Genomic DNA, 72,089 nt, shown 5'->3' with positions numbered 1-72,089 from the left:
GAAAGAAGGTGCAGACGTCCTCTCGTTTCGGTCCATCTCTCTGTCATCATTATTTCCTTTCGTTTTTTGTACCAAATACATAATATGTATATATGTGATTGGTGTGTGACTCGCACGGGGGATTACGTCGAAATATGCGCTCATTTGCTCTGCAGCTGTGTAGATTATCAGAGGGTAAAACAAAAAAAATGAAAGAAAGAAAAAAAAATAGTATAGCAAAGAGAAGGCAGCTTAACGCCAATTAGCGTGCCCTGTCAGTCATTGAGAGACTCGTAACATCGTTAGAGAGCAACCACCTGATGCGAGAGAGACCACACGTTACGGTACCGACGTCACAATCAAACTCTCGCAGCGTGTGTATCACAGTAAATACGAGTCGTCGTCCTGCTGTCTGTCGGAATATAATAATACGTACAGGTATAATATACCCAACACGGATACACGGGAGGCCGGCGCGCACGAGCCAGGGCTGTAAGTATAGGCCGACTTTGTAGATAACCATCTCTCGCTTCCCATTGTCATTTTTGTTTGTCTAACTCGGCCAGATTAGAGCCTTCGTCGGATCGACGGGCCCAGATATGACGCGACCCCTCAACTCGAGCCCATTATGTATACCTACCCATTGTACCTATACATACATACATACCCGGCCACCCAGGCTATACGTTATATAATAAGCGCTGATCCTCGCTCTCGCGCGCGGAGAACCTGACATCGACTCTCTTTCCCTTTTCGGGCTGTCGGACGTCAAACTCCACACAGCTATAGCCGGCGCTCGTTAACTGCATAGTGTATTGGCTGGTGTGTGTGTGTGTGACGATTTCGAGAACTACCATCCCGGGGAGCGAGTCTCGGGCTGTGCTTGGAAGATGAAAAACGAGCCAGAGGGAAAACTAACGTATAAGGTGCTGCCGGTATACACGCCACGAGGGTACAAATTAGCCGTGGGCCCGTGCGCCGCCTTCCATTCGGACGAGTCCTTCTCCATATTATACCTGATGCCATTGTGTGTTATTCCCCCGCGCTGTACATACCTATATCATACAACCGAGTGTCCGATCTTTGATTTTTTTTTTTTTTTTTTTTTTTTTTTCCTCGCTACAGGCCCAATCGCCCGGAAAATTCGTTACCTGCTACCATCCACCTGCTTTACGAAGAAGAAGAAGAAAAAAAAAAAAAAAAAAAAAGTTGGAAAATCCGTGTGATTTCTGGGTCGATGGGCCCTCGGTTTTCCCAGGCCCCTCGAGTTTCTACTCCTTTTCTATCCCCCAGCGAATAATCCAATAATCGATGACTTACGGCCCATCGTTCTCGCTCTCGTTATGTATTGTTCCTTCTTTTACCATATACCTATACCTACATTATCACTTGTCCCGTGCACCATTACAATATATACTCAATAAAAAAATAAAGAGCATCAAAGGAGAGAATGAGGGGGGGGGGAATCATCACCAAATTTGTTCTCGCTCGAACCAATTTCCAGGAAATCAAGGGGAGAACAAGAGGCGGGCCCTTCCAAAGCAAATGAAATATCAGAGGCACATAGCGTAATATATTGTATTGTGTGCAGTCAGGGACACGGTGTGTGCGTATATATATATGTGTTGTGATGCTCGGGCGGCGAGAAAAAAGAGCCGCCGATATGTGCGCTGATAAAGATGTTACTCGACGCGAAGAGAATCGACGCCAATTGATGGTAATTTCCATGAGCAGTTGTAATATTTTCCCGATGAGCTGCACACAGGCGGCGTCGGCAGAGCAAAAAGACCGCGAGGAGGAGATCTGCGAACAACAGGAATGCGGACGCGCTGCGAAGCATCTTTTATTGCTCTTGTCTTCCACGACTCCGGTGTATGTAATGCGCCAGTCGCTATCAATCTCTCGCTGCTTATGAACACGGCTAATGTTGTGTATAGGTATATATATATATATGTATGTATGTATTTATGTATATACCCATACTTACATGTACATGGGCGCGTTGCGAAATGTAGCTGTTGCCCCGCACGGCTGTGTATATACGATGTTACGAGTACGTAGGTACACAGGTATTACAACACGAACAACATGGTGGGTATACATACGGGCTGGTGCAGGTGTTTCGAGCCCCTTATTTTTTATTTTGTTTTATTTATTTTTTTTTTTGCTATCTCGAATTCTTCGATTATTGTCACTGCACGGAGGAGGAGATGAATAAAATACAAGGCGCCGTTGATTCGCGCAAACGTATCTTACCAGTTGAAGCAGCAGATAGCAAGTAGGTATACAGCGACGAATTAGCGGATTATCGAAAAGCCAAAAAGGCGAAAAAGGGGAGAAAAAAAAAAAAAAGAGAGAGAGAGAGAGAGGAGGTTGACTTGGCCGTGGTATAGCTCCTAATGGCGTGATTCTTGCGGAGCGCGGAGGCTCATTAAGAGGAGCGAGTGCATCTGTAAGTACTAATTACCGTGGAGGTAGGTATATGTATATACCTTACACATATACATACACACACCGCAGCCATCAGCACTCGTATACACTCGTTCTTACTCCTCCTCCTCTTTCAACTCCCCCGAGTTCTCTCGCTATGGTTGCCCTGTAATTCGGAGCTCGACGCGTCATGGGTATACTGCAGCTATATGTACTCGACCTATCGGCTATACCTACCTTTTTTTTGTTTGTTTGTTTTTTCCCTTCGTTTTACTAGTTCCCTCTCCCTCCCTCTCGAGGTGCAGCTCCAACACGAGCCTATTATACACGTAAGTATATAATATATGTGCAGTTTAAGGACGCGGGAGTGGTAAAATTTTCATTATTCGTGGAAATTATTTTCACTCGTTCGCCCCTTGCTGGTGATTGGTATGCGCTGGTATCTCCGGACCGAGTATATACACGTAGACGAGGTGGTATTCGTGCAAACAGGCGACAGACCGCATTCCCATGCAAAGGAGCTGCAACTACTCGAATCGACGAATTTAAAACATTTCGTTTCTAAATCCGTTTTCTCGGCTCCCTCCCTTCTTCTTTCTCAATACCAGCGACTCTACGGCAGAGCAATAGGTGAGTATATATATACCCACACTCACGAGGAGACGGCGACTAATTTTAGCCACTCGACAGCTTGGCCCTTTCGCGATAGCAGCGCTAAAGATTTGGCGCGGGCGCGGCCGGCGCACGGTTTTACCTATATATATATAAATTTTACGCCTTGCCCCGGGCTGTTTCTCCTTGTGCACACACACGCGCACAGCGGCGCGGCTTCAAACGCGGCCGCGTACAATGTTCGAAAACGGGCCCGAAAGACATTCGTATCAATTATGGGAGGTTAGCCCTGCGAGAGTCGGCCCCGAGAGAGGGACCAAAGAGAGGATGGATGCGCCCCGCTCCTCGAGCCTCGCTCCCCATATATTAACCAGCAGGGGTCCTACTCCCTCCCGCCAACCGAAACCCAACGTCCACCTCTCTCTCGTTTACCCCCGATCTATCCGTCTCTCCCCCTCCCCCCGTCATCTCAATGCGTTTATTGTTTCGACTCGTGTCCCTCTTTGCTCCCCAATTGCATCAATTACACCCGAGCGCTCCAATTTTCTTTCTCTTCCTCTTACAGAGCACGCGTGAGAGCTCGTCTTAATCAGCTTAAAATGACCAGTAAATTTCGCCGTGGCGCTCCGACTCTTTTTTTTTTTTTTTTTTTTTTTTCTTCCTTCAAGACTCTTTTGGAGATTCGCGCGGCCGAAAGTAGTGGACGGGGGGACAAAAACTCTACGGGCGCAAAAAGCGGAGGGTCAGATAAGTCCGGGTGAGCTGCGTTGCGAGCAATTTGTAAGATTTGACGAGGAGCGGAGGGAACAAAAAGCTGCACCGGCGTCGATGATGTCAGGCCTCTCGTGACGTTACGTGGCGCGGGAGATAGCGCGACTTATGCGGTTATCGAACGAAACGGGAGAAAGGAGGGAGAGCGCGTGTAATTTTTGTTACGCAATGCCGTGGGGCTGCGATCCGAAATTAAAATGTACGCCCGAGCGACCGCATGTGGCGATCGGGTCGGACGAAAAGGAAAAAAAAAAAAGAAAAGAAACGATGCCGAGATAAATGATCCGAGCATCGTATTATTAACGATGAGCTTGTAGCAATAATATCGAGGCACGAGACAAATTGGACCACCACTTGGCGATACGCGCCTCTCAGCGAGAAGCCGACGCCGCCGTCGCCACCGCTCTCGACATCTTTTTGAGGCCTTTTTTTTCTTTCTTTTTTTAATTGGATGCCTTTCGGTGCGTGGCTTCATTTCTGCTGATGAGTCACGAGCGCGAGCTGGCTTTGTTTGCCAAAACAATAATAATAAAAAACCAATGAGGCCCGATTTGATGGGGGAGCCTTGTTTTAGATTATAAAAAATTTTTTAAACCTATACCTGGGAAATGCACAGGTTTTTCACAATCTGCGATTATCACAAATACATAAATGAGGTTTTTTGGAAAAACAGGAACTTTGCGAACTAATTTGTAGACTCTTTCAAATGGATGTAAACTTTTCCAAGTGGATACTTTTTATAATATTTATATAACTGCTTTTTTCAATTTTTTATCAAATGTTTTAGGACCTCTTTTTCCTTAAAAATGAGAAAACAGAGGGTCTGAAACTTTGCTTTGAGAAAACACTCAATGAACCCTATGTCATTCATGAAAGCTGAAAAGTTGCCTCATCGATACGTTTTCAAGATCACCTTCAATATTCTATAAACAAAAAAAATTTGTTGAATTTTTGGATGATGGCCAGCGTACACTGAACGAACCACAATGAAAGTATCACTCATGTGCAGGCGTTCAACAAATACGTGCAGCGGCACCTAGTTTCGTCGTCTCAAAGCAAGAATGTGTCTCTCCTTCACATGAGATAAATCAGTACTCTGATTTATCATTCCATGTACACTTGTCATCAATAACAATTCAAATGATAATTTATCGACGTTGATTCAGAGTAAAATTATTTGTTTTTGTTATCAACTTTTAAAACTTGAAAAATTGTGATTAATGTCAAATTTTTGGCTTTTTTAGAAATATAATAATATACCCTTGTTCACACTCGTAAGAGCTTGGTTATTTAAAAATTTAAAATTTAAAGTTTCATTAATGCTTAATGAAACAAACAAAAAAATTTTATAAACATAAATGGAATGAAAAATATTTTTAAAAATGTAAACGTGTTAGAAACAATCCTCAAATTATCTCAGTGTACCATGTAATGTAAGCCTATAAAGAAAACATGATTACACGACACGCACCAACGCACGACACAGTCCAGAGCTCGCCTCATCCTGTCTTTCTCAGCATATTTAAGTTTTAAGCAGCAAATAAAAAACGAGTCGTTTGATAAGACGCTACTTGCTACCATCAGCTACCGTTCAACGAATGAAAAAAAAAAAACATACATCACGGAGTGGTTTTGTAACTCGGGTAATTAAATTTTTTTTTTTTTTTCAAGCAACTATGGTAAGCATTGTAAGGAAGTGCATAGGAAGAAAATCTTTTTTTTAATATTAATGATTATTTCTAGTTACAAACAGATGGCTATATTTTTTTAAAAGACTATTCGTTCCCACGATGAGACACACGCATATTTATGACAAGGACTAATTTGTCCATCAATATGTCCAAAATTTTAATTACAATAACATTCACGATATTGTATTTTGCGATAATCGTATTTTTCAAAGGTAAGTATACTTCGTACACGATACTGTTACTCAAGGTGTTGAATAAAAAAGTGAAGTTCAATGTAAAAAGCTCTACAAATTTTATATTTAACATTTTGTTTCAAACTTACAATAATTTCTATAGCTGGATTTTACTCGTGAAATTCGCAAAAAAAAGCCTCGTAAAAATAAAAAAAACCAAGATAGTGCATGTTACGATCGTGCCTCAATGCGCACAATTAATCCTCTGTTACGCGTATATAAGTACCGAGATGGGCATTCAAAGAGCAAAACATAAAATCTAGAACATGAAAAACTGCAGCAAAATCAACAAGCAAAAGGAGACCCGACGATGGAAGTTTCTTTCCCCGAAAAAAACAAGATTTTCCAAAAAGTCCATCCGCACCGTCATACACACGGTGTCGAATATCATAACGAGTCAGATAATGGGTCGGCGCGTCGCCGCTTCGTAAAGCTGTGATGCAAAGGTCTCTGGAAAATGTAAGAGCGGCGACTGAATAATGGCACACGGGAAGGCCAGCAGCGGCAAATTCGTCGGCGTCTAGACAGCCAGATCCATGCGCGCAATTGTCTGGAGGCAGTAAAAATAAAAAAAAATAAAAAAAGAGGATGGAAGTGACCGAGCTTTTTTAAAGTTATTGCAACCATGCACGGCGCGCCCTGTCGTCACGAGCCTCGATACTTCCGGAAGCTCGGGCCCGTCTCATTTTCGGACGACGGCTAGGATAATTATGACATAGCGGGGTAAATTGCAAAAATCAATGACACAGATTTTTTATGGTTATATTATCAGTTATACCCGCTCGATTTACCGAGTTTTTGTTAAAAGCCCGTCGTCTCAACACGGACTTTTGGTTGCATTTGTATGATTGCCTTTTTATTTAATGGGTACAGGTATGCGTTTTTTTTTTAATTATTTGTGGCAATGGTATGGTGCATCGGTAACTCGAGAAAAATTTCCGGGCCAGGAGGGGACTTGGTGCTTGGCGTAGTCGACAATAAAGAGTGTGTCAGGAAGTCGGAGCGACTTGGACAGGCAGCTTTGGCGTCGGCTTTGGCGTAACATTTCATGATGCACCTACACGTAACTTGCTCGCGGTGCACGCACGGTGTTGTGGAAAAAGTCGAGAATATGAGTAGATATGAGACGGGTGGTGGTGCCATGCGACGTCTACGTGGGCGGCAGGGGCGCGCGCGTACACGGGCTGGTGGTACACACGCATTACAAGCCGAGCAAGGCGTGGGGCTGTAACGCGCGCGGGGGATACGTCGCCGACACGACATGGCCCAGAGCAAGCGTCCGCGCTGTGTGTTTGGACGGGAGGCCACAATGGGCCCCTTTTATGCGGGGCGCACCGAGGCCGACAGGCGCCGCCGTCGAGCAACTGGACACCACATTGCTCCTTCCCTCTCGCCTCCGATACTTTCTTTCTTTTCTTTTTGCGCCCATACCTACTTACGGCTAGCTCTCGATCGCGCCCCACTTGTATTCCATAATTTTCCCTTTTTTTTTTTTTTTTTCAAATTACTGGCTATTCGATCGAGTGGTCAGCTGTGCGTTTTGCGTTAATTAGTCGACGAGATTGTACGTTCAGGAGTGTGTGTTTTAACGTCTTCAATATTGATAAATGCATAGTCATGAAAAAAAAAGCTTGAAAATTGATCAGCAATAAATTGTGCACTTACACAAAATTTGGTTCATGGATTACCCATCATCGATGCTCGAGTTATTTTGATCTTAAACAGTGTGAGAAACTCATGTCAAGGGTGAACCTTTTTTTTTTCGATCATTAGGATATCAGCTATACTTGTGATCCCTGCGCTCGCATTGCATCAGTATACCTATATGTATAAAGAAATGGCAATAAAAATAGTTGACAATATCCGGGCATTTTGGCAGTTTTGTTTCAACGCCACGACTTTGACACCCCGGCGTCTTTCCCACAGTTAAGACGGCGCCCCGTTATCTGTTGGCGCCTACCCTACGTCGCACCCTTAGATAATTCTACTCGTAATTATCCCACTTACTAGAAGAGGAGCGGGATGCAATTGAATTTGAATAATTTTTATTTTGGAGCAATAATTATCTGGTTGGCGTTAAAAACTGCCAACGATTTCAAGAATTCATGATGATGGTTAATTGCATGAATTCTCATGTTAATTGTTTGAGCTTTCAAAAACATCATTCGTCGTAAACATACTATTATGGGTAGGAAATATATAATTCCCGTGGTACAATTTAGCGTCAGTAAGTGAGCAATAAAAAGTTTGACGAGTCCAATTTTTTGCCGATGTATTAATAAGCCATGATTTCTGTGTACCACCACGAGCCGGTGGCTGTACAAGCGGTGCGTTGCTCTGTCAAGGGTTTAGAATGCCAATGGCCGCGTCTGGATTATGTTAGCCCGAAGAAAAAGGAGCGCGACTAGCCGCCTCCGTAGAGCTTAAACTGTGATGGGAAAATTTTTATTTCTCGTTTGCCTTTTTTTTTTCTTCCGATCGGTTCAACGTATCGGGGTACATGCCTTATCAATATTTTATACACTAAATTGTTCTGTCGGTACTTGTTTTTTTTTCTTTCTTGTTTTGCGGATAATTTGTAATTTTTTTCAATTCATATAATGATTTTTTTTTTTTTTTTTAAATTGTTAATTTTATAAAAAATAAGTGTACCTTAATATGTATTGTTGGTATTGATCATAGAAAGTGATACTAATGGTTTGTTTATGAACCAAATGGAACGAATGAATAAGTATAATCTCTACGTGTAACAATTATTATAAAAAATTAAAAAAAAAAGTTGTTATTGCATATGAGTGGTTAGTCCAGTTGCTAAATGTAGATTGGCTCCACGGATCGGGAGTAGGCGGAACCGAGTCTCACAATCTCCGCCCCGTGATGATTTAAATCACCATGGCTGTCTCGATAAATATTGCGCGTGGATGGTTAAAATGTCAAATTGCTTGAGATCAGACTTGATCAAGTTCCTACTACATTGGAGTTTGATCATTTTGTTAAACCTAATTTTTAATAAAAATTGTCAATGGAAAAAAAAAATGTAATTTTCCCTAATGTTTCGTGTAGGATTTACTTGGTGCCAATATCAGCTTAAGCCAAGAGAAAAGATTAGGATTGCAACTATTTATATTTACAGAGAGAACAAAAGAAGCTTCCTCTTCGGCTGCCGTGAGTGAACCGAATGTGTTGTGCAGAACACCTGGCTTATAAATTTTTGGGGGACCAAAAGGAGTAAAATTTTGCTTTTGCCAACTATTAGCTGTAAACACGTTATTTTGATGTCTCTGGATAAACAGTGCTTCAATGGTGCAGAGATCAAGGAGGAGGGATGAAGACGCGCCCGCGTGTGTGCCGTCAATTGGTACACGAGTCGGCTCGAGCGTGTCAGCGAGGAAAGCCGCGCCAGTGATTGAACAACAACTAGCAACAGGCGCGTGTGAGCGCAGGATCTTGTTCGGTGTGCGCCCGCAGAACCGACACTTGACTCGACGAGCAAAGCCAACCGAGCCGTGCATGCCAAGACACACTACACAGCCACCCTCCGAACCAACAACTCGTGCGTGTGGCTGCTCCTACCCTTGTGTTCTCTGCCTCCCTCGGTTTCACCTGTCACCTCGTGCGCGATCCCAAATCGACAATTGAAAGTGCTTTCTTTGCGGTCGGTCGCAAAACAGGTGAATTTCCCACCTATACGGTGTCTGTGCTTTCTACAAAAACAGGTTTTTTTTTTTTTTTTTTTTTTTTTTTTTTTTTTGTGGTGAGTGTGCCAATGATAAACCAAAATATACACGACGTGACACCGGCTGGACCAAAGATGCGCTAAAAAATGTTGCTGGCCAACGCAGCGTCCGCAACGCCGTTCGGTGTCCGGGACATACTTAGCGCGGAGCAACAAATTGAAATGGATTGCTATCACCACCACCAGCACGAGCACCAGCATCATCATCATCATCAAACGACCTTACCGATGGTCCCGTCCACAAACGAGCAAATCCCCCACGCGGACTACTACGGGTACGGCATGATTCCGGAAAACAGCTGGGACCTCCAGGACAAGCTCAAGGAGCAGAGTGGCGCCGGGGTCGGTTGCTACCAGGGCTACGGGCCGATGAGCCACGTCCAGCAGCTCAGCCAGGTCGCGCCGCCCTACCAGGAAAACAACCCCTCGGCCGTCGTCGAGGACGGTAATTATACATGCCGATGCTTCGTCGCGTTAAAACTAGTAGCGCCGACGTTTGTCCCTCATTGTTATTACCTTATTCGCAGGAAACTTGGTGACTTCGAGTAAAACGGAGCTCAGGAAGAACCAGTCCGGCAAGCGGGTGAAGCGAAAGCCCAGGGTGCTCTTTTCGCAGGTGAGACGACGCATTTAGCTTAAAAATTGGCCTCGTTCGATCAGAGTAATGACGAGCCAAATGCGTTTCAGACCCAAGTGTACGAGCTCGAGCAGAGGTTCAAGCAGCAGAGGTACCTGAGCGCGCCGGAGCGCGAGATGCTGGCCCAGTCGCTGAAGCTGACCAGCACCCAGGTGAAGATCTGGTTCCAGAACCGGCGCTACAAGAACAAGCGGGCCCGCCTCGAGGAGTCGGAGAAGCTCCAGCCGCCGAAGAAGGTCCCGGTGCCCGTCCTCATCCGGGACGGCAAGCCGAACGTCCAGGAGGTCCCGAGCCCGGCCTACTGGCCCTTCCGGCCCGAGTGCGCCAGCAACGCGTCCCCGGAGTACCACATGGCCGCCCCCGAGTTCGCGGGCCACCCCGAAGTGGCCGGTAGGTCGAGTCACGGGGCAGTGCCGGCCGTGGAGTACCGCGCGAATTTCGTCCCCAACACCGGCGAGGACAGGGCACCGAAGATCGAGTACAAGGGCCACCAACACTGCGCCGGTGAGCTCGCGCCCTTCCCCGACCCGAAGGCCCTCGAGCCCAGCGTGGACTTTAACTTTGGGAATTACGCCAACGCCAACTCGTACCAGGTGCCCTACTACAACTTCACGGACACCGATCAGAACTTTCAGAGGCTGTGGTGAACGGCTCGTTGATACGTACATACGTATTTATATGGACGCGTTGTGTTTTTCATGGGTCTATAGCATGGGTGATGACCCTCGTTTGCTCTCGTTGTGCGTTGATCACCATACGTCAATTACCTAATGGTTTATGTGTATAAGGTAAGGGGTTTGCACGGCTGCCTCAAAAGACAATTGGCCTGGGGTGTATAAGTAGAGCCTACTTGTGTTGGTGCATATTATATTGTTATTCGTAAGACATTTTAATACAGTGTAGTACTTATGGAACCAAAGAATATTTTTACCCTTTCGTGTGGAATAAAGACTATAATGATTTTTCACGATGAGTATATTGCTGAACCTCTTTTTTCATTCAACTCTCTCCCCCCTCGTGCAAAATAACCGCGAAAATTTGACTCGATGATTTTTTTTTTCATGCCAAATGGATAAATGAGCAGATGCGTGGGCTTTTTTTACTGAAAAAAAAAAATTTGATTTGTTGCTCGGCTATGGTGATACGGGCCAGAGAGAGGCACTCCAGGGGAAAAACGAGCGGAAACCGCTTCAAGTGCCCTTTACGGAAGTGAACGTTAAAAACAAAGCCAAGCGTACGTTTTCATCCCCGATTTTAAACGCCGCGATCATTTCGGTTATTGTGGCTCGAAGAAACTTTTCCTTGGCAAATGATTCTGATGAAAATGAAAAAAAAAGAAAAAAACTCCGAATGAATAAATAAACAAAAAAAAACATTTAGAGCTTCGATGTAAGAATCGTCACCTCGGGTAGTGGGGGGGGGGGTCCGGAGCGAGCGAAAAAATTAATAAGTAAAGTTATAAATAATTTCAAGACCGGGAGCGCCATTAGACGCTATAAATAGCCAAAGCTCCGACAAGTTGAGCAAAGCCACGGAGGCTTTTAGGTTATCTCGAAGCAGCGGGTCATCTGGCAGTCAAGTGTCTACGTATAAAACGTTCGCACGCGCCCCGCGTACACCGTCTATACATTTGTACGCGCGCGGACCCGCGAGGGGAGGGGGATGTTCGCCTGCAGCGTCTTATTACTGCCGGATCAAAACCTCCTTCCCTCTCTGGCGCGATGGCGATACCGGCCTCGTAAAAGACCATGGGAACAAGTTCATAAAACTGTCAAGGTGTCTCGTAACAGCTGGAAATAAATACATCCTTATTACCGCTGATATACCTATACTACCCATCTTATGCGCCCTTTTATAATGCTTCGATCGCCGTTTGATCTTGTATCTGTACGAAACGATGGTTTTTTTATCGAGACGTTGAAAAAATTACCATTGCGTTGAATTATTGTATTTTGTAAATAGTCCATACATTTTTTTTTTTTAATGCATACGGAATTTTATAGGTGCGTCGTAATCAATCACGTCGTAACGTATGTCGCGTTGGTATTTGATTTCGTCTAATGAGAGAAAAGTGCGTTTACACAGTCATTAGAGAGAGAGAGAGAGAGAGAGCTGTAGCGTATGTTCATTACATCGTACATCATTCGTAGCTTGTACTTAATTAATGGTCAGCTTTATTTTTTGCTTCTTCTCGTTGACGTTTGTATTAATAATAAATAAAAAGTTTTTATAAATATAATGCAGTCAATGTTTTACGTGGTCCGAAGTACATCTTCTCTGTGTTATAATAGTTACTTGAAATATCAACTGAAAACAATTTTTTGATTAAAATTTCACGTTGATTAAACATTTTATATTATTTGTGAGGTATTAATTCTTTTAGTAAATCATGTGTTTAAAATAAAATTAATAACTTATTATATTACTTGATGGAGATATTTTTTTTCTTAACTATCTTTTTTTATATTATTAAAAAATATTAGAACTACAGTTTTCATGTATGTAAATGGACCTTGATATGGAATTTTTAGTAAATATTAAATTTTTACAACATAATTTATTTGATTCCAGTGACTATATATACTATATTCATTCATCAATTAATTAAAAATAACAAATGCTTTTTGGTATTATTAATATTTTTTAAAGTTAACATTTATCGACTGCCATCAACTGAGACTATCACAGGATCATGTGTAGCTATAAGGCAAGGGACCTTCAGATGGGTAGGTTTGCTTATATCGACCGAAGATAACGTCAGGGTAAAAAGTCATCTCTTGCACTCATGATAATTTATCTTAATAAGAGGACTCCAAGAACAGTGAAAATGATACGAAGAATTAATAAACTCCAAGGGCTTACTGTTCAGTCTTTTATTCAGTTGACAACGTTTCGACTGCACTTAAGGCAGTCCTTTTCAAGTCTCTGAGTTAAAATAATTATAATGAAAATAAATATTACAACAGCTACCATAAACTACAAGTGTAAACAGTAAGCCCTTGGAGTTTATTAATTCTTCGTATAATTTATCTTGTTGTTAGTGAGTATCGACTATAAGTATACTGACATGAATTCATATTGTGTGAGTTTTATGTGAACTTCCACTGAAAAAAAAAAGACTCCAGAATAAGTAATTGGCGTACAGAGTTTGACATATACCGTACAGATCCTACATACGTTTTACGTGGTTTAAAAAACATATATCATAACTCACTTAAATGTATGCACGTTTCATTTATCATTCGCTTGATCATTGATAGTAAATAATTATTTATTTCGATGGATTTAGTTTCGAACGTGCGTTAAGTACGCCTTTCTGCAAAAACATGAAACGTTGAAGCATAAAAAAAGCGCGGCCGGCAAAAATGAAAAAGCGAAATCAAAGAACTGAATGAACGAGAAAAGGTGTAGGAAGAAAGAGCCGAAGGAGTAAATGCACGCAGTGTATGGGCACTGCATGTACACCAAGCACTAATATTACATCTTTGGACTGACAGACGTGTGGACTTTAAAAGCCAAGACTAACAAACACACCAGCAGTCATCCGGTCTTCTTGTTTTTATGTTCTTCCGCGGGTAGTAGCGCGCGTGTGTGCTATACCGGCTCTCCTTCTCTCTGATAAACTCACTTCTCGTCTTGTGAATGAACTTGCAAAGGATTATTTTTAAATGTCTTTTCGCCTTTCTATTGGGCCCTCGTCTCGTCGTAGACCACATTTTCGATCCAACGCGCTCGTTATATTTCCGAAATCAAATAAAAAGCGACAAGTACACGCAGTAAATGCACATTAGTTTAATTTCACATTACCATGCTAATTTTTTTTTCTTTTTTCTTTTTTTTTTTCCATCAGAAATAGGATTAGTTTAATTGAAGGTAATCAGGAAAAAAAAAGAAAAAGAAAGAAAGTTTTGCCGGTGAAAAGAGAGTAGCTGCAAGTACAGCAGCATCAGGGGCAAAAGGAGGACAAGAAGTCGCAAAGGCCCGGGGCTGCGTGTTGGGGATGTAGTAGCTTCGGAATGGGGTATAATTTTCCGCGCCAATTAAGGTCTTTAAGAATTGCGACCAATCGAGCGGGAGGGTCAGAAAGAGCGAGGAGAGAAAGGTCGGGGCTCCGGGGGGAGTGCGATGTACCGTCAAGATGTTCTCCCCTATAATTTATTATTGATTAGATTGATTCGAAAACGCGCCTTCTTTTCCCTTCGTCCTCTTCCTCCTCCTCCTCGTAGCGAACTTTCGACTTACTTCCTGACTGTGCGACGATCGAGTTTATCTCGTTCAAGCAGTCCCCCCCCCCTACATCCGACACTTTGTGCCAACAGGACTTATACCGATCGTAAAAATTGATTATACATGCTTAATTATAGGTACATATTTACCAACTCGACATGTCGAGTACAATTTTAAGTACGGTGAGTGTACTTTTTAGTGACAAATACTTTGATGCATTATTTTTAATTGGCAATATATTTTAAGATAAGAAAAGGTTACGATAACTTGTTTCAACTATGTTTTAAAAGTAATGGAATCTAGGTACTCTACGTGAAAACTTTTTATTAGAACAATACTTGTAAGTCTTTAGTTAGTTGTGGATAGTAAGAAGGTAAGCTTTTGTGAAGGATTAATTAAAAATTAATCAATAAAATTTTTTTTTTTTATATTGATATTTAACAGTATCTTGTATAAAATGTAGACAACAATAGTACTGACATTACGTATCAAAAGCATTTTTCAAAAATATTTTCTTTTTTGGGATAAAATAAATAATTTTATTCAACCTTGTCAAAAGCTCATTTCCGTTTACCTGTTTATTTTAGAGAGCATGAAAGTACAATGATCAAAGATGCTACTTAGTTGGGGAAAAAAAAAAAAAAAAAAAAAAAAAAAAAAAAAAAAAAAAAGATTTGTGACAAAAAGACCACAACAGCAAATAATGAAACGAGGCACCTGGTGGAAATAATGATGACGTGTCGATGAGGATGATGCGCTGCATAGCATTTAATAGAGTTAAAATAATTCCGAACAATACCAGACAAGAGACAATGGGGTGAAAAAGAGAGCGAGGGAGGGAGGGAGGTAGAGAGATATATTATACGTGTGAAGCGAAGCGAAGTGAAGTGAGGCGAGGAAAGAAGGAGACGAAGAGTGTGTGCAGAGAAGGGGTCGGGCGGTATAATGTGTGTGGACTAGTACCTATAAATGGAGTTCGCACGAGCACCAGTTCCGAGTGACAACGAGCATGCACAAGTACACATAAAGTAGAGGCTCGGAGTCACTGATGGGATCGCGTGCGAAAATCCACATCGATAGGTACGCCGAATCCACACGAGTTGGGACGGCCCCAAGTGTTGCATACATATACATGTATATGTGTGTGTGTGTGTGTGTGTGTGTATAATGTAACTGGTACAACTGCTGCATGTGGGCAGGGCTATGGGCCATCATCGGGTCAAGTGAGGCGTATTTGACGCTCCTGTGGTTCACACCTAATTAAACCAGCACAGGAGTGAACTCTCGGAAACTCGCGCGCACGTGCGGCCGAACAATGCCGGCAGTCTTTAGCGCCGATTGTCATGTAAAGCACACCCTGCCGCGGCTGCTATACTACTCCTGTATATATATATACATATGCACCCATACCACACACGCCGTATACACTAAAGGCACCAGCAAACCAGACCAGCCAAATATTCTCCACGAACGCAACTTACTTACTTATACTTACTTATTGCAAGTACATTGTGCGCGCCTACGTGGCCTCGAGCGACTTCTCGGCATCCCCCTAGCTTTCCCATCATCCCGTCCCATTCGTCATTATGCATTTCTTACACTCCCTTGTGGCCTTTTCTTTACTTTTCTAGACAATTTTATCCTCAAAAATCACAAGTTTCGCTCTCGTATATTGAATTTTAAAATTCAATCTTTCCACCAGAATGTTCATAATGGACAAAATAAGCTATCGAGTATTTTTTATGGGCAAGAACTTAATTTTTTTTTTTTTTAATAAATATATATATAAAGAAAAACAGTTGTTTGCTCTTTAATAATTTAACCAAACCAAACAACTTATAACTGCATGCTTTTTTGCATTAAAAATATATTGACATACATTCGTACGACCTGAATCTTTGACATCAAATGTCCCAATGATTCTTGAATGACGTCATTAAAATATCATAAAACTACATGATATACTTATGGCAGAGGGTTGCTAGTAAAATCGTACCGATTATTACAAAGTTAATGATTAAACTTTTTGGTAAAAAATGTCAACACTATACGTTAAATTTTTAATATAATTACGTATATATAAAACTAGCTCTAGTTACGTGACGTATTTCAAAATCACAGAAATAAATTAATTTGTAACTTTAAATAAACATCGGTTGTTTCAATCATTAAAATACAGTGAGTACTGTTCTAAATCCATTTTAAAATTTACGATACAGATTTTTTTTGTTTACATTTTGGATAAATTTCCAAGCTGTAGAGTGAATCAAGTGTATTATTAAAATTTTTACGAGCCTGTGAAAGCAATGTATCAAATACACCAAATCAAATGTTTTGCACTCTTGTGTCAATAATTTATGGAAAAAACAACCTACTCAATTCAATAAAGCGGGTTCAGTAGTTTGCAATTATTAATAGCTTTAGTAACTTTTTAAGCCAAAATAAACGTCACTACTTGTCACATTTTTTTTTTAACAAATACGCTTTATCTACAGCAAATACGAATGTTTTATTTGTAGAGTTTTACTTTTGATCAAGCAGATATACGTATACGTGTAATTGATTTTAGCGAAACCAAAGCCAAAAAGTCTTTCATGAACCAGATATACAGTATAAGCGAATAAAGCTCGCTCAGCAAGAAAGTGCCCCTCGAAAAGTAAGAGGGAGCAGAAAAATGAAACGAAAGTTGAAAAGGTACTCTCGGCAAAGAGCACACCCGGGAGGGCAATTTCTATATAAGAGAGCAAGAAAGCTCGAAAGTCCTTTCTCGAAGAAGAAGAAGTATAGAGGAATATATGTATATATATATATACACGGGCAACAGTAGTGGCAAGCTCTCGGGCGCTGCAAGCTCTGCCACCGCGATTGGCGAGCAAGAGCATCTCGGCCGGCCGCCCGATTGGCTGTAGTGGGCGAGGCCAGCTCCACTTGCACGCTCCTCCCTCCCCTTGGGGCACGCTAGGCGCGATCATCTCTCGGCGCAAGAGAGCTTTTCCGTGCCATCACGGCTCGCTCCGAGGAGGCGCCAGCAGCCTGCACACGGGGGCCAAAGTACCGGACTCATTCGAAAAAGAAGATGATGCTCGCGGCGCAAGAGCGACACGAGCACACTTGAGCGAAGCACCATCGTGCACTCGGCCGCTCCCGCGATGCCCCAGTCGGCCACTGCTGTCCGCGGCACAACTTTTTGCTCTCCTCCTCTCCGCAGTCCTAGTCACACAGCCACATAGTAATAGCACGGTCAGTGGTAGTGCCAGTTATTGTTTCTCACGTGGTCGCCGATTGTCATTGCCCCCCCGCGGTAAACAACGAACCATGAGCTCGGCGTTTACGGGCCCACCGACGGGCCCACGGTGAGGAGTAACGATAACCGATCGGAGCCGTACCCGGTGACGATGGAGGACACGGTGCGGGCCGGCAGTAGCGTGTCGCCAAAGACGCAGAGCCAGCCCACGCCGTTCAGCATCGCGGACATACTGAGCTGCCGACAGGCCGACCCGCAGCGGCACGACGAGCAGGTCCACCACCACCAGCAGCACCTCCTCCGGCTGCCCCAGGAGGAGCTGAGCGTGATCAAGGAGCTGGACGCGTTGCGCCGGAACCTCGCCCAGGCGAACCTCGCGGGCTTTCCGGGCCTGGCCCGCATCGAGCCGGCCACCTTCAAGCCGATCGACTTGAACGAGTTTGCGGCTGGTTTACACGGTAGGGCAAAGGCTGTCCAGCAGAGGCAACAGCAGGACGAGGCCCTGGACATGAGCAAAAGTAAATACCTCGGTGAGCGAGAATTTGTTTTTTTCTCCCTCCCTTTCGCTCTCTTCCTGCTTTTGTGATTTTTCCTCTGGCCAAAGCGAACATGAGAGGCAACCAGCACCTTAGCTCGTCTGAGCCGTTTCGAAGCGGGATGAGCGAGCGAATGAACGTTATTTTAGTAGCATAAGTGCCCACTTGACTCGGCAGACGTCACGAGTATACTTAAGCTTTACTACCGATGCCATATACTTTCGAGCACTTGTTGGCCCCGTACTTGGCTATTACATACCTATATATGGCCCCGATCTGCAGACTCTGCGTTTCCCACTTACCCTTATCCGCTGCAGTGTGTATATGTTATACCTATACATCCATCCTCGTTTGCCCCGATGCGATCGAGGCCTTTTACATTTTACTCATTTAGCTCGTGTTTCTTTGGTCAATTATATTATACCTATACCCTCGGATCGTATTTATAGCCGATTTCGCGTCAATTCCTAACAAAATAAATATGTACTCGCAACTCCGTGTGCTATGAGGCTGCGGTGATCTCGAGTTACATTGGAAGGACAGAGTGGTTTCGAGCACGTCCACCCCACGAGCTTCCCGCGAGGGAGAATCAATCATGGCCCGATGGTGTGCAAACGTTGTCCAGTCGATATTAGGTACGAGCCGTCCGTTGCTTCTCGATATAATATATTATATAAATACATGTGCCATCATCGATTTTTCTGTTTTTCGAACAAATACTGCTCGGGTACAACGTTAGATTGAAAAGGAAAAAAAAAAAAGGGTATCGGGGTAGGGGTAAAAAAAAAGGAGGTGTAAAATCGATCGAGAGGAAAAAAAAAGCAGGTGAAAAGATGTATACGGGTAAAGGTGTTACAATGGGCGAAATGGAAGCCCCCAATTAACTAATGCGTTGTTACCATCAATCTACTTGTAGCGCCCGCGTACAGCCGCGAAAGAGCTTCGTGAAACGACTTTGGCACGAATTCAAAACTGCGTATCGGGTATACTCGGAATATTGCCAGTAGTCCCCTCCCCCTTTTTTCCCGATGCTCGAGGATAAAACACGTACCTACACATTGTATACCTACTCGTAGTGAAAAAAGGAATCCCTTCCATAATTGAGCTTAACTCCTGTGACTTGCCCGAGATTCAATAAGACGTTATCATTTTGTTGTTTGACTTTACTTCGTACACACGAATTATTGTTATTATTTCAATTTTCACCGATTCCCCCGAAACTAATGGGAAACCCGATACTCTTCTTATGCCCTTCAAGTGAAATCATGACACCAAACATCTGAGGACAGACCCAAGTGGATATCCATCATCATCGCGTATTATCGAAACGGTTATACTTTCTATTCCCTTCCGAAAGACGAGCGAGCAGAGCTGGTCCGCAATTTCGGCGGGCGAACTAGATGCCGCTTCGAAAATAGTAGCTTTATTTTTAATGGCACTTGGAGCGCGTATAGGAAGCAGCACCGGGACGGGATGAATGGGAATAGATAGCGAGTGCGTGGGCAACGGCAGCGCTAAACAGACGAAACCGGCGCGGATTTCGCGAGCCTCTCATTCGATTTTACGAAACTCACTTGCACCAAGAGAGAGAGAGAGAGAGAGGGGGGGGGAGAAGAGTAACGCCTTTATTTCGCCCGAGCGAGCGTACAATGTGACGTACAGCAGTATAATAATTATATAGTGGTGGTAGCAGCCATGTGCACTCGAGCATCAGGTTAAACCAAGGGGGGGGGGGAATTACCGAGTAGCCGAGGGTAAACAAATTGGAGTAGTGACTCGTCGCCGCCGGCACGTGTTAATGTTTGAACGGGACGCACATCACATGAAAAGCCAAAGAAACGCCACCCACATTACACATATATTGTATACACACACGCGCAAGGATCATCCACGTAAAAAATAATCATATACCAGAATGCACTTCCGGACAAGCGCACCGGACCACACGCTTTGATAATGGCCCTCCATGAAATAATAAATCAGTACATTGTATGATTCCAGACGACCTGGACGACGAGGAGCTGTACGAGGCGCACTGCCACGAGCGTAGCCTCACGGGGGGTAGGAAGAAGCGCAGCAGGGCAGCTTTCTCGCACGCCCAGGTGTACGAGCTCGAAAGGAGGTTCGCGACGCAAAAGTACCTCTCGGGGCCGGAGCGCGCGGACCTGGCGCGCGGCCTCAAGCTCACCGAGACCCAGGTCAAGATATGGTTTCAGAACAGACGGTAAGCCAAACTCGCCGCTCGGCTGTCGAGTGTACGATTAATAGGGTCTCGTGGTCCGCAGGTACAAGACGAAGCGGCGCCAACAGCAGGAGCTGGGGGCATTGGTGGGCTCGGGTGCGGCTAGGAGGGTGGCGGTGCGGGTGCTCGTTCACCCGGACGAGCAGCTAAGGGGTCCCGTGGCTGCTGTCCCGATGGCCACGTCCAGTGGGCCCAACGTTGGGGGGGCCACGGCTTCGGTGCATCAGTTGCCGGGGACAGGCAAGCCGGGCCTCGCCGTCGCTGGTTTTCCTTACTACTGCCTGCCGTATCATCCCCTGCTCTGCGCCCCGGCGGCCCTGCACCAACAGCAGACCCCACCGCAACAGCAGCTCTCCGTCGACGGCTTGCCTTGCGGCCACGACAAGCGGCTTTAAAATATTCCCCAGGACCCATGAGTTTCATTGACCGTAGACACGACTATCCTGCGCTCAACTCCATGGGTATACGTATCATGTACTTCCAAACTGTACCATTGACTTTAAATGAGCGCGTCACATCACTCTTGTATATTAGCTTGTAAATAAATGTATAGACTACATTATACATGTACACATTATCATCCGCACCAATGATAGCAATGATTGATAATAGTAGTAATAATAATAATAATAATAAAAGTAGTGGTATACCTACTCGTCAATATAATAATTATAATAATAATAATAATATGTTTATGTAACAAAGTCACATGAAGAAATAAATATAATAAACACATACCCACGAAAATATATTATAGTCACACGAGTCTCGCATGTATTTCCTTCCTTTTGTTTGTCTTTCTCCCGATCGTCGTATAAACTACAGCTTTGTTATTATACGATATGCCCGAAAGTCGGGGAGTAAATGCATAATACAACGAGTGCAGTTCAACTTTATCCTTTATTCGTCTACTTAAAACGCCGAATGTGCTGGAAAACGTGTGCACGGGAAAATAAACAGAGAGCATATGAAAGGGGTGGAGGTCCTCCCGAGGTGAGGATTATGGATTCGAAGAGCGGCGCTCGCAAGAAGGAGGGCTCTCGTACCATCTTTCTTTTCTTTTTTTTTTTTTTTTTTATGTCGTTACGTTACAAGTGTCTTTACGGCGCCCGCAGCACGGGTGGCCTCTCGGTCACTTTCGTCGTCGAGATACGTGTTTATTCAGACCCGCTGGAGACGACATGCATCGCCATACGTGGAGGTACTTTGGACTCTGGGGTATAGCGTATACCTACTAAAAAAAAAAAGGGGGGGGCAAACGTGAAAAGCCAACCGAGATCCGACACTTTTCGTCTTATATGCGTTAAAGCTCATCCGAGCTTCATCATTGCAATAGGTCTTGTAAATGCCGTGCATGGGTAATGGATTATCCCCGAGTAAGTCGTCGTACCTATTTCTTTCGGATTTTCACATAATGAGTACATTAATCATTTTTACGCGAAAGCTCGCTGATCATTTTTCAACTACAACCAATGTAATTTAATTTTTTCATCCATCTACAGTGAGCAGTATATGATGGAAAATAGGGGCTCGGATCACTTTTTGCACATGTACGTGCTGATACTTATTTGGACGTGTCGAGTGCAAGTACGTGTAAAGTAAGAATTCGAGACAAGAGCGTTGCACACGAGGCTCCACGTAACTATACTTATGCCTACCGACATTTTTTTACTCTCATTTGAGAAGCGGATGGAGAAAAAGTTTACGGCCGCTTCTGCAGTCCATTACCGTTTTGTTTACAACAATTTGTAAACACGCCGATGACGACGTAATGCTGCGCCCCCCCCCCCCTATTTCTCTCTTCCTCTCTTGCGAGGCCGTAATCTCTACTCTAAACACATCACGTCTCTGCACCAAAGCTGCTTCTGCGCGAGATCTTTGGAAAAGACGACTTAATGACTTGCGGCTTTTTGTATTTCGCATTTCTGTGGCGATCGGCGCGAGAGAAGGGGAGATGGCTCAAACTCTTTTCGAAGCTCTATAAATAAGTATATCGGTTTCGCTTTCTTTTTTCTTTCTTTCCGTGCAAACCACCGTCTCCATTTGAATTTGTCCAAACAATCGATCTATTTCGGAAATTTTCAAGCTTCCACGCTTCCACTACTTTATTTAGAGGCAGTGAAAAAAAAAAAAAAAAAAGGGAAAAGGAAAATCCTTCCGGGATCCTTGTTCCTCAATTATAATTTCAAATCCACGTGCTCTTGATTCGCGCCGATTGTCGCAGCCCTGAACATGTACGTCGGGCGAAGCCCACTTTTTTTTATTTCCACGACCGGAAATGGCTCGTGCAGTAATCGGTAATCGGCGCAAAAAGAATACGCGCGTCTCTCGTCCGTGACTTTTTTTCTTCTCTTTCCCCCGATACCACGGCTCGAATCAAACGAAAAACGCTTTCTTTTTTTTATTTTTTTATTTATTTTTTTTTATTCATATTGACAATGAAGCCCGAGGAGGCTCGGACGCTGCTTTTGAGGCTCCTGAAAATTTGATTTTCCAAAGTGTTAACTACGAAAACGAAATTAAACGGGGGCAGACGTGTAAGGGGATGAGGGAAAAAAGAGGTGATGAGAAAGCGGCGCGCGTTAAATGGAAACAAGAATAGGGGGGGGGGAGAAAGAAGGAGGAGGATGAGAGCAGGGGAGCGGGTGGCTGCTGAGCCATTAACAGTTAATGAAAATTAGCTTCTGTCACCTGATTGAGCGACGAATCGTTCCTTTATTCCTACCCGCCGTCCGGGCTCGGGAATGAGGGAAGGAGAGGTCGGGGGGGGGTAGCGATCGGCTCCATCGTACTCAAAAGTTTTGTCGTTTTTGTGTGCAGGACAGCCTTAGTCGTCGGCTCCAATTTGCTCGAAATCAAAAGGATTACAGGCCTACCCGATTACCAGGGCTTCAAAAACTATCAAATCATTTCGGCGGACCTTCTTTTTCCCTCATCAAGTGCCGACTGGGCAAACTTGAATTTTCAAGATATTTCACTTTATTGCGGTACCCATGAAAAAAATAGTTATGACGATGATGATAATTGTGCACATACGTTGTGCCGAAAAATCAAGAGTCGCGTCGCGTTTGAGCTCCTCAGTAGTCCATGTCACGCTGCTTGGTCTCCTAGGCAACGCCTCCAATTCAAGTGCGCGTTAAAGGTCGCGAGTAAGTAAGAGCTACGCGAGGAAGAGAGAGAAAAAAAAAGGTAGAAGGAGACGGAGTAGGTACGTACAGGAATGGGATGGAAGAGTTGTCGCGAAGAAAATCTCAAACTTCGAGGGAGGTGGTAATTTGTCCTCCTCCTCGATTTGTCGATAGTCGCAATGATGATGCTCGTACGAAACCACGTTCACTCCAACACAACTCGCCGCTGCACAAAAATATCGTAAAAACTGCAAATTATTTTTGATAAATTTAGCTTTTTTTTTTCCCAAGTCACCAACAAACAAACGCACGCTAATCGCAGAATAAAAAAAAGGACGAGCACGTCCATCCGGCTTTTGAAAGAGGAAATTTAGCGATATTTTCACGGTGCCGCATCGACGAGAAAATTGGTCCAACGACCGGCCAATCAGCGGTACTTCATACACACATAAAGAGCAAGGGACACGCGCGCTTTACTTTTCCGGATGGAGGGAATTCTTTCTTCTCTCCGAGGCATCTTTCGCTCTCTTTTCGCTATATGCGTTATACCTACACGTTCGCCGCGCAAAGCAGCCTTTTGGCCTTTGAGGAGTCGACAATTCGATCACCCATTCTCCTCGTTACAAATAATTTTTGTGGATTTCGAGGGATTTTTTGTCGCGTGTGTGGCGATTGAAGCAAATGATGAATCAATCGGAGCGCGTATATATAGGCGCAATAAAATGGCAATTGGAAGCAAAACAAGGAGGAGTAGGCAATACATATCTGAGGCTATTTATAGGCTTCAAATTGCCGGGTACAGAGGCTGCATTGGTATGTGGTACATGTATACGCGTGTGCGTGTATGGCTGGCTGTTTTAGCCGTCCATATTGGAAAAATAAACGGGCCACGACGGGAGCAGATGACTACAACTATGTACACTTTTACTATTATTATGTTATGAGTATAGGTACAGGAGGCTCTGCTACTGCTGATGCTGCTCTCTCAGGGGGTTGAAAAGCATCGTGCATGTCAGCCGAGTGACAGCCGCCCGTAACGATTGTTTTTTAATTTACACGAAGCCTTTTGCTCCCATTTCTCGATACACGCGCACTCCGTTCGTCCCTCCGTGTATACCCTATATCGCTCGTTTTATTGCTCGACGTTTCCGCTAGAGCTCAATAAGCTGGTTTTACTCTTCAGAACTGCTTCTGTGCTTACACGTTCGATTTATCATTGTATCCCGTTCGGTAGTAGATTTCAACAAATTTTTCTATTTCCAAACGATGGGTGCACGGGGTACCTACTTGACACCCTCTGATATTGACAATGGTACCGTGAGTCGATCTTGACAGCGATGACATTACCATGCAATCGGTATAATATGTGCTGTGGATTTTTTTTCTTCATATTTCAACCAGTATATACAGGTATTTCAATAAAAAGCGACAAGAATTATAAAATGGGCCAAGATAAGGTATGATTGACAACTAACTTCAAGTTGTTAAGTAAAACTGTTGATGAAAAAAAAAAGATGGTCGATAATCAGTATACAATTGGTTGACAAAATTTAACATTTAGAAAGACATTGGGCATATTTGTTTAAACAATCCCACAAAGTGTTCAACAACACCGATCAATCTCACCAACAGCTAGTACGAGCAGTTGGTAAGAAGGACATTTTACGGAGCACACGTCAGCATACCACCAACAGCTAATGTTCCTACGGGCAGCATCCTTTCTCGGGCCGCCGGCAGGTGGCGCTGATAGTCACAGCGAGCGGCTAAACGTGCAGAACGACTATAATATATTGATGGTTACCAAGTCCACGTTATTGATCAGCGGACTGAAGCGTTAAATTGAACTCTCGTTGTTATGCGTAATTGATTCGTACGCTTGAGTATATAATACGTATCGTGGAAAATGTCTTTCGCTGCAGCTGCAATTACCGCGCGAAACTTTTGTTTTCTCCCATTGACAGAATTAAATAAATAATAATAAAAAAAAAAGAAAAAAAAAAAAAAAACTCGAAAACCAACAAACGAACGGACTAGCGTGAGATTTATTTGTTTTTTTGTTCCTCGTCGGCGCAACAAATTGCAGCGCACACCGTCTCCCCGGCGGTGACAATGGAACGACAATGCCATGCATGCCGGATGACTGTACGTAATTTGCAAAAATGACGAGTTTGTCGAGTTAAATGCAAAGAGTCGACTGATTAGCCGGGAGTCTCTGTTGTGCTATCGATGCAAATGTGCACCGTCACACCAGGGCACATAAGTACTCTCTCTTTCTCTGAAGCCCAACAAAAAGGAAAAAAACGATTCTCCGACAGAGGCACCGATTAAACAATTAGCTCCTCCTATGCGTGATGGTTTACGTACACCTACATACGCATTGTTACTCAACGAGGAGTGCACCAGAGCCTGACTTATGCGTAAAATGTGACGACGACGCTCTTACGGGTATATTGTATGCTGGGAAAAGCGGCTATTGGCCTACATATTTAAAAGTTGTCTGTATACAATGGAAAAGCTGACAACACCTGCACCGGGTAATGAAAATCGACAGGCATATCCGAGTGAGCAGCGCAGTTATTATACTTATCGGTCGATCATCGGTCCCGATAGCGAAAACATCTCGGCTTCACGCCCAACACGAACCGAGCGAGGAAAGGTCGCTAATCCCTCTCGGCTCTCATGTATACCTACACGCGGCCTGCCCACCTTTTAAAGCCGCACGGTCCATGTAATTATTGTTATTTCATTAAAGCGGGCCTCGCTAATTTCCCCCACTCCCCATCCCGAGGAAGAAGAAAGAAAGGAAAAAAAGGTTTCCAAAGGCGGCACCAGCGAGCAAAATAGGTGTGAGAAAGGTGGATAATCGCCGAGGGAAAATGTGGAAAGTGGCTTTCCGGGCGTATATATATCGTAGGTAATATTACAGCGTATCATACGGCTCAATCGCCGAGTAGAGGAGGAGGAGGAGGAGGCCCCGCTAATTCGGCCTAATAGATTAAACGTCGCATTTCTTGGCTTTGTCATTTGAGTGGCACGCTAACTGCACGGGTAGGCCATCAGGTAGGTACATATATGGCTAATGCACCGGTGCAGCCTGGCAGGCAGGTAGGGCCCGATATACGTGGAGAGAGAGAGAGAGCCTACTTATTATGTATACACGGCTCGCGCCTCGCTTTCAGCTATCGCTAGTTCAGCTAGCCCGTATATTGTATGTACATGTAATAATATACGAAGGTATGGGTGCCCCATTGTTTCACAAACAAAAGACGTGTTGGCTTTGCCAGTCATGGCGGCGAGTCTTTGAACGCCCCTCGGCCAATCGCCGCGACTCGCCACGCACTCTCCTGCTCCTGCGAGAGAGTTGCATCGAGGAAAAGAGAGAGGCTCCCAAAGAAACCGGCTCGCGGTCGTCCACTCGTGGCTCGCGGACGAAAGGGAAGGAAGGGGCCAGCGGAAGAGAAAGGAAGGGGGTGGGGGTTGATTGAAATTTACTCGCCGAGCCGAGCAATCTGTCTCGCATCTGTGCAACCCTATATATACAATATATTGTATCTGTTTTCCGAGGGCAGATATATATAGTGCAGGCTCCGATCTGATAAGCCAATCAAACTATTGTTATCATTTCGCGTGTGGCTGTCCATTAGTGGGGTATATACGCTCGTATTGGTGCTACCTATGCCCCTACAGCTCGACTCGTTGGAAGAAATTAATCAAGCAATTTATGGAGATTCGAGGCCTCTTGGCACGAGATATCGCGGCTCTTTGTCCTTTGAGCGTCGTACGTGTGTTTTGTCGAAATTCTTCTCGAAATTTTAGCACCTTCCCGGACAAACTGCGTGTGCTGTTTGCCGTGCATAACGAGCGCTTTACACCAACTCGACGATGCTGTCAGATTCTATAAATAAAAATTTCTAATTAATTTTTATTATTTTTTTTTTTTTTCTCTTTATTTTGCGGGCTCTTTTGCATCGCGAGTGCGAAGCTTTTAGTTTGAGAGTCAACGCAAACATTATATATATATTTTGGATGCTCGTAGATACGTGATGAAGAAATGGGTTGGTTGCACTGTTTTTTTTTTTTTTACTTTATCTCGAAAGATGAATGATTGATCGGGTGATGAGGTCTCCTCATTCAAGATTCGATTGGACACATAATAACACCACGTTTTGTTCGAAACGTGCGATTTGAGAATATTTGAGTGTCGATTTTTTTTTTTTTTTTTATTAAAGATGATGCTTGAAAAGTTGCTACGGTTATCATTGACTGCAGTAATAATTAAAAAAAATTAAAATAATTGATGAATGTAAATACATCTACTACACGATAAAGAGGCCTAACGAGTGCGGATAGGATTTTTTTATTTTCCAACACGCCGGTGAATGTGTGCTTAGCCACGAAAATGCATCGTGTACACACTCGAGAATCGCGAATAAACGATCCGTTTGCCGATTTTTCTTTTTTTTTTTTTCTTCGCTGCTGCCGTGCACTCGGTGCAGCATAGGCGGGCAGGTAGTTAGAGCTGGTAGCGTCCGTCCATCCATCAAAACGTCGGGAGCGACAAAAAAGGCCTCGGTAAATGATTTCAAGGCTATACCTTGCGACGGAGTAGCAAAAAAAAAAAAAAAAAAAAAAAAAGCAAATTATTTGGAAAAGACGCAGCGTGGTGTACAGGAGAGGGGAGAATCGCTTCCGAAATTCATGGTTGTCTGTAGAAGCGGAAAAACACCGGGAAGGTAAGGAGGAGGGGATTTTTGTATCGGGTAGACAAGAAACGAGGCACAAACGCCATATTACCAAAAAAAGCCGCAATGTACAAGTAAAGTAGGTATAGGAGGCTCGAGCGGAGGGAGCGGCTAATTAAATCAAAGGCCGCCGACGAAGCCGACACGTCGTAAAATCGGAGCGTCGGTGCACACATCAGTCGACGGCCGAGGTTTTTTGGAGCAACTTGTGAAGGTATTAGTTTAGTACAGGTATATGGGTATGCGTGTATACAATATGTGTTGTATAGTGGTACACAGGTACAGGGGCATTATCCCGATGACTGGGCCAGCTTGGCTCTATCCTTTTCCACGACCCAGCACAGCCGCAGACTGGTAGCTGTAAACTGGAAACGAAAGAGAGGGAGGGAGAGGAAAAAAAGAGGTTCTACGGCGAGATAAGCATAGCCTATACTGTACACGTATAACCAGCCATTGGACGCAGGGATTACGTTTGCCGGGTCTCGCTCGACAATTTCCAGCCAAACAGATCCATTAAATATCCTCTAGTTCCACTTTGGACTTACTAATTGGATAATACCACCAGGTATAATATGTGGAATGATTTCAAATGATGCAAACACGCACGAGTGCTAGACAAACTTTAATCGAAAGCTGGCCGAGCTTTCACCTCCATACACGATGCACTGGGTTATTGAATGAGGAAGCAATTGAATTTCTCTGATAGGTGGACATGTGCGTACACCAACCCTCGTGTCGAAGAGCTCGGATGACTGTGCGGAATCGGGAGAGCTTGCGCAAGGGTATACACACAAAAACAACTACAATTGGGGAAGGGGGGGCTTCTCATTCTTTATTTTTTCATCCTCTCTTTGGTTCTTTCCAAAGCAAGCAGCGCCAAAGAAATCCCATGCAGCATATAAATATATCGGTCGGGCCTCGGCAAACGAGCCAGTAAAAAGCAGCCTAATGAATTAATGAAGGAGCGCCTATATACATATACACGCGTACAAGAAAGACGGGGCGGGCAATTTGAAAAAATGATTGATGGAACGTATCGCCGGCCGAGACGAACCGGCCAATTAATGCCGTTCTCTCGTTCGCCTGTGTAAGTGTGCGTCGAACACCGCGGCGACGGAGCTCATGTCTCTCGTTGCGTTTTAGCCCATTGTGACGCTTCGCGAAGCTTCATTTTGCCATTGGCAATAGAGTTGTGCGGACGCTCGAAATTACTCGATCGCGGCCGCGTTGACAAAAGAAACGACGGTCGAGTATAACGAATGGAAAAAAATAAGGGACGCGAAAAAATAATCGCGGATCCCTGAGATATTGAAAATAAGCCTGTTAGTGGCAAAAGCGGGATACGGAGGGTGGGGATATTCAGAAAAGAGCCCTGGGGCAACTCGTCGTCGGCAGCTCTTAATGATCGAAGAAAGGAGCCGCCTAAACGACCCATGTCCTCGGGTGTTGGGAAGCCTCGCTGCTGCTGCTTATTCCCTCTCTCCCTTTTTTCAGCTTCTTCCCGAGAGAGCTTGCAAATCTCGTTACTTATGCACTTCCTCCTGGGAGGGCGCCATAATCGTCCGCCAAGTCTCGTGCCGATGCATCGATCATTTTCTCAAGTTATTCCCGGAAAAGTACTTATTCTTCGTATAATTGATTCAAGTCATTGTATAGGCAAACAATTTCCAAGTTACCCTGTACATGTATATAATGTATACAGGTGGTGAAAAGGTGGGCACGTCCGCGTCCAGTTTCCCCCAATGACTCCGTTCGACGGAGCGTTTCTCTCGTCTCTTTCCTGGGTTGTATAGGTATACCGAGGAGAGGAAGGGGGAGGGAGGCCTCGATCGAGCCGTGGTCGCGCTTAAACGCGAGATTAATGACGATCGACCAAACGAGAGACGGATGGGCCACGTTACAATATACCTACGTGGAATCGAACGCTATCTCTACCGATGGCCGATGTCGAAACACCGGTAAGCGATATCTTGTCTATCTCGTTGCCGACAGCACGCACACATACCTGCATTGCACTGCTCTCTTCACGTTACATTATAATATGGGTATTAGCTGCTCCTATAGGTATGTGTATGTATACATACAGAAAGAGAGAGAAACGAGAGCCGAGCATTGCACGCTATTACACTGCACGATCATCGTGGTGGTGTTGTAGGTATATATAGTATACACCTATACCTTTGCTCTCTCGGCTTGCCTGTATAATATATATATATAACAGCGCGCGCGTATAATTTTCTTGACGCTCCCTCTCTCTCGCTATACGTGTATATGTGTGTTGGTCGTCTCGCTCGCTCCTCCGCTCGTCGACCGTATGGCGGTGCGATGAAGGAGAGCGGCGTCTTTTGAAGTCCAGTTGGAAGCCAATTACACGAGTCACACACAGGGCCCCGCGCGCGCGCATTGCCCTCCCCTTTGCACCCCACCGTACCACCCATCGGCAGCAACACTGCACCGGCACCTCTCACCTCCCTCGCTCTTTCCTCGCGCTGCACGCGAAATTATTGCACGGAGACGAGCCATCGATTAAAATTACCTGGGCCGCGTGCTTGTAAATCCCGCGGGTCCGTCTCGTCTCTTCGCGCTGGCTAATGTGCTTCCACCATCTAAATGCCCATACATGGATACCAACTGCTGGGCTTTCCAAGCGAGTACAGTCCCCTGATTGACGCCTCTCGGCCCTCTCACTGGCACCGTCATCCCGATCATCATCATCATCATCATCACATCCCCTGCAGAGCTGCGCCTCTTTCAAGAACGCATCATGCTATACTATAAATGCATTTGTGTGCGCGCGTGTGTGTGTGTGTGTACCGCCGTATCGTCGATCTATCATCGACACCTCTGTGTGTCCGTCCGACTGATGCACTATACCCATTACAACCCATTGAAAGGGAGAGCGGCTCCTCTCTCTCTCTCTCTCAAGTGTATACCTTTGTAATACTTATATACTTACTCTTACCGTCGCGTCTTCCCTTTTTTCCCCATTCATTCACGCGTCCGATTTATTGTAAGTAGGCACGTATAGGTACACTTCTTTATGCCCTCAAACTTGTTCACTGCCGAAAATGTATATACATATACGAGGTACCTTTTTATGGGCACAACGGGTACAATACGCATGTATAATAAACCCTTGTAAAAGTATAACTCCCCACACACCCCCCCCTAAAAAAAAAAATAAAATACGTATAGCAATATATAATATGAATAAACGACGGGGCGACTCACCAATTTACGCGATGAAAGTTCCTCGATAAATCTTCGGGGTAACGTTGCTCTGGACGCACTGATGGCCACCTGTCCGCTCATCACCTGCAATCAATTGATATTTCCATACAAGTTACCTTTGTTCGATATAGATACAGGTTATACATTATATGTTACGAATCAAGATAAATCATCATTGACAATTTTTAAAGCGAAAAATGTCGTGACAGTAAGGAAAATTCTTTTTTTTTGTTTTTGTTTTACATAATAAACTGTACTTTTGGATGGAAAAAAATAACAATGCCTAAAGCGAGCATGACACGGTGCAGAGATGGTGTAGATCGATCGGTTAACAAGTAGGTACATATATTATATATATTATATACCTATAAAATAAAGGTGTACGGCGACGACACGGGATACGGGTGTATATGGTTTTAAACGCGGTCAGTGGGCGGTAGTAGGTAGGTATTACTACATTACTATACGGCTCGAGAGAGGAGCTATCACGTATAACGTTAACGTCGGGAACACTCGGCGTTAGAAGGTGCGAGCGAGCCGCAATTTGGGGGAATCGAGGCCGAAAACGCGTCGTTAAAACGTGGCGGCAAGCAGCAACACCGACAGCAGGTGGCACGGAGAGAAATTAGTGGGTTTCTCCGGTATATCTCTCGCTTCTCGCCTCCTTTTTTTTCCGCGCCCGGCTTCTTCTTCTTCACGTGTATACCTGTACAGTCATATACATTTTGCAGTGTAACTTTATGTATACGTGTATATAAAGAAGCCCTCGAGGCCTCCCTCTCTCTCCCGAGTTTAAAGAGAATCCGTGCTCTCGCGGAGCTTAATGGCCCAGCTCCGCGCAGTATATACCTATATACGTACAAGGTACACCGGATGGTATAATATCGGCGCGGTGTCGAGGCCTTGCCTCCCGTTGCACGCTGCACCCAAGGCATGCACCTATAGCTCAATTTGCCGACACCTCACTAAGTATAGGTTGGCTGGGTGGTCCTCTTTCCTCCCTCCCCCTCCATTTTTGCTCTGGCAATACACGTATTTGTATATATATAGGCATCCTCCCAGCAACCGGGGCTCTTCAATGGACTCATTTGCGCGCGCGAACGAGCCGGGCTGCACTTTGCATCCTCTCTACAATATACCTGTATGTACACCTGATTTATCTCTGTGTGGAAGACAATACCTACACGATGCATCCACAGCCCCAAAGTCTCTATTCTTCGCCCATTAACTTGACCGCCCATTCTTCCTCATCATCGCTGCATCCCTCCATGGGTTTCCGCGTATACCCTTACCTTTTTACTTCTACCCTGTTTTGCTTGCTCAATGACTATACATAAGATCACAATAGATTCAATGGATGTATACCTGTACAGTACCCCGATAATTAATCATTATTATGGCCAAACGCGGTGTCAATCGAAAATACGTTATTTTTAATACTCGTTAAGGAGTCACCGGTTAATGGACGGCTCATCCTCGGAAGGAGAACATGTTATAATAAGTGGTTGTTACGAGTTTTGCGAATGTGCCGGGTGCACCGTCCAATCGAGAGAGTTGCAGTACGGATACACATCACCTATCTCTATAAAGGTCCTTTCTTCGCGGAAAGGCAATCGTACAAGAAGAAGAACAACAACGCATAACGGCTTACGACAATGCGGAGGACAGCGGCGAATGAATATGTTTGTGTAGAGGGGGAAAAAAAAAAAAAAAGGTAGCCAGCCTGTGATGCCGGTATATGGGACATGCTCCAGTTGGCGGCGAGCGAAATGTTGTGTCAACATAACACAATGGGAATAATGATGAGAAGCCATGGAGGGATAATAAGGTGCTGCCAAGTATGCCACTCGGGCCGCTTAAAGCTTCCTTTGTCGTGGTTTTCTCTCTCTCTCTGGCTCGCTCGCTTGTAGCACGCACTCCGCTCAATAAAACCTCGCCATGTGACTCTCGCTCTCTTGACTTCTTCAATTTTCAGAATTTCGGCACTTCCCGTTTCTCTCTATTATTGCCGCTGTACTAAAGACAGGAAGAGAGAAAATCCGCCATTATCCGCCCGTGGCTCATTGTTTGTTTAATTGTGAATCTGCAGCTCCTTTACTGCTTCACATTTATTGGGTTCCTTTAACCAACACAACCTTTTTTTTTTTTTTTTTTTTTTTTCAATGGTTTGGTGAAAGGAATAAGTATATTTTATATTTGCTGAGACGAAGCAGCTGTTTCTTTGTTTTTTTTTTTTTTTTTTCTTTTATAAGTACCAGTACTGTTAGTCCAATTAGAAAAAACGAAATAAATTAAAAAGGCTACAGGTACTCTTGATTTTCAGAAAGTTCACTATTTATAGTTTTCGATGTTTTTTCGGAATAAGCACTTTGGGTTGTATTAAGAAATTTTTATTTTAAAACATGCAAAATATACTTTAGGTTTTTAACAAAATTTATCAAAATCTGAACGATAATTCTGTTACTAAAAATATTGCCTTGAGCTGTTAACTATGCACTTGTTAAAATCATAAAACAAATTGTTTGTGTAACATCGGTGTATCCACATTAATTTTTTTTCCTCTTGCTTCAAATCTTTCCGTGCCGATTTTAAAATACAAAACGCAGGGGCCAATGTGTATCTGCAAAGAGGTGAATCACCTAATGCTCGTAGCTAAGGTACTACGACCATGCATGATTCACTTACATGCACGCTGGCCCACGCTGACCGGAAATGCAAAATAAAATACTTTTCTACAACCATCGATACAAAAGTTTAACTGGGAACAGTTGAACTGAAATATTGAATTCAGATATAATGTTAGATAAACATAAGGTTGAACATTAGGATAGCTTAGAATTAATGCATAGAAATAAGCGAAAATATTATTACAAGCCAGAATCATCACAAACAACCAGTACGTACTACATTACTAGCAAACAACTACATTACATATTAACTATAACAAATTTGGTACACAACTTTAGTAACCTTCAAAGAATTATCCTATTTTTACCATTCATGTTCGCAGGCTCATGGTCCACTGTACAACCCTTTTGTATCACGTCAACAATTTTATAAATATACTGCAATAGCCTAAATTGTAATCTTGTTAAAAACTGTCACCGTTTCAAATGTAAAGGACAACGGGAAAGTCATGGCACTTCCCCCTTTTCCTGACGCAGAGATGTCGAGAGAGTCCGCACTCTTGCCCCAACACGGGTAACGGAATTCCCGATTCCCCAGGGCACCCTGAGCCGACTTCCTCTCTTACGACAAACAGAAAAACCCATAGTTGACGAAATGTTACTAACATGTTGAAATACATTCACAACTAACAATGAATGGAAATTACTGGTAAATTCAAGTAAATTAACAATATAATAAGTCGCAACGAATTCCTACTACTGTCCGTGTTTTAACCAAAGAAACCGCTACTGTTAAATAATTATTCATGATAATTTACCAGTCCGATCATGCTCACGTGTACAGCGGAAAAACTAGCAATTATTACAATTATTTACTACTACTAAAACTATTATTAATATTTTAAAGTACCGAACACTTATTCAATCAAACCTGAATATTAAGCGATTTTCACCGCTCTTTTTGCATTGGGTTCGATTGAATGGGCGAACAATGGCTACTATTAGCTAAAACTTGTTAATATTACACCTTAAAATTAATATTAAGTTATGATAAAATTCTGTAAACTTTTGATGTAAAAGAGAAAGGAAGGGCATGAGTAAGTGAATCACCTTCCCTTCTCTTGACGCACAGAGGAGAACAAGCCGGATGTGGGATGTGCCAATTTCTGAGTGGCTAAACTAGAGCAGTTCTAGCCAATTAGATTTTCGGCTGTTGTCTTTTCTTCAAAATTTTCCCCCGGCAAGCTTTCCTGCGTTTTTCGAGCCAGCGCGTGACCGAGGTCCGCTTCTCGCAATAAAAAGGCCCGTAGGCCCAGAGGAAAATCAGTTTGCAGTTCGTAGTTCAGAGTTTGACTCGACTCGACTCGGCTCGAAGATAGCCCTTCAAAGTGGACTGAGTAGTAAGAGTCCGCCTCTGCTACAACCAAGTCTACTGCGAAGCGAGGTAAAACACTTCAATTCGGCACGCGAAATCCGACAATACCCTTCGAAGTAGACTGAGTAGTGAGAGCCCGACTCTGCTACAACCCAGTCTTCTGCGAAGCGAGGACACTGTCGAATTTCGCTACCACCCTCGTAAGATCAACTGGTTGCCAGAGTCCGTCTCTACTGCCACTTGATCTTCCTCGAGAGCGACTTATATTCACGCGGGTTCAACGTTTGTATAACAACAACTTTCGTGTTCAAATAAAAGTAAGTGACAACATATCATATTCTTTCTTTTGACCAAGTGTTTCCTTTTGCGCGAATACCATTACTCGCCTTAATATTGGCACCCGCGGATCACTGGGAAGTGTAAAGTGTTTTCGTTTTCGCGAACGCCATTACTCGCCACAGTATTGGCATCCTTCGGTCACCGGTAATAACAAATCAATCTTTAGTATAAAGTGTTCTTCGCGAACGCCATTACTCGCCACAGTATTGGCACCCTTCGGTCACCGGTAATAACAAATCAATCTTTAGTATAAAGTGTTCTTCGCGAACGCCATTACTCGCCACAGTATTGGCACCCTTTGGTCACCGGTAATAACAAATTAATCTTCAGTATAAAGTGTTCTTCGCGAACGCCATTACTCGCCACAGTATTGGCATCCTTCGGTCATCAGTAATATCAAATTAGCCAAGGACAATCCGTTGCCCTCCGTGGTAATAATACTATTAGAATAACAACGAACAATTGAGTTAAGGCAAGTGCTTACCGTGATATTAATGTTTCAAGGTCAAATAACATACGATATCCTTACTCGTGACGGTGTTAACTGTTTTTAGATCGTGAACGAGGTATACACCGCTCTTGACAAAAGAAAACCGCGAGCAAGTGCATCGGAATATTGCACAGCAGTCAATCTTAGTCGCGTGAAGGCAATCGTACCCTTTTTTGAGTAACGCGTCTTTAAGTTGAATTACCCTTTTAACCCCGCGTCCCACCTACGTGCCCAGTGTGAATCCCGAGCTATTGAGCGAAAGCTTAGGCTCAAATAATACGTTGCGCCGACGTAACATTTGTAACGGGCGTGACATTTTTACTAAAACTAAAAATTTCGCAAGACAAAGCTATACAATTAGATTTAAAAAAACATCTTTTAACTATCAATAAAGAGAGAAATTGAAATATTTACTTGCTCTCATAAGTGGTTTTGCTGAGGGATTAATCTAATTAGTTATTTTTTATAAATTATTTGAGTTGTAAATATATCGTATACGTCCTACTGACGACAATAATTCTACTTGACAAAAATCTTCGGGCAAAAATTTTAGAATTTGTGTACATATAAAATTTTGAGTTACAGAATCTAGAATAAACGAATGTTTAGGGTTACATGTTCAGTTTTTAACGTAAACACTTGCAACAACGGTATCATTTGGCCAGAGAAGGGACTGTACATGTCACTTAATTGAGAGACGATTTTTTCGGAGCAACATCAACTGTAGGCTTGATTGTAATATTATTATCCATACGTATGTTTGGTGTGTGATTGAATAATCACTAACGAGGTGTCACTTTGTCAAGTAACGTGCACCTCTTTGCATTAATTTTGTTTTTTGAAGAGTAGTTTTAAAGAAACAACGTCATATTAAAAGTCAAGGGGACCAACAACGACAAGTTAAAAGTAGGAAACGTTGCTCAAACTAACAGCTGACATTTTTGGAGTTTTTATCCTCACTCCTAGATTATAGCTCTTACTGATCGTGTGCTTATGCACTGGCCCTCAAGAAATCATAAAAGTAGAAAATTTGGCATAATCAGAAAAAAAGGTAAAGCCACACGATCGAGAAACAAACATCGATCAATCGAAACTAAGGCGTTTGAGAGTTGAAGAGTAACTTGAGTCACACGGCATTGTAAGAGAAAAAAAAAACCAAGCAGACCACGGCGTAATTGGAGTGCTTTTTGCGCTGGCAGTTGATTTTTTGCTCAAAAGGCGTGGAAAATCATTCGACGAGAGAGAAGAGGCTGGGGGTAAAAGCCTCGGAGGAGAAGAATATACCTACCCGCATAAAAGTGCGGCCGCGAGACTACGCGAACGATTAGTATGGGACAGGGTTCTGCGGCCGGGGCCAACAGACCGCAGTCCAAAGAGACGCGAAACCCGAGAGCTGCAGCGTCTCCGTTTTCCGGCATCGCCGTGGTCTAGTCATCAATGTTTGTATACGATGATCGCGGAGGCGCGGGAGTACAGCAGCAGAGAGAAAAATACATATATATTTATATAGTCCTGTATAAGGTAAGTAGGAGGTACGTATAACAAAGAAAGAGAGGGTAAATGAAAGAGAGAGAGAGAGAGCAAGCGCACACCGCCCAGCGGAGGTGGTGGTGTGTGTATATTATGTACATGGAGCCCGAGAGTGTGCGTAGCGCAAGAGAGAAAGGGAGAGAGAGAGTGCGGTCCTTTTGAAGAGAGCGCGGCCCCTTTGTCGGTTCTCGCGGCGCCGCGCGCGATTTGCAACTAAAATCGCCTCCCTCTGTGATTTGCTGCGAATTTATTAAAATGACGCGCGAGCCGAGCCGGTGCACACACGCACGCCCGAGCGTTATTGTGCATTATACACACGTCGGCATCGACACCTCCGACTGTCTCTCCGTTTCTTCCTCTTCCCCCCCCCTTTTTTTTTACTCCCCTGCTCCTCTCCGCCGTTTATAATCCAACACCCGAATCCACCTCCTTTGCCAATTTCGATGAGAATTATGGGACCCTCGCAACTCGATGTTTGGTCGCTTCTCTCCGCGACTACGTAACTTGTTGCCTTTAACACCCTTTCCCCCTTCCTCTGACCACCAGAGTCGATTTACCGCGCTCGTTCCCGTCTCTCTATAATTCTCCGCGATTTTTGTATATAATATACCAATCCCGTGTATCGTAATGCGCGTGCAAGCCGCATAAATTTTCCTCCAACAGAGACACGCGATTCACACGGCCCGCACAATCTCGATCGCGAGGTTGGAGTGCATTCTCTAATTGGGTATCAACAGATCTGGCGAGGGGCACCCAAGCCACGGGACCTTCTTTCAAGCAAAAGCAGAGTTATGTTCAATTTTTTTTGTTACTGTTTATGTTCATTTGGCAAGTGCTTATACGCGATGCTAGATTACTAAACAAGTCTTTTTACTGTATTCGATCCGCCGCATCGATACATTTTTTTTTATTTTTTTTTTATTTGTTTCTCAACTTTTAACAATTTTTATTAAAATGTATCATGATTATCGGATGTGGCGCGACAAAATCTTGCCATTGAGCGATTTTTTCCAAGCCGATCGACCCGCCCGTCCTTCTGCTGCCAGCGTTGTACCACCTATATAGGCAGGTAAATACGCTCGTAAGAAGACGATGCAAGGGAGCGAAACGGAGATCACGGATCATCATCATCATCATCATCACGAGCCTCGAATATAATACAGTCGTCAGAATCCGAGACAGTGACAGAAATTTGAATAATACGCTACGCACAGGTGTGAGCGGGAGGGGGGAGGAGTGATCGTCCGATGCGTATACGCGTAGGAGAGGAGAGAAAACGCGGACAGGCCGAAGGAGAAAAGGAAAAGGAGGAGGGAGGTCGTGGAAGGAAGAAGACGACGAAGGAGAGCAACAAACGGCAGAGAGGGAGGGAGACCACCCCGTGGCTCGTCGGCTCGTTTGATCTTCTCCCACCCCTTTCGGGAGGCATTTTTTGTTCTTCCCTCTCCTCGCGGTCTCTTTTCACGGCAGCGCTCCTCCGTCCCTCTATATATATACGTCTGGTTCACGGCTAACTGGCGGGCAGGAGAGAACTCGTACCCACCTAGAGCAGCAGGTCTACACACACACACATACACACAGAGACGGAGCGTCAGAATCACACCTTGGTCGATTAGCCGCTCTGATCTTCAGCTCTAATGGCACAGCTGAAAGCGCAACAGGGAGCTACTACTGGTGCTCTTGTGTCCCGTTTTCTCGGTATACCTACCTCACTCCCTCCTCGTGCACCATTCAGGGGCTAATTGCCACAGAAACACCGGCCACCCGACGATGTCCTGATTTATCGGGATGTATATATACGTCACGTGCTCACCTCATGGAATTCGGAAGGTCCTTCACCGCGTGCCGGCTCTCATTTTCAGCAGGTTGTCCGAGGAAACCGCGGCTCGATCGTCATCTACGATATTACAGAGAGACCGGCAACGGCAGCCCTATATACACGATAAATATATAATAACGCGCGTGCTCGTGTGCGTGAGTCTATGCTGCAGAGAGAGAGAGCAGCAGGGCTGGGCGTAAGTTTCAAGAGAGAGGCTACTTAATTATCTTCGAGCCTCTAATCTGACTCGAGCCGACGCGCGCGCGCGCTATATGCCTCTCGATAGCGCTCACACACGCGTTATGTAGCTCACGTACCGATAGGTATTTCTCCTGTATGGCTAGGATTTTTCGCGAGCCCCATGTGCCAAGGAATAGTCGTGGCACCACGCGACACCTCGTGGCGGCCTCGGCCCAGCCTCTGGATCATCATCGGCAGCCCTGCAGAAGAGTACCTATACGCGAAAGAGAGGGAGAGCAAAGGATAAGTCGAGAGCGAGAGTGTATAGAGGGAGCCGAGCTCTGTAATCACACCGCGCCGCGCTCCTTCTCCTCCTTCGCGGCTCTCGTCTGTTGTCCGTGTGTGCGGGAAACGCCGAGCATCACCTTCGTTAGCGCCTCGCTATATATATATATATACACATGTAAAAGTACTGCCACCGGCGACACACTCTCGTATATATATTACGCGCTCGACAACGACCGAGCCGTCAGCGACGAATTGCACGCGGGCTTTCCAATTATCATTTCCCCGGCAATTTCGCAAAACCGAGCGGTATATGATACGTTGACACGTAATTTCGATCAAACCAGGGTGATATTGTAATCCCGGGGTGTGCGGCCGAACGGAGGAGAAAAACGTCAGAGAGGGCCAACCAATTAGCGTGACGTATTTGGTAGGGAGATTTAATAGCGCGGGCGTCGGTTCGATATTTATGTAATAATGATAATAGCAACGGGAGAGAAAGGGATGAGGCCCCGCCGAGCCTTTCCGCGTACTCGAGGAATTCCGAAGGAGGAGGGAGGGAAAAGGTGAGAAAAAGAATGATGGGAAAAAGAGAGGAGGGCATCAAAGGCTTATTAACGAGGGCCGCTGATGAGCCGAGCAGTCAGGCGGCCCCCCCCCCTCTTCCCTCTCTCTCTCGTCTAATTGTCTATGCGGCAGAAACACGTTTCTCGCGTGCAGCGGATCGGAATTACGGATACCTTTTCGGCCCGAGCGAGTCGCGAGCCTCGCCCAAATGAGCCCGGCAGGGGCGTGTCGCGCGTTATTATTGCACGTTTTTAAGCCCACGCTCTCTCGTGATATTTCTCCCGTGTTCGCGGAAACAACTCCCCTTTCTTTCCTTCGCGTTACACCAAGCTCAATTAGCGTATGATGGTTACACATACAGAGGTATACGTGTGGTATTGTCAGCGCCGATTGCTGGTATTGCTCGAGCACGCGCCGAATCAGCGGGTACAGCCCGGGAGTGGGGAAATTGAATATCGCGATATAGATCGATCGTTACAACGAGTCTTGCAATCGGCGGACACATGTATATATATATATGTACGCACGGATCGACGCTTGATATATTGGACGCGCGTATACTTACGGGGCAAGAGGGGAGAGGGAGATTGCCGCTGCTCATCATCGCCATTACGGATATATATTCTTTATTTGAATGCAGCGGCGGCGGACCTGAATTACAGGGCGGTGCACCCGGCTACCTTGCTTGCCGCCGCCTCCCGTCGTGCCCCTATATAGATAGATGCCTCGGGCAGGGACCCTCCGATGATGATACTCCGATCGGGGGATACGGTTGTTTCTCCGCGGATTCCCCGATGGGTTCATTCGCTCCTCGTCCGATAAATTAGTGGAGCAACGCGGAAACTCTGTCGTCCCGGGATGATTATTATTCCGCCAATGGGACTTGAAAGGATGACGCGGTGTTATTTATGTACTGTCCGGGAGGGGCGGAAAGGTGTCGAAAGGGAAGCCTCGAGATTGGCAGTGCGATGTTATGACAAATACCAGACGCTAGCTGCAACTGCCGGGCTTTGCTGCAAACTCGTTGGTTCAAGGGGGGGGGGGGAGGGGTGACGTATAATGGCCACAACTTAATAAATTATCCGGGGGAGGTGGGGGGCAGAGCTTCAAAAAGCTTCTCGGAACTGCTCGGCTATTTTTGGCGATAATAATTTCTTTTCATCTCTCGCTCGTCGCTTCTCTGCGTCCACGTTGCAGTTGGACGGTATACACGAGCAGCGGTGCTGGCCAAAAGAGCGCATTGTGCACGGCAAAGAGGTGCGCGAAACCCTTTAAACCTTTGTCATTGGCCCGCGACCGCAGACCAAAGCTGCCGAGTCAGCTCCCAACTTGCCGTTTTGTAGCTGCGCGATGATGCGAGCAATCGAAGCAATCCAGCCGTCTACCGCGTTTTGTTTTATTACCTGCTCTCGAACCTGGCAAAAATTATTATTTCACTGTGAAAAAAAATAAAAACAAGTTTTTTTTTTATGATTTCGTTTAATATGTTCCCTTTTTATTTATAGGATCACTATACACATTCTACTGTTTTTTTTCTTTTTCTCTTTTTTTTTTTTGTTTGTTTGTTTATAAGTCCGGAGGAGGGACACACGGGCGCGTGTCCGCGGATGCGCATTCCGATTTGATGATGACACTAATAATGTACAATAGTTCCTTGTTTCTTTTGTCTTTTTCCTCGTATAATACTCATATAGAAAATCGTAAAGCTCCCTACTAAACGTGTATGTATGTATAATTAAATAATAATCATATATTGCAGTGCCCGCGTAATATCATCGTACATATTATCACCGAGAGGATGCATATTATACATATCTTTATTTTCTCTTTGTTCCGCCGTTTCATCAAGTATTTATCCGATCGCGACATATACACATACACATATATATATATATATATATCATAGGTCTTTATAGGTACATAATAACGTCATTTTTCAGCAGTTACGCCGTGGTCTATGAAATAATACAACCCAACACGAGACGCACAGAGGATATACAATCATAATTATCGACTGCACTCGGGCACTATAGTATAATATTTTAACGGACGTCCATTTTTGGTTTGTATTTACATGTTTTTCTATTTACACACAAGCCTAACGAAAAACAGCCAGTTTGGTTGTAGTCGTCTCGTTTCGTCTCCTTGCCCCAACTAAAGAGCCAACGCAATAATTTATAACTATTTTTCCGACTCGACAAACAGACATTGTATAATTACAGTATGATACAGTTCGGACGACCGGGTATACCGAATGACGACGGCAAAGCTAGTGGAATTGCCGCCCATCCCCGGCGATTAATCCACGAGAAACGAAACGACAAACAGGTAATACTATGAAGAAACCATATTTACAAAAAACACACACACACACGCGCGTGCAATAACCGTCACTTATCACTTATGCACTTTGAAAAATCCACGATTGGCTTAGGGCTTGTCGTCGATGGAGGCGGGCAGCGGCCTCTTTTTGAGGATCCCGAGGTCCTGCACGTTCTCGAGGAAGGTCTTGTGGTGCTGGGCGACGAGCAGCGGGTTGACCGACTGCACGTCCTTTTTGAGCTCCTCCATGTCGCGCTTGAGCTTCGCCCGCCTGTTCTGGAACCACGTGATCACCTGGGCGTTGCTCAAGCCCAGCTGGCTGGCGATCTCGTCCCGGTCGGCCGGCGACAGGTACTTTTGATACAGGAAACGCTTCTCCAGCTCGAATATCTGCTGATTCGTGAAGGCCGTCCTACTCTTCCGCTTCTTCTTCGGCTGCTGCCTATTGTTGAACAAGTTCAAGTGGTTCGCTTGCTCTGAAAGTTCAAACATCCATTTATTTATTTATTTATTTATTTATTTATTTATTGTTGTCGCATCAACCTTGTTTCCATAGAGGGCCTCATATAGGTATATTCTCGAGACGATTGGAACGAAACGAAAAAGAGAGACGGGGGGAGGGGGGGGAAAGGGAGAAAGTTGAGGCAGGTAGAGGAGAGAAAGGGTGGAAGCGAGGAAAAAAATAAATAAATAAAAGGAAGGAGGGGGAACCGAAGAAGCGGTAAGCTTTTGTGTATGCAAAGGCGCGCGCCACAAATCAGGCGCATCTCAAAACGTCGGGGAAGAAAGAAAGAGTATGAGTATGTATATATATGTATATATACCCCATAAAAGTCGTATTACACATTCGTTCCAGGCCATCTCGGGCCGATTGGCCGCGGCCCTTCTTCCCCCTTCGCGTGTGAAAAGCAACGCCAGCAGCCTATAGGTGGATATACATATACGTATGATATACATGGTTAGCCCCTCGTAGTCGCAAAACAAGACAGAACAACACATTTAGTGCTGCCGATCGGGTCGAAAGAAAAGGTTTTTCGAAATCGCACTCGAACGGCGGCCGAATGGACAGCTAGTATTAAATTTATTAGCGTTATTAAGGGGGAAGGGAAGAGCTCAAAAAGCACGTCATGTATGCGTGTACGCGGTAATTGGCTCGAAATCGTAATCCCGACGGCAGCCGCGCACGCACGTGTGTATAAGGCTACAGAGGCCCCGGTCGTCGTCGGATGTGGATCAAAGGGGCCCGCCATTGGTCACACCTGCGCAATAACCCATACTATATACATATACACTATAAAACGGTCTGGCGCAAGACTATATACGTGTACATACACATACGTATATACACCGACACCACGGGCAATCGATCGCTTCTCGCTCCGTTCGGGGAGTAGGCATTTATATATATATATATACTAATATAGCAGCGAGTCCACTTTCGACTCGTTTGTGTGAGTTGTCAGCGCCAGGTGTAATAAACGCGGGGCTCGTGTGTTTTTAGCGGATCGCGAAAACCACGAGCCGGTCATTGTTTTCGCGCCTCGGCCGGAGGAGCAAGGATATTGCCGGAGGGGGGGGGCGACGGTAGATGAGAACAAGCGGTCGTGTCGATAGAAGAAAACGGAAGAGGAGGCGACCATTTTGGCGATGAGGGTCGCGAGTACACCTACAGAAGGCAGTAGCGCGATCGAGAGCGGGCGGACGAACAAACGAAGGAGGCGGTAAACTGTACAGAGAGAGAGATGGGATAAGAGAACGGGCGAAAGAGGCGCTGAGATATTAGTTTCTGCGGTCGAGTCTCCGCGGAGATTTAATTCGTTTGATGTTCACGGACTCGCCGCTGCCTTTTCTTTCTTTTCCCTCCGAGCCAGCGTTCAAAGGCCAACTCTTTTGCACTGCAGCTCTGTTCCACTTCCTCTTTATTACATCCACTCGGCTCCTTTTATATATAATATACTCCTCCGTCTCTGTATGTCTCTACTGTGCAGTGTAGGTACCTATAACCATTACGTTATTTATCGCTAAACCAAGTTTGCTTACATACATAATATATATTTATATATTCACGAGGTACAACAAAAGAGTACAGGTTGGGACGAGTGGTGCTGTTTAATCGGCTCTCGTTCGCCGGGCACTGTGTACTATATATATATTATAAGCACCCCTGGAGAAAGTGACCGGCGCTCAGAGTATAATCGGATACGACGAAAGTCGATCGGAGTGATTTGTCCGGGCCACGACATACCACAAGAGAGCAGCGGGCACGTGTCGGAGGGTAGGGGAGCATTCATGCGACGTTCCCCGAAATAGGCGCGTCGTCGATTAGGTGCTCGGTGCACTCCGGTGGGCCCGTGCGGCCGAGATTTATCGCCTGACTTTGGAGGTACAGCCCCCGCGGAGTTGGCTGCCACGCCGGCAAAAACAGATCGAGGGAGCACGGGCCCGCGCGCGTGCCAGCCACCGGACACGAGCCGCTTCCTCCGGGATGGATATATACAAAGTTGGCGCTTCCTCCTCTTACCGATCGGTCCTCTCGGTTATTACGTGCTTTTGCATCTGGAGCCCCAAAGGGAAAACACCCAACGGAGTTCCCGGAACGCGTCTTGGTTTCCCTATATATACTCGTGCAGGGTGATGCATATGAATGAGCGTGCAATTGATATCGACACCTCTACGGGGAAACAACCCCCATCTTAGACGGGTGGTTTTTCTTTTTCTTTTTTTTTATTTAACAATTTTCATGTCCGAGAAAAGAGGAATTTTATGATGAAAAAAGAGCTCCAAAGTGCTTGAATATCGTATCGTTGAAGCAAACACCTCAATTAGAAGAAAAGTGTGAAAGAGACGCACAGAGGCGAACCCCTAAAGTTTTAAATTTATGAAACGCGAGCGAGGGTGAGGAAAAGTAAATTTTTCTGGAAACTCGAGGAAATTGATTTTCCGGAGCGCTCCGACACCCCAGAGGGAATATATACATACATGCACACGCGTGAGTGTGCCTACGGAGCGTCATTGGAAGGGAGGAGGGGCCGCTGTTCGGGATTCATCTTCATTAGTAGGCCGTCCCACGGTGTTTGCCATATATAGGTATACATATGTGTGTATACGCACGCAGATAGCAATGTACAGCGAAGAAGGAGAAGAATAAGGGAACCGGCGATTATTTCCACCTGGTGATTTCGGAGGCGCTGAGCCGCCGGCGGACGAGCACTTCTCGCACCGGCATTACACCGATACCCATCGATAAAGATGATAGCTTGTTCGGCGTGCCATGCGGCGGTGGCTCGTGCACGGGTGGTCCGAAAGCCGATTTTCCAAATACCCGACCTACACACACACACACACACACACGTAATGTATATTATACATTATACATAGTCGGGAGAAACAGTTGGCCAGCGCTCGGTGTATGCATGCCCACCTACTAATCGCTTCACGCCAAGTTTTTCAGCCCTTACCTAATAATTATTGACTACGAAAATTTTATCACTCTCCCCTCCCACCTAGCTCCTCTCGTACTGTTATTAATGATTCGTCGAACTACTTGTATTGGGCTATACCATAAATACAGGGCAAGGATATTAAATTTACTCGCGCTCTGTAACTGTGTTTCCTTTCGTACGTTTTTCGGCCCGCGTGAATAGCGGCCACGCATCACTTATCATCAAGCTGTTGAGATGAAAAATCGCTCCCACTCGAAACATGTTAATCTGCGGAGGAATTGGAAAAGGGAGTGAGCCTAAAACGACAACACAACGTACAATGCAGATGCAGAGCATTCGAAGTAGGTATATATATATATACACGCCGTTGCAATAATTAGTACAAGGGAGGGAAGGAAAAATAAATAAATAATAAAACAAAAAAAGGCCCAAGAAGAAGAGGAGGAGGAGGAAGAAAGGGGAGTGGGTGAATTTATCTATTTGCACCCGCTCGCAACCACACGTATACTAAATGTGCCGGTTTGTTAGTGGAGAGAGAGAGAGAGAGAGGGTCCAAGTCGAGCTTAGCTGAGCAGGCGGCACTAAGGGCCGTTTAGTATGCGCGGGCCTGTGATCCTATTAACTGAGACCTCTTTCCCCGAATATTTTTTCTCGATCTTATTTTCACCTCGGCGCGTATAGCAGCCGTATTACAAACCCTCGCGTATATATACGTATACATCAGTACCGCCGTACACCGAACCGCGGCAACTAACCGGCAAGAGGAGAGAGCAACCCTTCTATTTTAGGCCACTGCCGCCGACTCGCTCGCTCCTTATACCTATGTAGTATACACGCGTCGGCTCTTTCTCTCTCTCTCTCTCAGTTGCTCGTGTACCATCATCATCCATCTCGTCCCCGTCTTATTCCTCGTAGGTATGTATAGGTAGGTAGAGTAGCGTCAGCATCCATGCAACAACTAGCTTATGTATGGCCACGTGGCGCTGATTAGTGCAATTACCGAAACAAGCTCAACGCTCTTCTTTCTTCCATCGCGCATCATACAAGCCTCGTTTCTTCCTCGTCGTCTTTTTTCCCTCTTCGGGCCTAGACTTTTGCTGTAGTAGCTCGAGTTTCCGAGTAACGCGAATGTAGTTACTACCCGTCGTGGTTATATACATAATACAACGATTCACCCCTTGCCTGCCCGCGGCAACCACACGGAGACAAGTTTATTTGCAGTGTATACATAATACGATGTACATATTATATATATATTCGCTCGCGCGTACATGTACATGTATATGTATATATATATGGTAGTTAATACATCCGAGCGCGATAATTACGCTCTTACTAATTTCCATTTCACATATACAAATGCTGTACCTCGTACATAATATATCCTTGGCGAAGAGAGACGATGATATATTATACGCATGGAAAAGGAAAAAAAAGACCCATCCTACCGTATAATACATATGTATATTAAACTAGCGTGTTTTCATCGGTCCCAGCCCACCAGCAGAGTCGATCCCAGCTGGCGCGCACGGTAGGTGTTGTACAACCAAAGAGGGGGCGATCGTGTGGCACTGACGGTGGGCGTGAGGATATCACCGCTCGGCAACACTTTATTTATATATACGTGTATAGATGTTGTATGGCTCATCCTACATGTGCAGCGTGTAAAGTGACGCAAAGTGTTTTGAGAAGCAATTCGTCAACGGCCGGGAGGACCCTCCTCTCGGCTTTTCGCACCCGCGCATCAATCAGGACGCGTCCGCAGGACCTGCGCGCAGCAGCGGAGCTAAATCCTCTGGGATCGAGAGAGAGAGACGGGAGTAGAAGCGGAAAAGCCTTCGATCAGCAGAGGCTGCGACCATCCGTGGTTATATAGCTCATCGTCGGTCATTAGTTATGTCGTCACTTGTGCAATTAGAAGCGGCTCGCCAACTCGGCCGAATATACGCGATGTTTTCCCTCCTCTCTCTTCGCCCGGTGTTTCCCGCAACTCGATGCCTCTGCGAGCAAGCTGCACCTACGCATCCTTCAAATATGCCCTCGATTCTTTTTTCCAGCACCCCCGGCTTTTCGCGTCGCGCTTCCTTGTTACACCATTTTAGAGTATTGCGCTAGAGTGCCTGCTGATTAGCACCACGTTCTCCTACGTCGGAGACGTTTAGCGAAAACTCGGGGAATCGCGGAACGATAAACCAGCGAATGATGGCACGGCGAACGATGTATATTAATTGTGCCAAAGGGAAGGGAGAGAGAGCTTCCGAGGAAGCGGGGCAAAATTGGTACTCTCCGTCGTCGTAGGTATATGCGAAAACGAGCCGGCCGGCAAGAACGACGTTACATCCATACCTATATATAGGAACTGGGCGCGCAAAGTGGTACAGTCCGAGGAGCGTGTTTTATATACACCATCGGGTGGGTACGTATATAAATATGATAATTATAAAAAAGCGAGCGGACTGCAGCACCTGTCACTTTTTGGCTGCCGCGCAGGACTGTTGTGTATTTTTTTTCTTTTTACATTGACATCGGCGTATTTTCTTACGTTCCGTTATTCGGCTGTATACTTTCCACGACACGCCAATTTGCTCGGCTCCGCCTGTATATACTCGTTTACGCGTCACGAGAGCGCAGCGAAAAAAACAGCAGCAGCAGAGTCGCGAGGGTTTTAATTTAGAAACGCACGTATGCGAAGTAGGTATATATATACACCTATCTACACGCGCGGGACAACGAAATAATGTTCCAGGACGACAGATCTAATTGCTCGCCCGCGCGCCATTCGTTTTTCGCTAGCTAGCTCCTTTCACTTCGGCGACAGCTTACAAGCCCCCTGCATTCATATATGGGTACACCCATGCATCGTTTTTTTTTTTTTTCCTTTGCCTTTTTCTGCACCGTTCAACGGAAAACGAGACGCGAGCTTTTACTTTTGTACCACACTCGGGACGATTTTTTAATTTTTTTTTTCTTTCCCCTCCAAGTGAGATGATTTCAAACGTATCGAAGCATACGATGAAAATGGGACGAGAGAGAGAGAGGTGGAAGAATGAAAGGGATATATATGTATGTATGTATGTATACCTGTATGTGGAGCAACGGCAGCGGCCCAGACGACGAATTAAGTGGGCATTTAAGAGCTGTCCGACAACACAATGTACGCCTCTTGTGTCGAACGTGATGCAATCAGGCTGTCAGAGCCGGGCGTTCCGCGGATTCCAAGGAGAGCGGAGAGCGTGGTGGTAATACGGTGCAGTCGGATTTGTGGCGTGTTAAGCGCGTTAAGCGCGTTAAGTGCAGGCGGGCGTGTCAAGTGGCTATACGGAGGATGAGGAAGGAGAGAGAAAGGAGCGACAGCTCTCGTGTCTCGGCGAGCCTCTACACTCCGTCAAGTCCAAAGACGAAACAAAAGTGCTTCGGCATCGGCAACGCAACTGCAGACGCGACAAAAAGCACCAACCAGAGTTCCTTTATATGTATACCTATGGTTTTGTGCGCGCGACCACTGCTATGTAAAGTTAATTTTCATCAGCCACTTGATTAGTTCTTTGAGACTAGACGAGGTAACTTTGATAAAAAGGGATCGAACAATTTACGAAACTCTCAAGATCTTTTTTTTTTCGAGAAATGTCAATTGGTATACTCGTGTGTGTACTCTAGTGCGTCGTTTTACCTTTAAATTTTATATCAGGAGCTTTTTATAGCCAGAGCTTATGCGAACGAGGGCATTACATTCTCAATTACTCATAACGTAATAGTTGGTGCTTGTCGCTTGACCACTCGAGGAGTCACTGGATTACAGCCAGTACCAATTAAATGTGCTAAACACCTGTTTATAACAAGTGTGTACATATAACATGGCAAAGTCACCTTGTTAATAGAATATTAGAACATTTTTAGCAAAGGCTTTACTCTGCTCGCGATATTGACACTTTTTAATAATTTTTTCAAACGATACGAGGTATTTCGTGCAATTTTTTCGATCTCGCACGCGAGTGTTGCATGTAACTACTTATTTTTGTGAGCCGATTTATATGTACAATGCCGTTTGTTTTTGGGTATAGGCAAGTAACACGATGAAGGTCGTCAACAAAACGATGGGTGAAAAAACAAAACCAATGGAAGCGTAAAACTCGCGTTAGCCGATCGAGAGAGAGAGGAAGAAAAGAGAGACACGCTGGATAATGAAGAAAATTCACACGTACCAGCCTCGTACGTCAAAGAGAGGTAGATACTAAATACGCACGCAATAGAGACAGGCCCGCTCAAAGTGTTGGGGGTTTTGGGGGAGCCATATACAACGCGGCGTACAGATTGGCGAAAGAGAGAGAGAGAGAGATCGCGAGCACAAAGGCAGCTGTATCAACATGCATTTGTTACAGAGGCGCGCCAGCTTCTCGCTCTTTTTCTTCATTGCGGCTCACCGCTAAAGGAATAAAGAAAGAAAGGTATACCGCGAGGCCCTGTTCCGTTTAGCTTTACAAAACGGTAGCTCCCGACGGTCCTTTTTCTTTTTTTTTTTTCTTTTTTTCTTTTTTTTTTTTTTTTTTTTTTTTTTTTTGACGACTACATTACTTTTTCCCTCTTCCGCTCTGCTGTTACCGCTAACTTTGACTGGTCTACGCTGCTTTCCTTCGACAGAGACGCGAAGCAATAACCAAGGAATAAACACAAAAATCAAAGTGGAAACATCGTAAGCGAACAAGTGGACGTGTACGTAAATGCGAGCAACGATCGGTTGGAGAAGAAAGAGGAAGGAAAAAGTATACCTATACGTATACATTTCTGTTGAACATAGGAGCAGGCACCTGTGCAGAGCCGCTCGTGGCGAAACGATTATCGTTGCGTCATCGTCATTCTCCGCGCGTAAGCTCGAATCGATCCCTCCCCTCATCGATGTACCTACTCCTTTACGGCAGATTAAATTCAATCTTCGGATTGACGTGTTGTTGTCGCATGGTGAGCGTGTATAAGCAAAGACGGCAGATGTAGCCCAATTTCGGAGGAACCGTGACGGAACGACCAACGAAGCAGCGCGCGTTCCTTTGGACTCTACTTACTTTGTATACTTTACACTACTGACAATCGGGTACCAGAACATTCACAACACAAGCTATTGTTTTTTTTTTGTCAACGCCCGTATTACACCGAGTGCGGACCGAGTGCAGAGTTTCGAGACAACGAACCAAAAAAAAAAGGTAACAGGTCCGAATAGATGGAGTTTTCGATCGATTACACAAGTATAATCAAGCGCGCCGATACGCCTCGAGCCCGAAGAAAAATTAATCTTCGGCGTTACGAGTGTATAGTAGCAGGTGACCACTTTCCACGAGACTAGACACCGCCCCGCTTCCGTGATTGCCTGCCTGTCCACTTGGAAGCATGACTAATTTTCTTGAGCAGCTACCTATATACCTACCCACTTCGAAATACTGACTTTGCAACTTTGCCCACGAAAATTGAATGCGCAAGAGACGAGGGACTGTATACATATACGTATACGTATCTGTTACCAAACGCCATCCCCCAGCAAAAAAAAGCCGAAAACTTATTTCCTTCCCCCGCGAGTCAACACAAGTTAAAAATTAAATTCGATCGACAAACTGAAACTGACGTGAATATATATGCGCCTTTGAGAAATAAGACTGACAGACAACCATTGTTTTACTATTTTTTCACTGTTACGGATTATCGAAAAAGTTTTTTAGCTTCTATATATTGTGGGTGTATATTTGGCTCTGATAAACACACTATCTTACAGTAAAGGAAAAAAAAAGAAAAGGAAAAGAGCCAGAATATACAAAAAAATGCAAAGAGAAAGCGAGTTTTCGTTTTGGAGGTACGAAAATTCCCGGAGAGAGTCACCTCCCCCCCTGACCTCATAAAATCGTAAATCGTCGGCGTCAGTTCATTTTTCTCTCAAAGAGAGGGAGACCGGCTCGCAAAAACATATCGCACCACGGGCCTGTTTACCGGCAGCAAATCCCTCGTCACGCCGGTAGCGCAGCGCGCCCGCGAGTCTCATTCCCGGCCTTCCCCCAGGCTCGCGTGGAATTTTAGTTGAAAACGACGACGACGACCGTATCTGCGGACCCCCTGTGCTGCCGAGCCAAAGTTACACACCCGCGCCCCGGGTCGATACGTATACCCCACTCCGTTTTAGGGGAGCAATAAGCCGCGTGTCAGCAGATAAGTAGTGGGCTGGCTCGTCCTCCTCCCCCTCTCCAATTAATAGCGTCAAGGCGAGGAGAAGCGATTGGGAGGAGGGAGCGGAGAGGGCTCTCGAGATAAGCGGGATATCAAACGCGAGCCGCCCCCGGTTCTTCTCTTCCATATTATGTACTGCGGCTCCAAACAGAACACCCGACCGTATCGTGCAAGACTGGCTACTGTCACGTCGCTCTCCCTCTCTCTCTCTCTCTCTTCGAGCTCATGTGTGTAAATGTATAATTCTCGGAGGGCCACGTGAGCCAAGCTCCGTAAGATGGCGACGAATCGGTTTATTCGTTGCTCGGCTGATACTTGTTTTTCGAGGCGTCTATCCCCGTCGACAAGCGTATGCGAGCACCGCCGAGGACCAAGCAAGAGAGTACACGAGTAAATCGGGCGTGAAAAGAGCAAATCGCGTCATGCTATTATCCCGGCTTACATGGCTCCCTCCTTTACACGCCGCGAAACGACCCCCGTTCGCTCGTTTAATTCGTCCCGAGCGCGCGCGACTCCCTCTCTGGATCATCATTATTACGTGCATGTCTCTTTGTGTGTGTTTGCGCCCCCCATCCCTCGTGTGTGTATACATATTATTATTGCTCTTTCGATCGATGCTCTTTCGTGTCGATCGACCGATATCTCTGGGAATTCGCTTCTCAGGCTATTTTCTCTTTTTGTTTTCCTTAGAGTACATCAAGCGATTTGTCGCGTCCGTTGTTCCTTCGCATGCTATACAAACGCACAACTGTCAAGTTAAATGGGAAAAATTTTTTTGCCTATGGAATAAAACATGGAATCGCGACAAGAGTAACTATACCTGTTCGGTCGCAATTTACAATAGTGATTGTACCCGGAGTAGGTATACGCGTATAGAGGGGTGGTATGTATTAATAAACCCTCGATCGCTTATTATCTTATAGCATGGTGTGTGTGTGTGTGTAAGTCGAGGTGTCCCCGTGTACGCGTGACTTTCGATTTCTTCCCCCTCGTTCCCTCCGCGGTAAAATCGCCTTTAAAAAAACATTCGGTGATTCAACACACGCTCGGCTGAAAACTTTCGTACACATACACGTGCAATTAAACAAACTTTTGACGTTGAAAAGAACATGGATATACACGTGGAAAAGAAGAAACACAAACAACAAGCAAACCAACACTTACAGTTGGGTTTCACGATATGGTAAAGAAAAGAAAAAAGAAAAAAAAAAAGAGGAGGGAGCGCTAGCGCGCCACTTTACAGGGAAATACCGAGGTGCAAATTGCCCGTGGATGGAGGCACCATTTGTCACCGGCCGGCTCCGACTGCTCGACTGGCTTTTCCATTTTCCAGGCGATTTACTCCCAAGCAGAATGCGCACCCTGTCCCACATCAGGCGACACCCCCTCCCATATACGAGAACCCCCCTGAGCGATGATTGTCCTCGCGCCCGAAATTCCGAGCTCACTTTTGCCCCTACGTCTGTATACATGCGTGTACAACGAAATCACCCCCTCTTTGATACGCACACGTACACCCCATCGTACTATAACCTGAAACACCACGCCAGAGGTGGCGCGTCATGATTTCTTTAATTTTGATTGATAAATAAATTGGCCGCTCGATCCTCCCTATAGTTTGCGAAAAGTCGCTTTTCCTCCTCGGCACTGTACCATACGTGTGTATAGGGCAGTACATCTACAAAATTACGTATAGGTACATACTGTTATGGGCACGGACAAACTAGAGTCGAGCAGCTTATATTTATACGTATCTATGTAATGACGTTGGAGACCGGCCGTACATGTGGCGCGCCGTGCATTGAAAATTAACAGGTTAGTTTGTCGGGCGACGTGCCCCGCGAGTGATTATGTCGTTTGTCGTGTCCTTGCGCGGCTTCTGGCACATACTTACTACGACCTATTATCATCATCCAAACAACCTGTGAGAAATAAAGAGGAAAAAAAAAAAAAAAATCGGAAACAATACAGGGAACTCGAAGGACTAACGATCGACACGTAGGCACGGCCATACCATATATAACCATATGTATTACAAGCTCTTTTCCGTCGGTTAATGAGGATCGTGTATGCGCAGTCTCGATCGTTTTCGCGTGTACGCGAAGCTCTGCTTACACATATAAGGTTCCCGTTCGGGAGCTAAGAAATTCAATACCAAGAGCTGCTTGTTCAATACCTCGTTATTACAATGCGACGGGGCGCCAGGGCTTTCGGCGGCTCCTCTCCGCCCCCAAACTTTGCATTTTGGCTCACGCGTGTCTTATACATTTATATCATATACATCCGTGCTGTATACCGTCCCACCCGTGCTATCCGCGCTAGTTTGCGAACAAACGGGTATACGCTTTCTCATTACACTCTCCGCCGGTTCATTTGCGCGCACCGACAAATCAATAAACGAAAAAAATTGCAAAAAAAAAAAAAAAAAAAATGGACACATTAACTTTGGTCCTCTTCCGCGGTAACGAGATCGTAATGAAGCAAGAGAGTATAACCGTACAAATTGCGCAAGGAGCTCTTAATCAGAGGTCATTAGGTTTAACGAGTGAGGCCTCGCGAGGCAGGGTATAACATCAGAGATACAAAAGCACTACAACTACTATCTGTGCAGATGTATTTTTGCCGAACGATCGTGCCGACTCGCCAACTGGCACTATACGCGGTGCATCGTCGGAGGAGGTGGGCGCCAATTTAATTAGCTGCCCCGCACTCCCGTATCGAAACTCGAGCCATCTTCATTCCTCTAGAGACTCTTTTTTTTTCCTCCTTTTATTGTTTATTTTTTTTTTTAAACGCTTGCGAGTCGGGTGTATGCATTATTCAGCGGAATAGTTACGACGACCCGTGCGTTTAGCTCCGTCAGGTATAGTTATAGGTACTAGTGTATATATGTGGATAATGTACGCGTTCCGTAGGCTGATGTATATACAGCGTGTTCGGGAAAGCGACGGAAATAAAGTGCAGCGAGGCAAATTACTGCAATTGGGTTGACGACCACGCGAAAGCACGGCTCGTTCGAATTGACAGGCCAAGTGGCGTTATAGGCCACTGCATGTATTTATAATATACACCGCACGTGTATACTTGTACTTGGAAACTGAAACGAGCTCTTGTTTTTTTGCACTCTATATTATATGGTATTAATTTATTGCTTTTTTTTTTTTGTCCGTTGATCAATGAATTGTCTTGTTCTCGAAAGAGAGGAAACAAGGAAGAGACGGTCGGTGTCGGGCTGCAGAGCGAATTAATTGCGACAGCGGGGACGGACGGAAGTGGCCGAGGGAAGAAAAGTCAGCTACCGCATCGTGGGCTCTCGTGGCGGTGGGTCGATCCGAGGCAGGGGGTCTCGGTGGATCTCGCATTTCCGTATATAAATATATCCTTGGCATCGATGGAAATCGGACAGACGACCCGATATCTTGCCACTATGGTGCACTGTACATATATATATATAGTAGCGCTCGACCGTTAAAAAGTTGGGTATGTATATAGATGAGATGTAGAACTGATGGCGTGACTGCGTGCGGCAGGAGGCTAATGCGAGCATATAATATACTTGCCCCGTGCATGTATATGCGCGTGTAAATGAGCCGTCCTCGTGTGCGTGAGCGGCTTCTAGAACTGGCCAGCCCTGCACCCATGTCTGCCGAGCTGTATAAGCCTTTGTCGGAGCCCGTGTTAACATCGTGATTCATACTTATATTCCTCCGCAGTCAGCTTCTTCTCTTCTCTCGGTTTTTGTCGGCGGCCGTAACAGGCCCGAGGCGGCCTCCAAGCGCACACACACATCTACCAGGGAAAAAAAAAAAAAAAAAACCTCATTCGAGGCTATACAGCCGGGGATCAAGAGAGAGAGAGAGAGAGAGACTGGATTTCAGAAAACTCGAGCCTTTTAACGCCGCGATCCGATCCACCAGCGGTGTAGGTATATAATATTATACGCTAATAGCACTAGTCTCATAAAAAATCGGCCGGTTTGATTTCGTCCGCAGCAGCTCTTCTTCCCTGCCCCTCTTCTGGATGATGAACGCCGTGTATACACGACATACGATTATACATCTATGCATTCGTGTGCGTGACAATTGATAACATGGTGACCCTGTGTGTTGGGGGCGAACGGAACAAAAAGCGATCGATGTACCTTTTTGTGTATAGCTCTGTGCAAGAGTCGCGGAAAAGTTAAAAAAAAAGGGGGGGGGGCTCGAAATGAGTCGAGTGTGTTTGTCGTATAATTATTTATAGCGAAGAACGGAAGGGCTGAAACGAGGGGGACAAAACAGCCCGCCGCGTCGATTTGGCGGAGCGGCTAATTAGAGGACACACAAACACGCTGGCGCTGTTAATGCGCATGAAACATTAATCCGCGGTACATGTACACAGGTGTGGGTATACATATACCCGTAGCTATGAGGCACGCAAACACGCGGAGCACAGAGGAGAGAATGGAAAAGAGCGTGATGGGCAACGCGGGGGTGGTGGCAAGAGGAGAAAGGATGCCGTGGCAGGCCTAACTGATGCGCTAATGACTCGCGGATCGATCGCGGGAGTTACTCCATTCTACATATATATGTATAAGGTATTGTATACTTGTGTATATGTCCATTGTACGAGTATACGTTGTGCTCGGACCTCGGCTCCCTGTTGCGCAGGCGCTTTTGTGGGCCGCGCGGTCAAAGCCAAAGGATATGTATACCTCGCCTTATACCTATATAAATTACAAGCGTCACGTCAGTCTATACATAGGCTGTACATATAGGCAACATAATGTAATACCACTGCTGTTTTTGTCGTGCGTCTCGATCGAACGAAGCTGAGCTCTATACCTACAACTATACCACCGTCGTCGTTAGCACCTCTCAATTATTTCCCTGGGCCCCGGCAATTAGCACATAGGCACAAACCAAACCATACTGGACATTGGTTTACACGAGAGAAGAAGAGGGAGGCGGCAATCGCAGCTATTGGCGCGCTTCTGTTGTTTTTCGGAGCCAAAGGGACTTACTGACCACGCGTTCATTGGGCCAGGAGATGCTTCACGGAATCTTCGATATACATATACATTTTAATCTAGTCTGGACAATAGGGCATGAGAGATAACAATTGGCATACCCAATTTAGTTTGGTAAATTAGTCGATGCCGACTATTTCTTCAATTACAGTAAAAATCACGTTCGCTGCGTGCATCAGCTTGTGATTGTACGATGGGCGAAGGGACAGTAACGTCACACTTTTAACAGTGATTTCACTGCACCAATTAATTTTTTTAACACATGACGTCCGTGATGTATTATTGATCCCACCTGGAGTTTACACGTCAAACGACTACGGTACAACATATCTATGGTGAGGCTCATTTTGCTGGCCACAAATTACTCGAGCGTTTCGATTATTCCTTTGAGCCTGTGGATGGCTTGTTTGCTTTGCAATAATTTCGCAAGGGGCACAATGCCGAGCGAAAAAATTTCGAGGAGGTGTACACACACACGCGACAATAATGGAGTCGCACGCGAGATTCATCCTTTTCCTTTGACGGGGCGACGGAAGTGCCCCCACACTTGTTCCTTTGCTCTCTCTCTTTCTCATTGTGCGTGCAGCAAGCCTGTCCCTCTCTGCCCCTCTTCTCCGGCAAAAGGTCCGAACAATGGCTGGGCTGCCACGAAGCTTTACGAGTCCATCACAGGCATCGGCGGATGAATGGGGATGTAAAAGGAGAGAGGAAATTAATTTTAACAAGATGCGAGCCCAATGATGTAATTTTTTTCTCACTTCCCAAAAGCGCGAAATTGGTCCTTTTCGGCAGCCAAAGGAAGAGCAGGCGGAAGGTAAACAAAAAAAAAAAACAACAATCATGAGACGGTTTCGTGATGGAGCGGCCAATGTCAATATCCGGCGCAGTGGCAGTCCTTCTCTCTCTCTCTCCTTTGAATCGCACCCATCAGCATCATCCTCTATCGCGGCAAATAATTCTCAATTAGCTGTAAATCGCAGCTCGCTAAGTCGTATTTATGTCGGGCGGGAGATCAACCTCCTCGGGATTTATATATATATATATCGGAGCGGCGGTGGTGGTGGTGGAGGATTTATGGCTCCGATCCGTCTCAGTTTGTCCGACTGTACTCGTGGACCCCCCCCTCCTCCACCCGACTCTCGGGAGCACAGCCGCCGGCGCTCGACAAACAGCCGAGCCAATCATCCGACCGCGAACCCCCTGTCGAACCTTACCTCCCCCGGCTTGCCTTTTTTTTTTTTTTTTTATTGCTCCGCAAGGACTCCCCGTTGGATTCTAGCCAAACTAATAGCCCCACCCCCTACCTCGCGCGATGCAAAAATCCGGCAGCCACCCCACGCGCGGTGATCCGTCGATACGCGTAAATAATGCCATCACCTCTGTGTGTGCCGATACGTGTATGTATCCACAAAATTAGAACAGAGTGGGCCGTGCGGAGGGAGATAAAGTAACATAAAGAGTCAAGCAACGCATTTGTACAAATGTGCGGGGACGAGAGGGAGATCAAAGAGGATCCAGGTTAATTAAAGTGCATCATCATCATTGTCGTTTCAACGCGCCTCAAACGGCTTTGATACATACCTATGTATATTTTTAGTCGCGAGGTGTATCGTGTATATAATATATCGTTGTTGCAGTCTCGTAGTATATTATAATGATAGTTAAACGAGCACATCGTATATAATAATAGTCATTAGGTTGTAGTTGCTCGTGCTTTTTTATGCTGATTGTTTCAAACTAACGCGGCTTGTGTGATAATTGTTCAGCTTAGCTTGTTGTTTTTACTATTATCATCATGAGTGTGAGAGACTGTACACGCGTATATGTATAATTCGCATTGTCGATGCCAAGATTAATTTATTATCTCCCGTTTGGGGCGAGGATTGAAATTCCGCGCGATCGGTGCGTTGATGAAGTTTTACAGCCGAATGCTATGTATTTTGCAAATTTGCATGAGCTGTTAAGTAGCACGTCCATAGAGGGAGGGAAGGGAAGGAAAAAAAAAAGTACCGAAAAAGTTGGAGAAAGCATCGAGTGGAAACGCTGTAATTTTGAAATAATGAGACAGCTTTTATAGAGCCGTGCACGAAACGCGAGGAATGAAGAAACAAAAAAAAACGGAAAAAAGGCGAGCGAGCGCCGAAGGAGGAGGAGGAGGAGGAGGAAAAAGAGGGAGAGCAGCTAAAAACATACAGCGTAAGAGCGGTAGCCCGGCCGGCTGGGGATCCAAAAAATCGATAGCTGTTTGGAAAGCGGAGGAGGTTATATATATATATATATGAATACAGCATCAGCCACTTAACAGCGGGAGCTAACGGCAGCAGCTCCGTTTTCTGTTCGCATAAAAAATACGAGACGACTGCTCTCTCGCTCTGCTCTGTTTGTTCGCTAAACTGTCATAACAATCTGACCCGAGAGCAAGGCCGCAGGTCTTCCCTCCTCCCGACCCAAACGGCCCGTAGGACCCTCGGATACTATATATTACTACTCTCGTAGGTCATGCTTGCTCTTACCATCGTTGCAGGCCCACTTTTTTTCTACGTACATAAATATACATGCACTCCACGTAGGACCCAATGCTCCACTGTTGTCTGGTCTTCCTCCTCGGGATACAAGTGCCCTTCGATCGCATACCAGAGCCTCTCGCGTTTACACGTAAGTACGTGCATACGATCCCTCTGATTATCGCACAGTCAACTGTCAGAGGCACTTCCTTGAGAGGCAACAATCGATGCAAAAACGCCTCGTTTCGGTCGCACTGCGTTCTTTTTAAAAGGTTCCATTCGTCATCTTAAAATCTCCCTATTTAACTTTGAAGTGCAATAAAAAAAAAAAGCTGCGCGTTATACGATCCCCAATCGTATCGTAAATCAATGAAAGCCCCGTCGCTGCAGCCTTGCGTAACTCTCCAACTTCCGATCCTCGAGAGTTTAATGCTAATTAAGATATAGAAGAGAGAGAGAAAGCTGATTTAGCAAATAGGAAAAAAAAAAAAAAAAAAAAATTATAACAACAACCACTTGTATACGATGGTAATAAATAAGTATCGTCGGTTCTGAAAGGAGAAAAAAAAAAAGAGTTGGCAGCATAAACGATGATCGAGACGTGAAAAAACCACATCAAGCGTATTTTATATTCCACGGAAGATGCAATACACCTCGTATTTTTTTGTTTCACTAATGCTATTTTTAAATGCCTTCATGCAAATCCAAGAGGTGAGTATATATATTTTGCTATCTCCACCAGGAAGTTTAAGGAAAAAAAAAAAGAGAAAAAAAAAAAACGGAAAAGACGATGTTACGACACTCTGCATCGGGAATAAAACAGCGAATTCGTGTGCAAAGTAATAACGAAAGGAAATAAAGAGAGGCCAGGTAGGGTGGGTGTACGGCACAATAATCAAAAGTAAATTGCGAATACGTGAGGCTACCGTGGCCTGGACAGGAGTCGATTGTTCCGCGCCCGCCTTGGCGATGATGATTCTCTAGCCGCGTAGCGCTCCAGCGGAGGCTGGTGGTGTATAATCTAATTTGAATCCCAGGGGGTAGGGGAGTTGGGGGGGGAGGTCTAATGGAACACGTATCGAGTATGATTCGGCCGAACGATTCGCATTCAATATCATCATCAACGGTGGCGGTGGCTGTGATATTCGCTCATCGCGACCGCATTGCTATGAAATGGGAAATTAGTTGTTATGAGTAAGTATAATGTAGCCGGGAGATAGAGAGAGACAACTCGAGAGCCGAATGAAAGAGCATCGGGATGAAAGGAGGGAGGAAGGGCTGCTGGTGCTCTTGGGAAGAAGAGCCGGAGAACAAGAAGAATGTATGGGTCTGTGCGTGTGAACGGGGCGTGCTTTGTACTCTGCCGCGCTCTGCTTCCCATAAAACTGAAATTATCCCCCTTCGGTGTGCCCCCTATACAACACTTTCGGCATTTCGCATCTCGTCTCTCTATTCGAGAGTCCCTGCCGACGCGAGCCCTTTATTGTTCCCCCCATATCTCTTACGTGTCGAATATTATGCTCATCGCGTCATTTGTGGTACTCCTCCTCCTCCACCACTATTTCATTTTTTATTTTTTCTTCGTGATGACGCTGAAACTCGGTCGATCGCATGAATTATTATTTACGCACGCCCGCTAAAATGTCGTGACAGTCGTGAAATTGAAAATATACTCCACAGTGCACGAGACGGACACTTGGAAAATTCTTCTTTTTTTTTTTCTCCCCTCCTCCTCCCGCTACTTTGCCCCGTCTCGTTCTTCTTTGTCGCCGGAGAATCAAATTAACAGCTCACGAAAGTTTGTTGCTAAAGCCCGCACGTTTTTGCAGTTAAATTCACGACGCCTCGGGACACGCCATAAAAGCTCTCGTAAAAATTTTACTGCTCCAAATTTTGCCTCTGCGCTTCGCAATGCGTAAAATAAGAGGAGAGGCATGTATATACCACGAGGGATAACATTTTTTTTTTTTGGGTCGAAGAAAGAAAAGAAAAAATACCGGTATATCCGTATGCAAGACCCGAACTAAACGGCAATAAAGACAAGGGAGGAAGGAAAAAAAAACGTCCGCAAGTTGCAGGTATAAACTTTGCCTACGTATATACTTAACATGTACACGTTCCGTCGGAAATCGCCGAGCAAGCATGTGTCGCACCTTGACGAGCCAAGAACCGAATTAGGACCAGGAGGGGGAAAAAAGAATCGTCTTTGGCTTGGAAAAATCAATCAGTCGTGCGACTGTAGCAACAAATCCCCATCGGGAGGGCGTGAAGAAATCGAAAAATCCTCGAAAAGATCTTATCGCACCGGAGCTCCAGTCATAAACAACAGCATGCGCCTTTACTTTCGGTAGCCTTACAGCCCGAGAGCGAGTGTACTTATAAATAATGTAGTTCTGCGTCGTAAAACGATTTGTGGAACAATGGAGGATCACGAGAAAGGGCACCTCCTCGTGAGTTCGCCCCGGATTTTCATTTCACCCGCACCGGCCATCATATCCGCCGACCGAGCTCTCATTCTTTACGACTGCTACCCCGTTCGTTTTATTACCTCATCCCTCACGAAAATACAAGAACGGCCCTTTGCGGGAGCATACCCATGATAGACGCAGATCGACCGTACCATTGAAACAAGGTTGATACGCTGAGCGAAGCTCAAAAAAAAAAAAAGAGAATGTGCGTGCAAATATTACCTTGGCTGTGCTCGCCCGCGTCGAAGGTCTTGCTCGTCATCTGGAAGAGGGCGTCGAGGGGACTACCCTGGCCGGGGGTGCGTTTGCCGTTGCTGCTCCCCGCCTGTTGCGAGCCCTTGCTCCGCTTGAGGCTCTGCTGTTGGGAAGGCGAGTGGGCCTGAAGACCCGGGTGGTGGATCCCGGGGTGCAGCCCATGGTGGTGTTGGTGGTGGTGGTGGTGGTGATGCAGCAGAGGATCGGGACTGCCCGAGTCGGATACCGAGCTGCGCCCGGAGGACGAGGAGCTGCTCAGCGGGGGTTCGCTCATCGAGGCCAGGGACATGCCCATCAGGTGCTGCTGCTGCTGCTGATGGAACTGGTGCTGCAGTAGCTGCTGCTGTTGGTGATGGCGGTGCTGGAGTAGCAGGTGGGCCGGTTGGGGCAGGCTGGCCACGCGACCGGGGCTCGAGCCCAAGCAGCCACCACCGGTTTCGCTCGTTGTGTCCCAGGGCCGGACTATCTTCGCCTTGGGCCGGTGCGACAGGATATCTATGATGCTGAAACTCTTGACGCCCCGCTCGCTAGCCTCGTGCTCGCCCCGACTGTCCTCCTCCTCCTCGTCTTCCTCCTCTTCCTCGGCATCGCCCTCCTCCGAACCCGAGCCCGGGTGTACCCTGTGCTGTTGTTGTTGTTCCTGCTGCTGCAGCATCCTCAATCGTTTCAACGGCTTGAAGTAGTCGTCCGCCCCGTTGGAGCGCGTCTGTTGTTGCTCGCCCCGTTCCTGTTCCCTCAGCCGGGTTAGCTCAGTTGCCGGGGGGGACGGGGCTCTGCGCCGTCTGTTGTTGTGGTACTGGTGGAGCTGTAGCTGCTGTTGTCTCCGCCGTCGCGCCCTGCAGTCCTCCTCGCCGTCGCGCCGTGCCCCGTCCTCGCCCGGGGCTACGAGCAGCGGCAGGGGGCTGGGGCAGCCCACCGAGATCTCGTCCTCGTCGTCCTCTTCCTCCTCCTCCTCTTCGGGGAGAGGCTGCTCCGGGCAGGTCCTCGACGCCGACGGGGACCGCTGTTGGGTGCAGCTGCCCACCGTGGCACCAACTACCACGCCACTGGAGCCCCCGCCGCTGGGCGAGGCCGTCGCGGGCGACATCGAGTACGCGGCCTCTGTCATCTCCGTACTACACATGTTTCTCTCTCTCTCTCTTTCTCACTGTCTGTATTTTCACGCTCTTTTGCCCTTTTTTAGTTTCCTTTCCTCCGGTGCGGCAACACACGCTCAGTGCTGTCCAAACTGTTCGACGCCGTCGTAGCAATATGAACAACAACACCACTCCGACACTGTTAGCCACGGACGCGAACTCATTTTCGACTGACACTATCGTTTGTTTTTTTTTGTTATTGTTTTACTGCTGTTGCTCGTGGTGCCGGCAACTAAGTTCCTGCTCGCGGGGCCATCACTCGCGCTATAACCCACACTCCGTGTACAACACAAATATGGAGCAAGTATAGTTGCGATGGTTAAAAAATAGAAGCAATCCACGAGCGGTGGAGAGAGGCTTTTCGGTCGCGGAGGCCGCGCGCAGACAGTCAGTCCAGGCCTGTGACTCGGAGAGCTTTGACGGCGTTGGGGCTCGGGGCCGAGGAGGCCTCTCTCCGTGCCCGTCCTCCTGCCGAGGGGAGGGGAGCGACGCCCCGGAGCCGAGATCAAAGCGGGCCGCTCGGCTAATCCGGTCGCCGGACTCGGGCGAGCCGGGCGTGCCCAGGTGCCAAGCTCCGCCCACCACCGGCTGCCACTCTACTTCCACCCTACTCCCCACCCCTTTTCGTTCCTATACTGCTCGGTGCTGATATGGTGATGCACGGCCAAGATGACGACGAGGACACGGTGTTACTGACGAGGGTCTCGAGTTCGAGTCCCATCGTCGGCAGTTTTTGGAGATACCGTTGGAACTCGTTGGGAGATCTACCTTACCGACGAGGCGCTCCGAACCGGGGTTCGAGTCGGATTTCTCCACTATACGACTAAAACCCTTTGGCTAATGATTACAGAGCAAAGAAAAACAATTTCAAGTTGGAATGTATACTTTTGTTTAGCAAATAAAGGAAGAGTAATTTGATGCGTGCAAGAGTCATGTATTACGTATACGAGGGCTGCAGAAGCATAGCGAGAGATTGATATGGCGGTTGAGAAAAGGGGAGAGGGAGGTTGTATATGTACATTATATTGTATGTATAATGTACCAACGCGTACGTGCGACTCGCATTCGGAGGGGCTGGAGATGCCGTTGCGTGCGGCTTCGCCGGCCCCTAGCACAAAGACTCGGGAGACACTTAAATTACTATGATAGCTCGCCACTGAATTTGTCGGCGTCTTTCATCTCGACTCGTTTAGCGTGATTTTCTTCACGTTTAGGCAAGTCCCTTGGTGGTGGTGCGTCGACATTATATACATACGTTACATTACATGGTCGAACGAGCAAAGCTATGAACAAAAAAAAATGCAAAAACATTCTCGTTTCTCACGATTTTTTTTCCTCCTTGTGGCTTCAATATTTTGTTAAAACATATTTCATATGACCTCTGCGGTTGACATAGGCTTTCAAAACAAATACTCTTGTCTTCGTTAACAACCACACCAAGTTTTTATTATTTTAAACGTAATTCTTAACGGCAAAAAAAAAAGCGAGCCCAAGCTGTGTTTGTCAAAGCAAAGTCATCAAATTGTGGAGCACGCCTCCTTGAGCTTGTACTTTATATGCGTGTCCTATATAAAAAAAAAAAAAAATCCACCGCCTCGTTGGTCCTTACAAAAAGTAGATAGGTACATAGTTGAATGTAAATGTGGTAAACCTTATACTATAGGTGCAAGCTCGGGGTTCTGCGGTCCGAGTTCCAACAAATTCAATGTACAAGACCACTCGCCGAGGGTACGAAAGTGCATTAGCGGCGATAACGTCGCGGCTCCACGGCACGTATGGTATCGAGCGCGCGATAGCAGCTCGAAAATACGTACTTATCCGGGTAATTGACGAGCGTATAGAGCCCCAGCCGAGCCGGTACGGCCGCGTCACGCGATACCAGCCCCCGTGCCTGCTTACACTTATACGGCAGGGACAAATTGATCGGGTGCAGCGCCTTCGACCCTCTTTCCGTGCGCATCGGGCCAGCGGAAGAGGGATGGGAGCTGGTCACGCCCAGCCGAGTCGTGCGGGGCTCCGATTGGCCAGAGCTGGGCCGGCCCCCACGGCGATTTATTCTCAGCGATTTTTCGTCTTTTCAGCGGCTCTCCCCCCCCCACCCAGAAAATGCCTCAAGACCGCAGATTTACGTGGATTTGACGCGAGAGAGCGGCTTAACGACATTTTGCTTTTTTACGCGCACTCGCATCTCCTCGCCTTTTCCATTGTCTCCCCCCCCCCTCCCCCAGTAGTAGTAGTACTACGTTCCGTATAGCTGGTCTGCCATCGCTTTCATCGCATGTCGTTCGGGGCTTAACTGTCGAGAATTTTGTTGCCGGGCACAAAGCGCACCTTGTGTATTGTTATTATTACGCGTACAAATTGCGTGTGACAGGCGCATCCTTCAATGCTGTCGTCTTTTAGGTTACATATACGTAGTTATGGTGGGCCAAACCCCAAGTAACGAACAGTCAACTTCTCGAGTGATGAACGGCGCCCACCTCCTCTGGAAAAAAAAAAAAAAAAAAAAAACACGCACAATTTTCAATCCGATGGGAAGTCTTACTTTGGTGCTTTAATTTAAATTACAGCCTACCTGTCTGCGTTGAATAAATTAAGCGTGTTTCGCGGTAACCTTTTCCTCATAAAATAATCACCAGCATCACTATGGTTGTGGAATAAAATACTTATGTGCCCCAACGAATTATTCATGCGTCCCGTGTGATGTGTGCCAGCGTAGCGGAGAAGAGGTTAACGTTGAAAATATTGAAATTTCTTTTTTCTATTTACGGGCTTACCTTGAGGTTTTAGCTCAATAAGTGTATCAATTATTTATGAAATGTAAATTAGACTATGTATATATGGAAAAACGAATTTTTCAATAATTTACATACTTATACCTACCTTATACTTTTTTCGTTTGTTCGAATTGCACTGCAGCCTCGCGTAACATAAATCAATTAAGACGATCACGAAAAATATCAAAGGAAAATCGAATTTGAGCGAAAATTTTAATAAGTACGATCGTACAAATCATATATGTATAAACTGGAATGACATTTTTTTTTTTTTTTTTTTTTGTTACTTGGGATTTGATCTCCTTATGTAGAATTTTGTAGAACCGTGTAATTTTAAACTGAAAAATCATAATTACGACTGAAAGTTTTAGGATTCATAAATTTATTTTTGATGAGTGAAAAATCAAATTATTGGACCCAATACGCGTAGAATTTTCGAAATTACATTTAGAAAGTAGTCCTACCGCCTGTTACTTCAAAAACTCAAAATTATAACTGGTATCAAGATACACCTATACTAATGATATTTTTTTGTGTTGAAACGTGCTTTTACATCAACCAAACTGATGCATCGCTAAGTAACGGGGTTTTCAGCCCACCAATCAAAGTTAATACCAATTTCGTACATAACGTAATTTATGGTGAAATAAAAATACCCGAATCAGCAAGTATTTTAATAAAGTAGTCAGATACGTTATTCACGGTTCAATTACAATGATACAGAACACGAATGGCATTAACTTGGATTGAGATAAAAAACTGACAGGGAAAGCACTTCGGGTGCGGAAAACGGACCTCAAACAAATTTTATCGGAAGATTTCTAGGGTGATTTCAATAGCTATTTTATTGACTCAATGGGCTCTGAATTTGAATGTAGTGTTAATTTAGTCTAAGTAAATGTAATGTTAAAAGATTTTCATGTATTATTGTACAAAAAGTATAGTTACTCAAAAGGAGCTTTCATTTCAGTCTCAAGTTAAATAAATGTTTTATAGCCTAGACAATTATAGTAAATTAAAGTCAAGTAGAGGAACATATTTTTCTCAATATTATTGTTAAAAATGTGTAAAAAATGTCTGAAAAAATAACGAAAATGATGAAAAATCTTACAGCGTGAAAAAGAAAATCATTGCATTTAAAAAATTTTATTTGCAGACGGCCCAATCGTAGAGATATTATTTATTAAAGTGTCATATTTTAGTGATTGTAGAGAAAGCAGAGCACAAAGCATAAAAGTCAAATAAAATATGTTATTCAGTTCAACTTTCGTTGAGACATAATTAAATGTTGCATTTTTTATCGCAAACAATAAGAAAAACCGATGGTCAGTTGTTTACGTTGTCGATACTCTTGCCTTTACTTGACTTACGCGTGTCAGTAGAACTTCCTTGAAGCTATAGCTCTATACGCCAAACTCTATTTTTATTATTGTTGAAATTTGATGACTACCAAGTCTGATTTTTTGATGAATGGCGATTCAGCGGATATATTTTAAAATTCAACTAAAACGTCATCAAAACTTTTTTGTTTCAGTATACGAAGTATAATAATAAATAATGTAGGTGCATCCAAAACAGTCGTCACGACATTGTTGGCAATTTCAAGCAATGCTGAATTATTTATGTCTCGTCAGCCATAGCCTGTCGGGTCAAACGAAACGTGGTTTCTGTCATTTTCAGGAAAGCCTCTCCCAAAGTTCTGCCCGTACTTGTATCCCTTTCCCTCGCAAGTTAATAATAATGAAAAAAAAAAAAATTGGCGGAACAAGCGCATTTGAGAATCCACGAAAGACCTGAAAGTAAAAAAAAAAAAAAAAAAAAAAAAAAACAAAGGGTTGAAAAGAGAGGGGCGAGCGAAAGGGAGGCATCGTAAAACGTGCACGCACATCCCCTGATTTATTCATTCGGGGCAGTTAAAAGTTGTTGGCCGGCGCATTATACATTGCAGGCAGTTCAATTTTCCAGGCTAAAAGCGAGTTGTACGCAGCCGAGGAGCATCAAACTTTCATGCGGATATGAAAAATAAAAAAATATCGAACGAAACGCAGGAAAATCAAGGACAGGCCGTAGTCGTAATTTATTGTTAATGCATAAATATACACCTGGAAATACGCAACGCATATACATATAAACGTAAAAGTTGCGGCTAGGTAGCACTTTAAAGTTTATTGTTACGGTAAAAAGGGTAAAGTACATCAAAGTAATAAGGTGAAGGGGCGCAAGGCAGACACGGAGAGAAGCGCATTTGTGTATGTACGGTAAATGCACGAATTAATCGTAATTAGGGGTAAACCGCGTATTATATAAATGCATAAAGTAAAGGACCGAACGATTGGCCGGTCTAATTATATCGCCACACGTACATCACGTACACGTGCTTATCGATTTCGTGGACACTACTCTCTTGTTGTGCAGTGTATGCAAACATGATATACATGAAGCGGAGGCGCACTGCAACGACTCGCTCGTATCGCGCAAACCACCCAGTTAGTTAACCACTGTAAAATACTTTAAAGGGTTGTTGTGGCTTTCAACGCGATGTCCACGAAATTACACGCCACACTATATTTATTATTCGCAACTACTTACTGTATCTGCTTTAACATTAGCCCAACGCGGCGGTGCACGTATAACGCCGACAAAGCCATCGGACAATGATACCTGCAACGATCGCGGATACCCGTCCTGCGTACTCGTATGTGTATATGTATACATGTGCGACGACCCTTGTGTATGTCCTAATGATAATATACCCTGCCGCCCCAGTTATACGGGGCCGTCTGGTCGCTCGAGCATATGTTACCTTTGCATACCTACCACTTGGGCACGTATATATGTATAACGTAAATACCATCGTTGTGCGGCAAGAAAAATCCTTTTCACCGGTGGCTGCATATATACGTTTGCGCGCACGCGACCCGCGCTGTCGGCTGTTTTCAAAAGCTCGTACAAATTAATACGCAGAACTGCCGATATGCACTAACTCGCACGACGTCAGATACTTACGTGATATTTATACTATTGACGGAGGGAGGGAAGCCATCGTCCCTGTCGTGCGGGCCGAGATAATTTTTTGTTTTGTCCTCCTGGCACAATTGGCCGAGCGGCAGGTATTCGGGGGACCCGTGGCTCTGTGTCTCCGCGTTCTTTCATCCGTGCGATTCCCGCAAAACTCATTTACGGGAAAAACTGCATTGTGCAACGACGAGCGCCGGCAGCTCCTCGTCATCGCGTATGCTAACAACGTAAATTATACACCGCACGTCCGAGTGTTTCTCGAGAAGTGCTCGATCGTTGTATTTTATAAATATATATATATATTAGCTCTTCTTGGATCGTCCATTATTCCACCGTCCGGTGTATATATTACCATCAGGGTAAGATGCACGAGTATAGGTATAATGAATGTATAAATACAGGAGGGACTAAGTGATCCTCGTAGGCGCGAGACGCGCGTCGATTAGGGAGGAATCGTGTAAGCGTAAATCATAAATCGATTGTGAAGCAGCGCAATAACGTGGGCTTCGTTGGCGGTCGGCGTGTATATAGGGAAAAATATGTATATATACATCGTGTATACGCGAGTAGGCCGCCAGCATCGCCGGGTTTAATCGGTGGTGGTGGCGGCGGCTAATAAGGATCACCGGAGCGGCGAGGTACCCTGGGAATCGCTTCTCGCGCAAAAAGGTGTGACTCTCTCCCTCGGCGGCGGCAGCGCACCTCTAATTCAGAGGGAAAAATGATCGGGCGCGTCAACAGCTTCACGGGCCCAGCGGGATGGCTCAATTTTTGCCGACTCCCCGAGAGCCCATTAAATTTTCGTTACCCGTACGGCTGTTGTGTGTGTGTGTGTGTGCCACAAACCACCGCTGGTGTCGCTGCTGTGAGGTCTCTTTCCCAGTGCGGGCGGTGCATCGGGGGCCCCCCGTGAGCCGTAGGCCAGAGCACGCCGTTCGCCCTCCTCCTACACGTGTATATGTATAACGTGCCTTGCTCGGTTGCGACGCTTTCAAAGAAAAGCGGTCAAACAATGGGGGCGACTCGGCCCTCCTCCCACCCCTTGTTCTCGGATCTCCCTCTCGAGAGCTGCACACTGCACTCGATCATCGAAGCCACTCGAACAAACTCTTCTTCTCTGCTTTTCATCTCCTCCTCCTCCTCCTCTCTCTACTATTCTTCCACCACCACCTCCTCTGTTACTTCTTTGGGGCTTGACTGCCCAACACTCGTACCTGTCACGCGCCCCCGTAGAGCCCCTAACAACTGTACCATTCTCGCTTCAAACTCCATTAGCCAAAGCCCCCCGACTGTACATTATATACATCATTCTCTGCACAATTGAGCTTCCCAGAGGAGAATCAATTAGCTGTTCTCGCCAAAGATTTCGGATCGGACTGCGAGGACTCGTTTTTTTGTTTCCCGTGCAGCTGCTGCGACAATGGGCCGAGGTTGCCCGTAACATTAACACCGTGCGTGCAAGTACATTGTGTGGCCCTTGCTTGACTGTCGCTCATTGGAAATCGATCTGCCCGCGTTCCCCTTTGCTCTTTTTCGATTAGTTACGGGCCCATTGCCTATGTATATATTATTGTAATGGACAAGCTAAACCGAACCAAACAAAAGCTGATTTCCGCCAAGAGGCCGTCGGGTGATGAGGGTCGGGCGACGGTGGTTTTTTCATTGGCCCATCCGTCTCCCGCGGCACTCGCGTCACCCTGCGTCCGCGATGGCGGAGCTGATTTATTTTCTTACGAGCCGAAGTAGCTGGGAAACCTCCTCCGCTGGTAAGCGCACTGTCATAAAACGTTATCGAGGCCAGAAGCGCCGCCGGTGTCGATTTCAATTTATCACACCCGTCGCGAGGGACGAAGCGCGTCGAATCGCTTCCAACCGATCTAACTTTGGCAATTTTTTTTTTTTTTTTTTCCCCTGATGCCACCGGCTGCAGATCGAGCGCCGGGCCTCGACATTCCAGGCGCCCCCGAGCGGAAGAGATTCCGTAATTGAATGCCATTTAGCCGGCGAGCGATCCCCCTGCTTGCCTCCCACACTCCCGTTGTAGGACCTTGAGTCCATTGTCGACTAAATAAATTCAACTCAACTCAACTCCCGAACGGCTCGACGTCTACGTGACGCCGACTCATCCTCCTCTCTTCCCTCGACTGCTACAGGACGATCTTTCTCCGAGTTGCCGGTATACACGCGATTATATTTGTTCGTGGTTTAAATGGTACGTAATCGAGTGGCCGTTTTCTCGGGAGCGTGTATAGCTGGTACTCGAGGGAAAAACCGATCCGAGCCACACCTCATCACCATAAGTT

The 72,089-nt window shown here is 45.5% G+C and overlaps 3 protein-coding genes across 4 annotated transcripts; 2 read left to right on the top strand and 1 right to left on the bottom strand.

Moving 5' to 3' along the window:
• Window positions 1-9,539: 9,539 nt before the first annotated feature.
• On the top strand, window positions 9,540-10,736 carry LOC106642975 (homeobox protein Nkx-2.3). The gene is made up of 3 exons (XM_014357918.2): window positions 9,540-9,897; window positions 9,980-10,068; window positions 10,140-10,736. The coding sequence occupies exons 1-3, from the start codon at window positions 9,540-9,542 to the stop codon at window positions 10,734-10,736; spliced, it is 1,044 nt and encodes a 347-aa protein (XP_014213404.2).
• Window positions 10,737-17,711: 6,975 nt separating this feature from the next.
• Window positions 17,712-20,733, top strand: LOC106642976 (uncharacterized). The gene is made up of 3 exons (XM_023390540.2): window positions 17,712-18,090; window positions 20,098-20,320; window positions 20,382-20,733. Exons 1-3 carry the CDS (start codon window positions 17,712-17,714, stop codon window positions 20,731-20,733), a joined length of 954 nt encoding a protein of 317 aa, XP_023246308.2.
• Window positions 20,734-42,562: 21,829 nt separating this feature from the next.
• On the bottom strand, window positions 42,563-63,978 carry LOC106642977 (uncharacterized). 2 transcript variants are annotated; one of them, XM_089594480.1, is made up of 3 exons: window positions 63,475-63,978; window positions 62,823-63,435; window positions 42,563-43,449 (listed from the first exon to the last, which is right to left on the bottom strand). In XM_089594480.1, the coding sequence occupies exons 1-3, from the start codon at window positions 63,976-63,978 to the stop codon at window positions 43,082-43,084; spliced, it is 1,485 nt and encodes a 494-aa protein (XP_089450606.1). In that variant the 3' UTR covers window positions 42,563-43,081. The 2 variants fall into 2 exon arrangements, with proteins under 2 accessions (XP_089450606.1, XP_089450605.1); XM_089594479.1 differs by having other exon boundaries at window positions 62,823-63,978.
• Window positions 63,979-72,089: the final 8,111 nt, after the last annotated feature.

The sequence above is a fragment of the Copidosoma floridanum genome, unplaced genomic scaffold, assembly GCF_036245765.1.
Source record: "Copidosoma floridanum isolate Cflo_tuat_1 unplaced genomic scaffold, Cflo_Japanese_pri ptg000021l, whole genome shotgun sequence".
NCBI lineage: Eukaryota > Metazoa > Arthropoda > Insecta > Hymenoptera > Encyrtidae > Copidosoma > Copidosoma floridanum.
Note: the sequence above shows the minus strand (reverse complement) of the source record. Positions and strands in the feature narration are given on the sequence as shown.

Coding starts and splice junctions, on each gene's coding strand:
- LOC106642975 (XM_014357918.2), top strand. CDS start 9,540: ATGTTGCTGGCCAACGCAGCGTCCGCAACGCCGTTCGGTGTCCGGGAC. Junction 9,898..9,979: donor CTCGGCCGTCGTCGAGGACG/GTAATTATACAT, acceptor CCTTATTCGCAG/GAAACTTGGTGACTTCGAGT. Junction 10,069..10,139: donor CCAGGGTGCTCTTTTCGCAG/GTGAGACGACGC, acceptor AATGCGTTTCAG/ACCCAAGTGTACGAGCTCGA.
- LOC106642976 (XM_023390540.2), top strand. CDS start 17,712: ATGGAGGACACGGTGCGGGCCGGCAGTAGCGTGTCGCCAAAGACGCAG. Junction 18,091..20,097: donor GAGCAAAAGTAAATACCTCG/GTGAGCGAGAAT, acceptor GTATGATTCCAG/ACGACCTGGACGACGAGGAG. Junction 20,321..20,381: donor ATATGGTTTCAGAACAGACG/GTAAGCCAAACT, acceptor CGTGGTCCGCAG/GTACAAGACGAAGCGGCGCC.
- LOC106642977 (XM_089594479.1), bottom strand. CDS start 63,978: ATGTGTAGTACGGAGATGACAGAGGCCGCGTACTCGATGTCGCCCGCG. Junction 43,450..62,822: donor CGCGGGCGAGCACAGCCAAG/GTAATATTTGCA, acceptor TTGAACTTTCAG/AGCAAGCGAACCACTTGAAC.